This window comes from Hibiscus syriacus, unplaced genomic scaffold, assembly GCF_006381635.1.
Source record: "Hibiscus syriacus cultivar Baekdansim isolate YM2019G1 unplaced genomic scaffold, ASM638163v2 tig00116951_pilon, whole genome shotgun sequence".
Lineage (NCBI taxonomy): Eukaryota > Viridiplantae > Streptophyta > Magnoliopsida > Malvales > Malvaceae > Hibiscus > Hibiscus syriacus.
This window is the reverse complement of record NW_024063482.1, coordinates 4,411,585-4,462,358: the sequence shown is the minus strand read 5'-3', so window position 1 is coordinate 4,462,358 and position 50,774 is coordinate 4,411,585. Positions and strand designations below refer to the sequence as shown.

At 34.4% G+C, this 50,774-nt stretch overlaps 6 protein-coding genes across 6 annotated transcripts; 4 read left to right on the top strand and 2 right to left on the bottom strand.

Moving 5' to 3' along the window:
• Positions 1–5,223: 5,223 nt before the first annotated feature.
• On the top strand, positions 5,224–20,089 carry LOC120189031 (polyamine oxidase 1-like). Its single transcript, XM_039192373.1, has 10 exons — positions 5,224–5,360; positions 15,015–15,106; positions 15,522–15,732; positions 15,881–16,009; positions 16,102–16,163; positions 16,309–16,463; positions 17,243–17,386; positions 18,554–18,703; positions 19,458–19,712; positions 19,789–20,089. Exons 1-10 carry the CDS (start codon positions 5,224–5,226, stop codon positions 20,059–20,061), a joined length of 1,608 nt encoding a protein of 535 aa, XP_039048304.1. The 3' UTR covers positions 20,062–20,089.
• A 643-nt stretch (positions 20,090–20,732) lies between these two features.
• Positions 20,733–22,325, top strand: LOC120188676. The gene is made up of 3 exons (XM_039192091.1): positions 20,733–20,868; positions 20,960–21,012; positions 21,987–22,325. The coding sequence occupies exons 1-3, from the start codon at positions 20,778–20,780 to the stop codon at positions 22,107–22,109; spliced, it is 267 nt and encodes an 88-aa protein (XP_039048022.1). The 5' UTR covers positions 20,733–20,777; the 3' UTR covers positions 22,110–22,325.
• A 529-nt stretch (positions 22,326–22,854) lies between these two features.
• Positions 22,855–24,034, bottom strand: LOC120188796 (N-terminal acetyltransferase A complex catalytic subunit NAA10-like). The gene is made up of 2 exons (XM_039192191.1): positions 23,636–24,034; positions 22,855–23,319 (listed from the first exon to the last, which is right to left on the bottom strand). Exons 1-2 carry the CDS (start codon positions 23,933–23,935, stop codon positions 23,011–23,013), a joined length of 609 nt encoding a protein of 202 aa, XP_039048122.1. The 5' UTR covers positions 23,936–24,034; the 3' UTR covers positions 22,855–23,010.
• Positions 24,035–25,305: 1,271 nt separating this feature from the next.
• LOC120189124 (protein transport protein SEC31 homolog B-like) lies at positions 25,306–31,380 on the top strand. Its single transcript, XM_039192458.1, has 17 exons — positions 25,306–25,893; positions 26,780–26,834; positions 26,965–27,087; positions 27,396–27,492; positions 27,593–27,629; positions 27,735–27,840; positions 27,928–27,985; positions 28,406–28,503; positions 28,624–28,743; positions 28,874–28,916; positions 29,188–29,294; positions 29,400–29,527; positions 29,625–30,165; positions 30,318–30,410; positions 30,495–30,680; positions 30,761–30,974; positions 31,217–31,380. The coding sequence occupies exons 1-17, from the start codon at positions 25,577–25,579 to the stop codon at positions 31,360–31,362; spliced, it is 2,469 nt and encodes an 822-aa protein (XP_039048389.1). The 5' UTR covers positions 25,306–25,576; the 3' UTR covers positions 31,363–31,380.
• An 8,680-nt stretch (positions 31,381–40,060) lies between these two features.
• LOC120189030 (protein transport protein SEC31 homolog B-like) lies at positions 40,061–41,960 on the top strand (the record flags this gene model as incomplete). The annotated part of the gene is made up of 5 exons (XM_039192372.1): positions 40,061–40,231; positions 40,661–40,789; positions 40,877–41,159; positions 41,524–41,762; positions 41,870–41,960. Coding segments are annotated over 5 exons (912 nt in total), but the record flags the coding sequence as incomplete, so codon positions are not given.
• Positions 41,961–43,039: 1,079 nt separating this feature from the next.
• Positions 43,040–44,545, bottom strand: LOC120188694 (structure-specific endonuclease subunit slx1-like). Its single transcript, XM_039192107.1, has 3 exons — positions 44,307–44,545; positions 43,827–43,933; positions 43,040–43,281 (listed from the first exon to the last, which is right to left on the bottom strand). The coding sequence occupies exons 1-3, from the start codon at positions 44,528–44,530 to the stop codon at positions 43,100–43,102; spliced, it is 513 nt and encodes a 170-aa protein (XP_039048038.1). The 5' UTR covers positions 44,531–44,545; the 3' UTR covers positions 43,040–43,099.
• Between the last annotated feature and the right edge of the window lie 6,229 nt (positions 44,546–50,774).

Sequence of the window (50,774 nt, the reverse complement as noted above, 5' to 3'; positions counted from 1 at the left end):
TTTCATTTAAGTTCTTAAAATTGACATGTGACATCAATTTAAATACTTAGATAAAAATATATATTATAAATATCTATTTTAATTAAAAAAAATACTTTACATATTTAAATGAATAAAGTGAAAAGTCTACATACTTACTTTAACCAAATAAATAAAGAGTAATATAATTTGATACTTATTTTCATAATCATATTATATTAATCTATAATTTATATAAATTTATTTTGATCCAAAAATACTTTTTAAATTTTCACTATAGTTATTTTGTACTATAGTGGTTGGTAAATACCATTTTTTTAATAAACTTAGGGTAGATATAAAGTAATATATGTTTAAAGATTTTCAATCTTTTAACAATCGACGCTCATATTTTTGTATACACGATATTCGAGCATAAAACCTGAAGAAATAATAACAAATCTCTTAATCATCAAAACCATTTGATTCGTGCATAATCAATAAATATTGCTAACAAATACTTGAGAATACATATAGGCACATATTACGCGATAAATGTAACTAATAGTGGTAAAATATTTAGTGGCGTCGGCGGCCGGCCACGACTTCCTTGTCTTATGGAATGTATAGAGTAACCTTCAATTTAAGCAATGTATTATGGGATATCCTTTAATAAGGTTGTGCATATTATCTATTATCTGATATTCGTAGATTTTAAGAGTTACATTAAAATATATTAATATGGTATGAATTAAGTTATTTTAATGATTATAAGATTATTGTTATTTTTTGAGATTTTGAGTTTGAATATTATGTATGTTAAAATATACGAACATTTATTATTAAATAATTAAAAATCTTCAAATACATACTATCTTATATAATAATATTCACCTCGTACTAATTAAAAATTTACATACCAATATATATATATTAATATTTAATTTTTTGGAGCATTATACCTCCTTTACTTTGTACGATTGAGATTACTGTTTGTATATAACCGACATGATTTGATATCATATGTGGGCATAAAAATTATCGGTGGGGTTTTACCTTCACATCTTTCCGCTGAAATTGTGGGAATATAGATTCCGCTCACAAGTTACTCTAACCCCTACATATCTATATATGATTTTCAGTTTTACGGTAATTTTCACGTTTAGTATCTAATTATAACTTTTGTTTTATTTTAGTATTTAAATTTTATTTTTTTTAAATTATACATAGCATTTAGTTTAGATTTCGGTTTTATACATTAACGTTAAAAAATTAATGACATTGATGATGTGGAATTTACATTACAAAATGCGATGAATATCAAAAATGGATAAATAATTACATGTCATCGTTGTCGCTAAATTTTTAACGATATCAAATTGAAACATAAAATAAACATTAGGTATGATTTTAAAAAAGAAATAAAGCTTAGGTAGTAAATCTAAACAAGAATAATAGTTTAGATACTAAGCGTGTAATTTACACTAAGTTTTATTACCACTATTCAATTTATGTTTTGAGCACTATTTCAATGAAGACTATGAACAAATTTCAAAATAATTTAATGTAAAAAACATAATGATATTATAAGTATTAGATTAATTTAATAATTTATTTATATCATAAATACAATTATAATTAGAGATTGGTATGAGTTACGTTTTGGTCGAGTGTTTGATGGAATTGAAATTTTTTTAGCATTCTATCTCACCATTCATCACTTGATTTGACCTAAAATTTCACTCAATTTATGTTTTGAGCACTATTTCAATGATAAAAATATGCACCAAATCGTCACATATATATATATATAAACTTATTTTTATTAGGTAAAATAATAATTTAATTGGAAAAATATAGAGATAAATTGTTGTAATTATCTCTAAATATATAAAATAATTATATTTTTTATTAGAGCTATTTCAGGTATTTATTACCCTAAACTCAATCATCAACTTGAATTTATCCTTATAAGGTAGGATTTTTGTTATGTTGGATGGCATCGCGTAGGTCCATTTAAGATTACATCAAATCAAAATCTATTGAGTCTGAATCTCATGTTCATCTCTAATTATAACGATAAATTATTTAATTATTAAAAATTTTAATTTTATACTAATGTAAACAAATATAATATTTATTTTGACATCTAAACTTTTGATTTTAATGTGATCAATTTTCTTGATCAATTAGATATTTGATTTTAGATAATATTATACGAGTTAACTAATATATAATTATATTAAATGTTAAAGTAAATGTTTAAGTTGATACATAAATTTAGATTTTTTTATATAAATTGATATTTAAATTTAATTTATTAATTAAAATTAATATTTGAGATTTTAACTAATTTGATCTAGAAAATTAAATTGAGATATCCATTTGAATTAAGAAATATGAGATTAAACCTTTACCATGAAAATTTTTAACAAAATTATATTATTAGTACTTTATATAATAAAAATTGAATTTAAATAATCAACTAGACCAGTGAAAATTTAATTATGAAATTAAATTTCGAAACCAAATTATATTTATCATATAATATATTAATTTCCTAAATTAATTACGACTAACTAAATTGGGCATGGCTGCATCAATTGTTTCGGTTGCCTCTCCCACCTGCCAGTTCAAATTAAACTAACAAAATAAACTGAAAATATATTTTAAATAGAAAAATATTTTTTTAAGGGAATAGAAAGAAATTATTAAAGGAAATTGCTATAAGTTATGGAGAGAGAAAAAATGCCTATATAAACCAACTCCCGCTATTTCTGCGTCTATCGCTAACAGACTTAACAGTCTTTAACAAAATTCAAATACAGACAAAACACACATTCAATTTCTTTCTCTTTCTCAATGGGCTCCGCTTCTCGCTCTGCCGTCATCATCATCGGCGCCGGCGCCTCCGGTCGGTAACATTAAACAATCTAAGAAAATAGTGCATTTATTTTTAAACGAAGAAATATAGTGATGTATAACACGTGTTCTCGACGAGGGATTAAATTTTTTTAATTGATGATTTTTCAAATCCTGGTTAGGTATATCGGCGGCGAAGGTTTTGGCCGAGAACGGAATTGCGGATTTTCTGTGTCATAACCATTTTTTTGTAAAATAATTAAATATTATTTTTAAAACGATTATGACTTTTATTTTGAAAAATTGAGTATTTTGGATTAATTTGGATTAAATTGAATAGAGTCGCCATAGACCTTTGGGTTAGGTAGGTCGAATACCTAAAAACGTCTTTTTAAAAGAAATTTAAGAAAAATCATTTTTTAAGACAAAAATGGTCTACATTTACCAGAAATCAAATTTAACGGGTTCGGGAGTCGGTTACGTGTGGGGAAGGGTAAGCACCCCCACAGCGCCCAAAAATGGTACTGTGTCGCGTACACATTGTCGTAAATGATGGAAATGATAAATCGAATATAAAATTAACCTATGATCCATTTTTTGAGATTTAATTAATTTGCCTCGAATTATTTAAAGAAAATCCTTTAACTCAATCAGAAATCTTGAAATTTGCAATCCTCTGTCGGGAAAGCTATTTCAACTATTTCTCATTCGTAAAAGAATATTCTACCATTGATTATGTTAAAAATACAAATCGAATATAATTAAAAACAATGTTTACATACGAATAAATTGATTAACTAAAAACGTGAATTGAATACAAATTAAAAATTTTGAAATTTACATTCACATAAAATAAAGTAAATTGTCATTTAAAATAACACACATTGCATCGTTTGAATAAATTAATTAGTAAAATATACTCGACTTGTTGCAAGTTCCTATGTCGTTAAAATGCCGTATCGGATCGTACCACTTCAACCAAGTGGTACTTTCCACGCCCATTCTACGCATACGTGTTCTTGAAAATATAATCGAATATTTCTTACATAGATAAAGATATAATGAAAATAAATGTAATTGGAAATACAAAATAAAATATTTGCATTAAATGAAATTGAAAACATTATTTACATAATCCAAATAATTAACTAATGAGTAAAATACACATCCATACATAAATGACTAAAATACAAATTAGTAAGTATTACAAACCAAAATAAATATAAAAAACATTTAAGGGGCAAAAATAATATAAACAGAAACTTAGGAGGCTAAACAGAAAAAACAGAAAGTTAATGGACCAAAATAGCACTAACCGAAATTTAAAGGACTAAATAGAAAATAAAAATAATTTAGAGCCATATCACAAACATTAAACAGGGACCAAAATAGAACATTTGCAAATATGATGGCTAAATTCAAACGTCCACAAAATATCACAACACAAGAACTTAGGACTAAAATGAAACTATTACAAACATAATGTCCAAAATTCAACATAACAAAAATATCGTAATCATACAATTATAGGACTAAAATATAGTTCTAAAAATGAATGCTCGAAATCGAAATAAAATAAATTTCATTTACTGACTATATAATACGGTTACAAAGAATCAGGGACCAAAAGTGACATTAGACCCTAAAAACCCAAAACACGCGGGTAAGTTTACAAAGCTAGGAGGACTAAAAGTGTAGTTAACCCACACGAGGAAAATGCAGAACCCTTCTTTCTAAAACACGGCCGTTTCACAGGGGGCATTAAAGCCCTAAAACGAGATTGGCCCTCATTCCCTCATCTCTACTTCTTCCCTTCTTAAAACAGAGAGCCAAAGAATGCTCTCAAAGTTCTCCCTCTCCGCCTCTGTCTCCGCCGTGGAGAGAAAAAAAAAAAAAAGGGCCACGGCCGCCGCAGCCAGCGGCGATGGCTTGAGAGATCAAACCACGACCAACCCTCCTCTCTTCCTTTGAACAAATAACCTTTCTCCTACCCCAAGCAAAAAAACCGAAAACCCCTATCCGAAAACCCTAGATCCAAAATAAGGGACAGTTTACCTTCAATACGGCCTTCTCTGTTCTGGCTAGGCTACAACGACGAGGTTTTCTACAAGGGTAAGATCTCCTTCACTTTGTTTTTTTTTTTTTTAGCCCTCCCTCTCTTTTTCTGGTTATCACCGCCCTCTTTTCTCTTCTTTTTGTCTTTTATCTTTTCTTGCATGTGGATTTCCCTTGAGATCATGATGATATCTAGGTAGATAGCCTTTGATTTCTCTGATTTAGGTGAATAAAATCCCGATTTTTCGGGATTTTCGGGTGTTATTTTAATGGGTTTTTAGATTTGGTAAGTTTAGGCCACTATTCTTTGATTTGGTTACTGTTTTTACAGGGACCGGTCACTGTTTGATGGATGGATTCTTCACAGCTCCGATGACAGCGGCGGTGAGGGAAGCAGCCAGCTTGACCGGCTGGGCAAATGAAGGTCCAACGGCTGTGGCGGCTGAGGCAGAGAAGGGTCACACGGCGGCTGGAAGGGGATTAGGGTTGAAACCCTAAATTGATTTAGGGTTTGAAACCCTAAATTAATTTAGGGTTTGAAACCCTAAACTGATTTAGGGTTTGAAACCCTAAACTGATTTAGGGTTTGAAACCCTAAACTGATTTAGGGTTTGAAACCCTAATCTGATGGGTTATTGGGGACCGGGATTGGGCCAATGTAATCTGAATTGGGCTTAGGGTCTCTGGGCCAAATGGGCTTCGGGTTGTTGGGCCTCTGTAATCTGAATTGGGCTTAGGGATTAGGCCTGCAAAATATGTAAAATGTAATATTAATAATATAATAATAAATAATAATAATAATAATAATAAAATAACGATAAAAAACCCGGACAAAAACGGGAGTCTACAGCTGCCCCTCTTTGCACATTCTTGTGTTAACAAGAATAGGGCAAAGATGATAAGACAACACGTTTTTGTCTGGTTCTCTTCCATTTATACATAGAAATTGGATAATACTGGTTGTTGGGGACGACACTGCTCATACATGATGAAGAGTTCTGGTCGTCTAAAAGTGACAAGGTTCCTACATAATGAGGAAATCCGATCGAGGGATGACACTTCTCCTACGTGATGAAGAGTTCTTGGCCATCTTTAGGTGATAACACGGTTCCTACGTGATGAGGACAGCTGGTTATCTATGGTTGACACGGCTCCTACGTGATGAGGAGATCTGGTCTGGTGAATGGCACGGCTCATACGTGATGAAGAGTTCTGGCCATCTAAAGGTGATAACACGGTTCCTACGTGATGAGGACGGCTGGTTATCCATGGTTGACACGACTCCTACGTGATGAGGAGATCTGGTCTGGGGATGACACGGTTCCTATGTGATGAGGACTACTGGCCATCTTAGGAATAATGGTTTCAAGGGAGACCAACTCAAAGATGTGTTTCAGTAGAAACAAACTCAAAAATTGAATTTTGATAAAAATTATCTCAAGGGAGACAAAATTCGTTTCAAGAGAAACGATCTCAAAGATATTTGCTTTGTTTCAAGTGAAATAAACTCAAAGATAAGTTTTTCAAAAGCAACTGTCTCAAAAGAGACAAAATTCGTTTCAAAGGAAACAACCCAAAGATGGCATTTAAAGGGAATTGTCTCAAATGAGACAAAATTTGTTTTTAAGGGAAACGTTCTCAAAGATGTTTATTTTGTTTCAAGGGAAACAGATTCAAAGATGGTAAATTTTGTTTCCAAAGAAACAAACTCAAAGATTTTTCTCAAAGAAACTGTCTCGAGAGACATAAAATTTTGTTTCCAAAGAAAGAGATTCAATGATTTTTTTTTTTTTTTTTGAAAAGACATTGTCATAAGAGACAAAACTTTGTTTTTCAGAAAATGGTATCTTAGTGAGACAAAATTTTGTTTCCAGAGAATAGACTCAAAGATTTTTCTTCAAAGAAATTGTTTTAAGGTATAAAACATTGTTTCCAGAGAAACAAACTCAAAGATGATCTTGTTTTAAGAGAAAATGTTTCAAGAGAAAATGTTTCAAGTGAAACGACTCAAAAATGGTTTTATTTTAAGTGAAACAAACTCAAAGATTTTGTATTTCTAGAGAAACTGCCTCAAGGGAGTCAAATTTGTTTTAATAAAAACAATCTCCAAGGTGGGTAGTTTTAAAAGAAATTGTCTAAACGATCTCAAATGTGGGTATTTTCAAAAGAAGTTGTCTCGAGAGACAAAATTTGTTTCAAAGGAAACAAACTCAAAGATTTTTTTCAAGAAATTGTCTTTAAGAGATAAAATTTTTTCAAAAGAATAGACTCAAAGATGGATTACATCTTAAGTAAGACCAAATTTGTTTCAAATGAAACATCTCAAAAGTTAGTTTTTAATTAGAAATTGTCTCAAGAGACAACATTTGTTTTTAAAGAAATAGACTCAAAGATGATTTTGTTAAGAGAAACAAACTCAAAGATTTTCAAAATGAACATATTCAAAGATTTACTTCAAGAGAAACTGTCTCAAGAGATACAAAATTCATTTTAAGAGAAACAGATTCAAAGATTTTTTCAAAAGAAATTATCTTAAGAGAGACAAAATTTTGCTTCCAAAGAAACAAACTCAAAGATTTTTGTTTCAAAAGAAATTATCTTAAGAGAGACAAAATTTTGTTCAAAAGAAACAACTCAAAGATTTTGTTTCAAAAGAAATTATCTTAAGAGAGACAAATTTTGTTTCAAAAGAAACAAACTCAAAGATTTTTATTCAAAGGAACAAACTCAAGATTTTTTCAAGAGGAACAACTCAAAGATTTTTTTCAAGAGGAACAACTCAAAGATTTTTTCAAAAGAAATTGTCTTTAAGAGATAAAAAATCGTTTTAAAAGATTCAAATATTGTCGATTTTGTTTATATGGAAATAATCTCAAAGGTGTTTTCAAAAGCGTTTATTTTGTTTCAAATGAAACAATTTCAGGATTTGTTAAGAGGGGAAATGTCTCGTGCGAGACAAATCAGCTTTGAAAATCTCAAGTGATATTAATTTTGCTTTAAGTACACAACCTTGAAATTTGGTATTATGAGAGAAATGATGTCTCAAGCGAGACGAAATTTGCTTTAAGATACAGTCTCAAATGAGACAAAATTTGTTTTTAGAGAAATTGTCTCAAGCGAGACAAAGTTTGTTTTTGAGAAAACGATCTCAAGTGAGATCAACTTTGTTTAATGTGAAACAAATTCGAAATTTTGATCTCAAAGGGAAAAGGTCTCAAGCGAGACGAAATTTGTTTTGAAAGAAACAAGAATCTAAGGTGAGATTAATTTTGTTTTTAGTGAATCAAATTCAAAATTTGTATCTCAAAGGAAAAATGTCTCAAGCGAGACGCAATTTGTTTTAAAATTCTCAAAATTTGTGGAAAAATGTCTCAAGCGAGACATAATTTGTTTTAAAGAGAAAGTTGTCTCAAGCGAGATAAAATTTGTTTTTAAGAAAACTGTCTCTAGTGAGACGAAACTTTGTTTTTTTTTAATAAGATAATCTCAAGAGCGCATAGTCTGTCTATTGATTCCTGCATGTTGAGGAAACGTCTTCAGAAGATCCGATTGTTGACTTCAGGAAGCCAAATATGTGGATTGCATTGTTCTTTCAGGTTGAAAACATCTGGTTATTTCCGAGCTCTTATTTCCTGAAAAGATCAGAATGATGCACTTTTGACTAATTATCTTGGATGTTATGATAGATGTCAATATGAAATTTATTTGATTTTTTTTTCTGTCCTCAAGTGAGGAGAAAAATGTCTTTAATACACATGATGATAAATGTTTGATGCAAAATTTATGTATCATGTATGTATGTGTATGTATGTATGTGTTGATGTATGTTTTTCTCGAGCTGAAAGAAGAATGGTTGCGAGAGCAGTCTTCACTATATCATTGATTCAGTTTGTCTTTATTTCCACCATGGTGTACTCCTGCAAACCTTGACCTGAGACCATTTGTTTGTCCCATCAAATTTTGTCCAAAAATTAGCTTTCTCTTGCCCCAGCTTCGATTCTGAGCTTCAGATAGATATTTTTTTTTGAATTCCAAGAATTGCCTCCAGAGAGAGATTATCTTGTTTGAAAATGTTTTTCTTCTTCTTTTATTTTCAAAAGTCTGAAAATATCAATAGTTTTGAAAAATGTTTAATCAAAAGTTTTGAAAATATTACTCCTTTCAAAGTTTCACAATTGACAAATCATAAAACAAGAGTTCATTGGATATCAAAGAATTAATTACTCTTTTAATCCTTCAATAAATTATAGCTATTTGACAAGTGTCAAGATCAATGCTATCTTTGAGAGATGGTTAAGTAAGGAAGGATAAAAAAGTCTCAAGTGGTTATATTTTTGGTCAAAAGTATAGTGTTCTCATTTATTCTTTTGTTCACTGATCTGATGGAGTAGCTTCTGTACTCAGTTATTGGAAGTGTTCTCTGACTCCCAACTCTCATGTTCTCATTCATGTTGTGTGATGCCTCATCAAGGGATTTGAGCAATCGTCTCCTATGTAATAATTTTCATATTCGAGCCGCCCTTTCAGGTTTTCAACTCGAATCCTCCTTTGGTTTCAAGACGTTACTCAGAATTTTACGTCTTTAACCCCCCTTTGTTATTTTTCTCTATCATGCATTAAAGATTTTAGAAAATCTTTATAAGTAAAATATTAATCCTGATAGGCGGGATGAAATATGAGGATAGTCTCTTCCGCTTAGAAATCCATGTATGATTAGAAGGGACTTGTAAGGCACGTAATGTAGGTCATGGTTCAGGGTTATGAAAGAAATGGATAAAGGCCCAAACATGTGTTTTAAGGGTACTTGAACCAAGGATCAATTAACTCTGATGCCTTCAATCTTGTTTTGCTCCATTTGAATATGCTCGTATGAGTCCTTTGTCTTCTCTTGATGTCTTATGATCTTCGAGTCAAGTGATTCTAGAGTGATTGTGTTTGATTAATCTCACGGTTTGAAGCTCAATGCTTCATTTAAGTCAGGAGACTCTTTGTCTGTGTTTCTTTGTCCTCTTTTGTTCTTTGCTTTTCTTTGATTTTTGCTTTGATTTTCTCTTCGCTTTTTGTTTTTTTCTTTGGTTTGATCTTTGCACTCTGCGTCTGGTTCACCTTCCGGTATCTCATTTGGATCAATTTTCTTCACTCAGATTTCCTTCACATTGCCCCCCAGTGTGGAGGGTGATCCTTGGTTAGGGTTGAATCAAAAGAAAATATCATTCAGGCTCAAAGGGGACACAAGGGATATATTTTCTCCTTTTGTGAAGGGATAAAGAAAGAAAGCCGTTCATCATCTCATACACAGAAGTCCTTGCAGAAGAGGTATCCCCAAGGGATAGATTTTCAGGATTAATTTTTATTTAAATGAAAACAGTAATTAATGCATGATAGAATTATTTGGAATGAATTCTATTTTTTTCTTCGCTTCTTGCTCTCAACATGTCTCAATTGCTCATGCTCGTCTTCAGAAAATTGATGCGAGATGCCCCACACTGTGTCTTCTTTGTAGGAAGATTTATGTTCAAGTAAACATCTTGTACTCAATGTCTGTAGGTTTTATTGGTAGAAATGTTGGTTTTACGTCTAAGAAGACGATGATGACTTTATAGGCTCAAGGAAAGGTACGAGTATGACTTTTGTGTCTCAAAAATAAATGCAGTGTTTCAAGGTAGAAAGAATGTTTCAAGGCCTTAAAGAGAGGGAATGTTTCAAGGTCTAAAAGAATATTTCAAGGTCTCAAAGAGATAGAGAATGTCAAAAATTGGTTATTTGGTAGTGACCAGGGATTATTTCGGGTAAAAATCGAGATTTTGTTTTAGGGTTTTAGCCAGGATAAAATAGGTCTAATCTTGCCATATGTCAAAAATCTATAATTCTTGAAGAATTAAAAGAATATGTAATTCATTCGATATTCAAAGAACTAAAGATTAAAATTTGTTCAATTATTTAACCTTAGAAGGTAGCATCATTTCAGTCATCAAAGATTAAAAATATTTAAGCAAATATTGAAGAAAGAACAAAAACGAGTTCAAACAAAACAATCTCTATGGATGCAAGTGGTTGATGCAATGACTTCTCTGGCTTAGTATTAGGATACCCCTGAATAAATCATATTATGGATTTTGTGCTTTAGTGTCTTGCAGTTCTCGGTGGAATGTCTGAAGCTTCCTATGTTGTAGTTGTACCCGAGATCAACATCATGGACCTCCAGGAACGGGGACTCTTTTCTCGAACCATCCTGGAAGACTCAATCGAACAAGCTTCCATCGTGTTGATTTCAGCTTCTTGTTTATATTCTCACTATGGTCACGTGATCAGGATTACTTCCACTGACTTACACAAATTGATCTCATGTTTTTATGAATGATGCATATGAAAATGCTTAAAAATAAAATATATATGCAAAATAAAAAGATGCAAATGCAGATGGAAAAATGTTGACCCCAACGATGAATATCATAGAATAGTCTTCACCAGAAATAAAAGTTTTCACATTACAAGACAATCCAATTTACAAACAGGTCTTCGCTTAGATGGTGAGCCTGGAATGGATCACTGCTTCATCTCGAATCTTCGTCCTCAATAATGATGCCCCTCTAGCGCTCTGTAATCTGACTCCGTTAATGCCTCGGTGGTACTGAGGTCAGTGTGTCGCTCCTTGATAACTAGTGATGACATGATCGTAGATGAGGCTCTACTGCTGGATTACTCAGTGGATCAGAGGATAATCTCTCTAATCTCGAATGTTGCACGATCTTCGAACAAGTCTCATTCTTGTATTCTGAACCTTTTTTAGCCTTCGGTGCATGTCTGTGTATGCGATCGCTTGATTGAAAACTTTTACCTCTTCTTGTGAAAATTTCCTCTCGAATATCCCCTTACGGATCAACACTTTTGCATTATGATGATGCAATGCAAATGACAAAATGACACAAACAAAAGAGAAGAAATAAGTTGGTATACACAAACAAAAGAGAAAAACAAGTTAGTACATGTAAAATAATTGATACAAATAAAAAATGTAATTCAGAGATGAATATAACACCTACCCGTCATGATATCTACTCGAACATGCTTTCAATAAATAGCAATCCTACCCGAACATGCTTTCTACCCACAATAACTTTTCAAGAAATTAATCCTAACCGCATGGTATCTAGTTCGCATGCTTTTATTTAACCTAATTTAAAGCAAAAAGGAAAGGTTCAGAAATGCTCCTCCTTTATGTACACTTAGTTTGGGTACCTACTGACGGACAGAGGTTCGATATAACTATACCTAGGGTGATCGTTTTACGGTTCACTATATGCATGGTTTCGGCTCTAACGGGAAAATGGGACTCGAATTGTCCTTGATGTCGGTGCCCCCTTGGGCTGCCAGACCCTCGATCCTCACCCATTACAGGTTTCAAATGGAACGAGTTCAATTCGAGGGGATTCACTGTCTTATACCCGTGCGAGGAATAAATCCCTACGAAGGTATAAGGTATGTATCCCTTGGGTTATTTGCTAAAAACTCATACGAAGAATAAATTCTTACGAGAGTAAAGCATTCACCCCAACTAATTTGGATCGAAGCTCGTGTCTAGAGCTTATGTTATGCCAATGCTAGTGATGTGTGTGAGGAGGAACATACCTACCTTCGACCCAAAAGGAAAACAAAACAAGGAAAAATGATAAAATCCTGACAAAGCTGAAAGCCAAAAATAAAATGTTAGTACGACAAAAAAACGAAGCCATTAAAAATTTCAATAAACGGATCATAAATTAACTAAAACTAGAAATCATAATTTCCACCAAGATGACAATATGTAAACGACATACAGCCTGACTCTCTAAAAAAATCCCCAGCAGAGTCGCCAAGCTGTCATAACCATTTTTTTGTAAAATAATTAAATATTATTTTTAAAACGATTATGACTTTTATTTTGAAAAATTGAGTATTTTGGATTAATTTGGATTAAATTGAATAGAGTCGCCATAGACCTTTGGGTTAGGTAGGTCGAATACCTAAAAACGTCTTTTTAAAAGAAATTTAAGAAAAATCATTTTTTAAGACAAAAATGGTCTACATTTACCAGAAATCAAATTTAACGGGTTCGGGAATTAATTTGGATTAAATGAATAGAGTCGCCATAGACCTTTGGGTTAGGTAGGTCGAATACCTAAAAACGTCTTTTAAAAGAAATTTAAGAAAAATCATTTTTAAGACAAAAATGGTCTACATTTACCAGAAATCAAATTTAACGGGTTCGGAGTCGGTTACGTGTGGGGAAGGGTAAGCACCCCCACAGCGCCCAAAATGGTACTGTGTCGCGTACACATTGTCGTAAATGATGGAAATGATAAATCGAATATAATTAACCTATGATCCATTTTTTGAGATTTATTTAATTTGCCTCGAATTATTTAAAGAAAATCCTTTAACTCAATCAGAAATCTTGAAATTTGCAATCCTCTGTCGGGAAAGCTATTTCAACTATTTCTCATTCGTAAAAGAATATTCTACCATTGATTATGTTAAAAATACAAATCGAATATAATTAAAACAATGTTTAATACGAATAATTGATTAACTAAAACGTGAATTGAATACAAATTAAAATTTTGAAATTTACATTCACATAAATAAAGTAATTGTCATTTAAAATAACACACATTGCATCGTTTGAATAAATTAATTAGTAAAATATACTCGACTTGTTGCAAGTTCCTATGTCGTTAAAATGCCGTATCGGATCGTACCACTTCAACCAAGTGGTACTTTCCACGCCCATTCTACGCATACGTGTTCTTGAAAATATAATCGAATATTTCTTACATAGATAAAGATATAATGAAAATAAATGTAATTGGAAATACAAAATAAAATATTTGCATTAATGAAATTGAAAACATTATTTACATAATCCAAATAATTAACTAATGAGTAAAATACACATCCATACATAAAGACTAAATACAAATTAGTAGTATTACAAACCAAAATAAATATAAAAAAACATTTAAGGGGCAAAAATAAATAAACAGAAACTTAGGAGGCTAAACAGAAAAAAACAGAAAGTTAATGGACCCAAATAGCACTAACCGAAATTTAAAGGACTAATAGAAAATAAAAATAATTTAGAGCCATATCACAAACATTAAACAGGGACCAAAATAGAACATTGCAAATATGATGGCTAAATTCAAACGTCCACAAAATATCACAACACAAGAACTTAGGACTAAAATGAAACTATTACAAACATAATGTCCAAAATTCAACATAACAAAAATATCGTAATCATACAATTATAGGACTAAAATATAAGTTCTAAAAATGAATGCTCGAAATCGAAATAAAATAAATTTCATTTACTGACTATATAATACGGTTACAAAGAATCAGGGACCAAAAGTGATTAGACCCTAAAAACCCAAAACACGCGGTAAGTTTACAAAGCTAGGAGGACTAAAAGTGTAGTTAACCCACACGAGGAAAATGCAGAACCCTTCTTTCTAAACACACGGCCGTTTCACAGGGGCATTAAAGCCCTAAAACGAGATTGGCCCTCATTCCCTCATCTCTACTTCTTCCCTTCTTAAAACAGAGAGCCAAAGAATGCTCTCAAAGTCTCCCTCTCCGCCTCTGTCCGCCGTGGAGAGAAAAAAAAAAAAAAGGGCCACGGCCGCCGCAGCCAGCGGCGATGGCTTGAGAGATCAAACCACGACCAACCCTCCTCTCTTCCTTTGAACAAATAACCTTTCTCCTACCCCAAGCAAAAAAACCGAAACCCCTATCCGAAAACCCTAGATCCAAAATAAGGGACAGTTTACCTTCAATACGGCCTTCTGTTCTGGCTAGGCTACAACGACGAGGTTTTCTACAAGGGTAAGATCTCCTTCACTTTGTTTTTTTTTTTTTTTAGCCCTCCCTCTCTTTTTCTGGTTATCACCGCCCTCTTTTCTCTTCTTTTGTCTTTTATCTTTTCTTGCATGTGGATTTCCCTTGAGATCATGATGATATCTAGTAGATAGCCTTTGATTTCTCTGATTTAGGTGAATAAAATCCCGATTTTTCGGGATTTTCGGGTGTTTTTTTAATGGGTTTTTAGATTTGGTAAGTTTAGGCCACTATTCTTGATTTGGTTACTGTTTTTACAGGGACCGGTCACTGTTTGATGGATGGATTCTTCACAGCTCCGATGACGCGGCGGTGAGGGAAGCAGCCAGCTTGACCGGCTGGGCAAATGAAGGTCCAACGGCTGTGGCGGCTGAGGCAGAGAAGGTCACACGGCGCTGGAAGGGATTAGGGTTGAAACCCTAATTGATTTAGGGTTTGAAAACCCTAAACTGATTTAGGGTTTGAAACCCTAAACTGATTTAGGGTTTGAAACCCTAAACTGTTTAGGGTGAAACCCTAAACTGATTTAGGGTTTGAAACCCTAATCTGATGGTTATTGGGGACCGGGATTGGGCCAATGTAATCTGAATTGGGCTTAGGGTCTCTGGGCCAAATGGGCTTCGGGTTGTTGGGCCTCTGTAATCTGAATTGGGCTTAGGGATTAGGCCTGCAAAATATGTAAAATGTAATATTAATAATATAATAATAAATAATAATAATAATAATAATAATAAAATAACGATAAAAAACCCGGACAAAAACGGGAGTCTACATTCTGATTCTGGAAGCGTCCGATAGGATTGGCGGTAGGATCCGGAAAGAATGTTTCGGAGGCGTGTCAGTGGAGATCGGAGCGGGTTGGATCGCCGGTGTAGGCGGCAAAGCGTCAAATCCCCTTTGGGAGATCGCCGCTGAGTTTGGCCTCCGAACCTGCTTCTCCGACTACAGTAATGCTCGCTATAACATCTATGATCGGAGGTTCGAATCCGAAAACCCGTAAATTTTCAACTACTTGATTTGGCGGTGGATGGTTGAGCTTTGAAAGTTGATGAATTATAAAAAAAAAAATGCTTTCCTCTGAATAATAGCCGTGTTAAAATTGAATATTTTTATGAATGAGTTGCAGCGGGAAGATATTTCCGAGTGGAGTCGCCGCTGACTCGTACAAGAAAGCGGTGGACTCGGCGATACAGAGACTGAGGGACCTAGAGTCAAACTGTGTCGAGGATGCTCCCAATGGAGCCGAGTCACCTTTGTAAGAAGTCCATATGATAATTTCGTAATTATTTTATCATTATTTTTCTCTTTTAGGTGTGCAAGTGAATTTATTGGTGGATGCTTTTGTAGAACACCGAAGACACCGATAGAGCTCGCAATTGACTTCATATTACACGATTTCGAGATGGCAGGCAAGTTCCACGGTTAATTTTTGTTTTTCCCTGTTTGGATGCTAAGAAAAGTCAAGCAATGGAAATAATAATGAAGAAAAAGTCGCATTGAACAATCCTTAGATTTTACCTCTTAGCTATGTGTTGTTTATTATAATTTTAACAGAGGTGGAACCAATATCAACATACGTAGATTTTGGGGAAAGAGAATTTTTGGTGGCAGATGAAAGGGGTTATGAGCATTTACTATATAAAATGGCTGAGGATTTTCTATTTACATCGGAGGGGAAAATCCTGGATAATCGCCTCGAACTAAACAAGGTATAAACAACCATCACTTTGGTTTCTTTTGCTTCACCTGTCAATGTGTTTTTGTTTTTTTAATCGTGTTTTCAGCCATACTATGTGGTTTTCTTTGTTTTTTTGCCACTCAATCATGGGATAAAACAAAGAGGAGGGCAAACTAACTGGAAATACTGGAATTTTTTTGTGGTTGTTGTAATGATATTGTTTGGAAATAGGAAACTGTGTTGGGTTTGTTCCCAACTATATGTGGAACAATTTGAATGATACAAAACCGCTGAATATATTGAATTGGCTATAATTTGACCTTTACATGTCCTATTTCAATCGTATATAGCCATGAAAATCACCTGTCTTTCAAACTTTTTGGGTTAAATTGTTTTTAGAACTTTCAGGCACTTTTTACATCACTATCATCAACAGTAGGCCCCAAATTTTCCCTTTGCTGGCCACAATGAACATAGAACATCACCCAAACTCTCATATAAGAACATGCAAATAGGAGGTTTCTGTCATTTTCTGCATTTAATATTTTGTCGTCTTCACCACCTCGATGACACTAAAAATCAGCCCTTTTCCTGCTATTCACGGTGCATTTTGGAAACTGTATGTATTTGATGCACGGGTTTTCTTACTTTGACTTGTCATATATTTGTGAGACTTCTTTGTTGGGTGTTGTTGCCTTGGACTTCTCCTACTAACAATTATTTTCAGACGCATTTCGGTTAAAGTGTTCACAAAATTTGTATAGTTAATAGGATGCTGAGCATGTTTTTTTGTGCATGGATTTGGGGCAGGTTGTCAGGGAATTACAGCACTCGAGGAACGGCGTTATGGTGAAAACAGAGGATGGTTGCGTTTACGAAGCCAACTACGTCATTTTGTCCGCTAGCATTGGTGTTCTCCAAAGCGACCTCATTTGCTTCAGGCCTCCCTTGCCCGTACGTATCTTCTTTCTTTATTCATTTTCCACTTTTTATATAGTAGTATTTTTCTAAGACTTAGATATATGTTATTTATATTTAGATGTGATTCATGTGAGTACCATATACATTTTTATTTGTTTAATTTTCTTTTATATCTCTTCTTTTCTTTGTCAAGAGTAACGGATTCAGTTCAAATTTTTAAATCACATTTACATGTTCATATATCAACATGAATATTTTAAATAAAACAAAAATTTTGAGTATCATAAATTTAAGGATTAAATTTAAAATATATCATTAGATTATCTTATTTACTCATTAATTTAAATGTGTTACGTTATTTTTTAATAGAAATCAATGATTATTAACATCATAATGTTCATCTAGTAAAAAAATTAAAAATTAATATTCATTTAATAATTTTTGAAATTTAAATACTAAAAAATAGTTTTAGATAATTTAATGAAAACCTTTAATAAGTTAATTACATTATACGTCTTCAAACTATGATCCTCGTTCTAAATTAATCTTTAAACTTTTAAATATTATAATTTTATTCTAAACTATGATTCACATTCTAATTTAACCCCCAAAATTTTAAATATTCCAAATTCATTCCTAAATTATGATTCTCACTCTAGATTGGTCTCTAAACTTTTGAACATTCCAATTATGTTCCACTAAATCATTCAAAAGTTTAAGGGTGAAATTAAAGCATTCAAAAGTTTGGGGACCAACATAGAATGAGGTCTATAGTTTGAAGATGAATTGGAATGTTCAAAAGTTTAGGGATTCATTTAGTATATATCATAGTTTAGGGATGATGTTGAAATGTTCAAAGGTTTAGAGATCAAATTAGAATGAGGGTCATACTTTGAGGAAGTACAGAGCAATCAACTCCTTTCTAATTTACCCTAGATTTATATATTTGCTTTGGGAATTGAAATTTTAAGGTAAATGTAATTAGAGGTTAAGTTGAAATAGTAGTAAATATATAGAAATAAGCGGAGACAATTATTTCAGATCAACGCTATGGGATTGGGAGCCCAGGTGAAAGACTATACATGCATATTCACGTAGCATACCATTGCCCTTGTATGAATTTCAGTGAACAATTAATGAGCTTTGAAAGGAACATCTTAGAGATTGCTGAATCGTCTAAAAACTTAATAATAATAACAGAGGTGGAAAACAGAGGCCATAGAGAAATGTGACGTGATGGTATACACCAAGATCTTCCTCAAGTTCCCGTATAAGTTCTGGCCTTGTGGACCTGACAAAGAGTTCTTCATCTACGCTCACGACCGGAGAGGCTATTACACGTTTTGGCAGGTTTAGTACTTGCTTCCTGTTTTGTAATATTGTTTCTGCCGCATAAGGAAAATTCAATCCTTTTTTTACATCCAATAAGTGAATCTGTGAAAGAGGCTGGTGGTTGACTTTGTTGATTGTCTTTACCTGTTAGGAACTATAATTTACATTTTACCAACCTAGCTACCTACATGATATGTTGACTAATATATAGATTTGTGATAACACGACAATGCTACTCTGTATACTCAGACATGAACATGACCTTAAATCAAATTCTGTGGGCAGCTTCTTCAGCTAAAAGACAAGTAATATTTATTTTTCCATGTAGATGTTACCTACTACCACCACATAATGGCTTCTCCTTTATTTTGTATATAAAAACATTATTTTGTCATTGTCATGGAGCTGTGAAATGGTTGCATTATGGGAACCAGGCATTATCTGCTTTGTTTCTCTGTTTTCATGGAGAGAAATAATGTCTAGTTTTCCTTTTTTGGTATTACCATCCGATATTTGATTTATTGATTGATTAATTCATATTTAGATATTATATAGAATTATTATGTAGACGATTCTCTCAATTTAGTTTGTATCATTCATAGTGTTGCATTCGAACCATAGACATTATTTAAGATATCTTACATCTCATCCCGTTAGATCAATTAATTATTTATGAGAAATACATTTAATAATATAACTTTATGCGGATTGTATCATCAATTCATGTTTTATAACGACCACCCACTTGAATTCATCTTGCTATTGTGCTCAGCACATGGAGAATGCATATCCCGGTTCGAATATCTTGGTGGTAACATTAACCAATGCTGAATCAAAACGTGTGGAAGCTCAATCCGATGAAGAGACATTAAAAGAAGCCATGGGTGTGCTGAGGGACATGTTTGGGCCCGAAATACCTACCGCCACTGACATCCTTGTTCCACGCTGGTGGAATAACAGGTTCCAGCGTGGCAGCTACAGCAACTACCCCATAATCTCCAATAACCAAGTCGTTAATGATATTAAGGTAACCGACTCATATCATTTCATTATCCATTTTTTGTGTTTTCACATTCTCAATGAAACAATCATCGAGTTTCCAGGCCCCAGTTGGACGCATATTCTTCACCGGTGAACACACAAGTGAGAGATTCAATGGCTATGTGCACGGTGGATACCTAGCGGGTATCGACACAAGTAAAGCTTTACTGGAGGAGATAAGAAAGAACAAAAGTTCATTGCTGGAGCCTCTGCTAGCATTGACGGGGTCATTAACTTTGACACAGTCGGATACGGTCTCTAGTCGCCAAAAATGCGATGTTCCTACGCAATTATATCTTAGTGGCAAGCGTGGCATTCCAGAAGCAATCTTATGACTTAATGTACCTAACTTTGACAAAGATGATGATGAAAAAATGTGATTGAGTGCGACAGAAACAAGTAGTGTGATCGATCCCTTACCAACATCAACAAGGTAGAAATAGAGTGACAGGAAAAGGGGGTTTCGGATTCTTGCAAAGGAGTCTAGGCAATGAATCCATTTTTAAAGTGGATTTGGAGAAGAAATGAGGGTGGGAATCACACCGCATGTACTAATTGTACTTATAATCTAAACATATGAAATTGTAATCGATCTTACATAAAAATATGTCAACTTGGGATTCATTGTAATTAAGGGTTAGTACACCCAATTTTCTAAGGGTTGTACTTATAATCATCGATAATAAGTTGTATCTTTTAGTGTCAGCAATAACATTTTGTTAATAATTTTTTATTAATCATTTTTTTAAGTTGTGTGGGTGTGTTTTTTAACAATTTCTATTAGAGGTTATTGAGTGTAATTTTATTCATTTCTTTGTATGATTCGAGTCAACCTAGTGCGTACTCCTATTTAGTAGTTTATGTGTCCGATGCAGCCTTATAAGGCCAGACTATTTATAATAGGCTCAAAAGTTAGGCCTGTAGTTTAATATACACTTAACTGGGTCCTCAGATCCGTTAACAAAACCCTACGGTACCGCTTAAAATGAACGAAAGGTTGTAAAAAAACCAACCCTAACATTCGAGTTGCAGGGAAAAGAAGACCAATAAGATGACGCAGAAAGGAGATTTGTTCAAAGGGAAAAAGAAGCAGAAAACAATCCCTCCTAGCCGCCATGGAAAACTTCCTCACATTCGAAAGGGTCGTTTCTTCTTTCTTCTCTTAAAAGCTTTATTTGTAAATGTATTGGTTCCGAATGTGCGTTTATTTATTTTAAATTTGATTCTTTGCAGGTAGGAGGGTCGTTAAGCCATCCAAGCAATCGAAAGAAATGGACGCTAATCGAGTAAAGTTTCTAAATCTCTCTCTTCACAGTATTTTCTTTGAAAATTTTGTTGTCTTGATTCCCCCCCCCCCACATAATTTGCTTCTTCTGAGCTGTTTATGGGAAGTATAATAGCTGAATATGATATTATTGGGTCCTTGGTTTATTCTCGTCGGTAGCTTCGAGGTCGCATCAGGCTAATTAGTTAGCAGGCATTAGTTTAGTTTATTAGTGAGCCTTGGGTATAATTGCTTTGACCTTTCTGTTTGCAAATTGCATGCTTATTTTAATCCAGGTGCGACCTCCATCTGTCTGCCCTAGAGATTTAACTTTTAGTGAAACTGAATTCATTGAGAGTCTTGGTGTTGATTTATAGAATTTGTTTCAAGCCTACTTGTTGGGACACCAGGTGAGGCTAGGTGTGGCTTTAGAAACTTATATCTATATACATGAGTTTTTGTATTCATAAGAGAGTCTTGGTGTTGATTTAGAGAATTTGTTTTGAGCCAACTTGTTGGGATGCCTGGTGAGGCGAGGTGTGGCACTGGAAACTTATATGTATGTACATTAGTTTTTGTATTCATGTCTATATATAGAATACAGACAATTCTTCTATTAGTCAATATGCATGGTTTTCTTATAGAGTACAATGCCTATATTTGTATACTCAATATTGAGAAATGTAGAGTTTGATATTGCTCCTTTAGTTGTAAAGGAACTTATGTTGTCGGTCGGCCTTTTTTTTTTCCATGCCTATTGCCTGTGTTGGTGAGGGCTAGGATGCCTGAATTTGTGATTAGGCATACACTTAATTGAGAGAAGTGGAGTTTGTTATCCTGTGTGTGTAGACGATTTTATTATTAAAGAAGTAAAGATCGGATGGGTGGGAACCATTTTCCATCGAAGACGGACTTGCTTTTGCATTAATAATAACAATTGCTCCATGTAAACATTGTGCATTTTAACATAAAATATTTGAATATGTATGGGAGCAGGAGCTGACCAAGTTTATAAATCACTGCAACGAGATAAAGGCAGCCACAGTTGCTAACAAAGATGGAGGCCAACTAAGTATAGTCAAGCTACCCCCACAAACTTCTGCTGATGCCAAGGAATAGAACAGGCCATGGTATGGATTTATTGATGATGCATCTTTTTCTACAAGTAGAAAACAATCCATTCACGTTAAAGGTCATTGCTATTGTGAAATATTTGCATCGAAAAAGTTTTTATCTTTTTCCTGCAGCAGTTTTGGTGAATTACTTTCTACGTACTGAAATTGTATTCAATATTGAGATGAGCTTATGGCTGGCAGCCAAAAAAATTTGCTTTAACCGTCTTTCTAACTAAAATGCATGTTTATAAATCGGCTTAATTGTAAAATGTGGAGTATTTAATTATTTAATCACCTTCAGTCTTTTTTTGAAGATAATTACCTTTAGTCTTATATAATTATTATTGGTATCCATTTTTGTATTTCATTTTTTTTAAAATATGATAATATATGCCATTTTAGCGAGGTATCAAATTTTGGTGGTTGTAAAAATATTTTTAACTTCTCTACAAGTAATTGTCTATCGAGCTCAATTATCCTTTGTTCTTACCTAAAAAGATGGTTTTTTTAATTTGTTCGATTATGCTTAACCTAAAATGATTGATAACAATTTCATCTTTTGAAACATGAACAGATTCAAAAGAAGCATTTTCAAAACTAGAAATGGTTTCAACAGTAAAAGGGCATAGACTATTATGCACTATCTAGAATTCTCTTATTGGTTTTATACGTACATTAACATATCGGTTTAATTCTTACGTTGCGTGCTTTTACCAATCCAAAAATAAAAGGTCCAAAAAACACCATAATTAAGGAGAAAAACTCTTTGCAAAATCATATTGTAGGAAGCCAACATAATTTTTGAAATGCACTGAAAAGAGAGTTCAGCCACCAATAACAAAACCAGACAGCAAAGATCAATGCCACACAATTCTTCAGCGAATACTCATGTTTACCTCCGGTAATCATACTGCTTTCGACTCCAATTTCATGCTAGCTTTCGACTCCGTTTTTGAGTCCCCTCTTGTTTGAGTAACTTGAGTGTTTCTTCCCTCACCCGAACAACATTCACCACCATGGTGATGGTGGTGGTGACCGTGTTGATGACTCGGCTTCGCCTTCAACTGCTTCCGCATGTCATATGCATCCTCCCCATCAGCATAGTATTTGGCCTCCACGTCATGAATCTTATATCCCAATGTCTGGGTATACAGATTAAACGCTGCCCTGTTACTCTTCCTCACGTGTAAAGAAACATACTCTGCTTCGAAAACCTGCATTATTTTGAAATTAGGCCTAAAATGGGAAAATTGTACACAAATCCCTATAAAATCCTTAACATTATAAGTTAATACATAGTAAAATTACATTCTATCCCCCTTAAATGATGAAGTTATCATCATTTAAATCATAAAAATTCTGGCTTTAACCCTGAATAACAATGTAAATGTTTTCTGATTACTTATTAAAGCTCAAGAATTCTGCTAATGCATAACAATGATCGAGCCCTCTATGCTAAAAAGAGACGACGTTAATTTACAAGCGATATGAATCAAATAATGGAAGGAAAAAGGTAAAGAGTAGAGAGACCTGTTCCATGGCAGCTTGGGCGGCGTTCATGAGCTTAGTGGCGAGGCCGAGCTTGCGGTGGGTGCGGAGGACGGCGAGGGATGTGATGTGGCCGTGACACTCGTTGCTCTCCTCGTCCATCTTGGCGAGGACGTAACCGACGATCCGGCCGTTGTAGTCTTCGGCGACGTAGAGGAACTGAGGCCAGGAGAGGATGTGGTACAAATAGTATTTCATCTGGTAATTTTCGGGGAGGCAAAGCAGGTTGCAAGCTTGCATCGCCAAAAGATCGTCCATGGTTGCCTTGCGTATGCAAACCATCGTTGCTTCTTTCCGCTGGATTTCTTTCTCGCCCAATTGCGTTATTCGGGGACTAGGGTTTCCGATTTTGTTTAGTTGCTGCTGGGATTGGATTGAGTAGCTTAATCGGTTCTAATCGTTTAGGGTTTGGGCTTGGATTTTTCAAGTCTCATAGCACGATCTTGTGGATAAAGTCATATGGCCCAATCAATTTTGTATTTTAGAAAGCATAAATTACACCGGATGCCAATGAATTTTTAATTTTCTAATTATAGCATTGAAATTTAATTTTTGATTCAATTATTTCACTGCCAGTTAAAAACTAAATTAGTGTGAAGACATGACATCATTTTATTTACGACTATTGATGCAAAACGATGTCGTTTTAGACACAACTTTTAAACTATTTCATTTTTGACATTACACTTTTTCGGTCGTTGACAGTAGTTAAACATCATTCGTCATTGATCATCTTTCATGATAAAATCAATACCAAAACGTTTGTATTTTACTCCTCTTTCTTCTCCTAGAATTGGTATTAATCTTGCTTTGAAATAAGACCGATGACAGGAGGTTGCTGACGGCCGAAAAGTGCAATATCAAAATAAAATTGTTTAAAAGTTCAGTGGTATAATCAATACATCCCTAAAGTTCAGTTCCTAAAATGATATTGTTTTAGGCATTAATAATCCTACCAAAAACAATGTCATTTTATCCATGCATTGTCATCGTTTGGATTTAACAACCAAGTGGCATAATTAAAGCGAAACTCAAAATATAATATCATAATTATTAAAATTAAAAGTTCATTGATATAAATGATACAATGCTTAAAATTTAGTGATATCTAATACAATTTATCCATTTTTGACTTTAAAATATGTCAAATGTTAATTTTTAATTAGTTCAAAAGACTCACGTCAGATTTTATCACAGAAATTATTAAATTGGTTAACGACAAGAAATTTCATATATAAAATTGAGAATAAAAATTATATATATGATATTGAGAAATTATATATACTTCATGTACCAAACACATATTTAACCCTTTCTAATAATTACAAGTCATTTTGAAAAAGTTGAATTAAATTTAATTAATGAAATAAAATTGATAAATTCAATTATATAAAAAAAAATCGTTCAATCCAGCTCTACTCAATGGAATAATCACCAATTCACCACGAGTTTTTTACATTCTCACAACTGCATCCTTAATCCTTTGTCCAAGTTTGAACTTTCATTCCTGATTTACCCTCTCTACTGACGGACAGGAAAATAACAGTCTCTTAAAACTCCCGCAATTGCTCCGTGGAACATTTATGAAACAAGAGAACAACCGCTAGAGCTAGAAACCGCAATCACTGCCAGAGGCAAATTACCGGTTTACCGCTCTCCTTCTCCATCAATCACAATCAGTCAAAAGAGAAAACAAAGATCGCCAAAAAAGAAACTCACTCCAGTGTTTCGCCCGCTTTTGCCTCTCTCTCCTCGTTCTGCATTCCCGAAATTAGATCAAATCAAACCATAATCCTTCAATTCATTGCCATTTTAATCCAATTCATATATTCACATATGAGCAGATAACTGTTATCGTTCTTTGTTTATTTATCACTATATCAAATAAGATAATTCAATACCGTAAGGTTTGCTTTTAATCAAATGGCGTGTATAAAAGCGGTGAACAGATCGGCGCAAGTGGCACTGGCGCCGGACGCTCCTTACATGGCGGCCGGGACGATGTCTGGGGCGGTGGATCCGTCCTTTAGCTCATCTGCGAATCTCGAGATTTTCAAGCTTGATTTCCAGATTGACGATCGCGAGATTCCTGTGGTAGGCGAGTGCCCCACTTCAGAGCGATTTAACCGCATCGCTTGGGGAAAGAACGGATCGAGCTCTGATGACTTCTCACTCGGGCTAATTGCTGGTGGCCTCGTTGATGGCCATATCGATCTTTGGAACCCTTTAAACTTGATCCGGTATATTTTATACAATCTATCGACATAATGTATATAATGGTTGATTTTATCTAGTTCACTTTAATTTTCGATTAAATTGGACATGTAGCGAAAGAATAGGGAAATAGATCAAGTTAATTTGGGGAAATAGATTAAGTTAATTTGGCTATGTTGCAGGCTTTAAGTGTATGATGTTGGTTTGGATGGGAAAATTGTGACTGCTTTCTATCTATTTGGGATTGTACTGCTCTTATATAATGTTCATTTACGCATTTTTATACACTTTTTTTAAGTTTTTACTTCTAGTGTTTATTTGGTGCTTTTTATGGTTTAAACTTTTTGGCTTGTTTACTTCAAAGTTAGCTTTTTCATGATTTGGTAATGTAATAATGTTCCCATGATTTGTGAGTTATAGATTACTTATTCAAACTGAATTCTCCTGTAAACTGTCTGGTAATTCATTGTGCCTGATCTTGGCATTGCCTTTAACAGGCTACATGCATGATCTGCGTAGCAGCTCATGAGCACTGATTGTTTTGTGTTAGTTTATGATTGGATCATTCCTAAAAGAATTTGGTTAATGAGCAAAAACTCTTCTTGTGGTTAATTTCAATCATGTTGTATTTTATTTGAGACTAAGAATCAGAAGAACAAAAATATCATCATTTTTGGAAATATTTATGATTAACACGATTCTTAACTGGGACCTTTCTTAGAGAAGATTTAATCCTTTTATCTAGTCATTTATAATCTTTGTTTTTCTACATGATTGGAATTGGTTACTTTCACATTTTTTTGTCAGTTATTAGTATTTACTCTCTGTAATTCCTTTAATATGTATTGGTTATTTTTTGCCACTTTGAAACTAGAAGATAATAATTTGGTTTGAACATAACAATTTACTCAGCACTGTGTCAAGTGAACAAGCTCTTATTGTACATCTTTCAAGACACAAAGGGCCTGTGAGTTTCCTTCTTTCTTTCTTCTTTTTTTGAGAATAAAACCTCTACTATTTTGATATATATTAAATTTTTCATCTAGCATTCGAAGATTTCATGTTATATTTCTTCTTTTCCCATCCTCATACTTTAGGTTCGTGGTCTTGAGTTCAATGCCATTGCGCCAAACTTGCTAGCATCTGGGGCCGATGATGGTGAAATCTGCATCTGGGATTTGTTAGCACCTGCACAACCATCTCATTGTCCTCCTCTTAAGGTCTGGGGCAATCATTTGTGACTTTTGAATTGTAAAGCTCTTTCATCTATCTGCTTGGTGCTCACCATGGCAAAGTACTGCATGGCCATTGTCTGTTGGTTCTGAGCTGTGTATAGAATTAGGATTAACACATTTCACACCATTGCTGTTCCACTAAATGCCTTTTCATTCTGTGTAAATGCTTATTTCTGTTCATGTTCAACCTATACAATAGGTTAGGCTAGAATCCCCCCCCCCCCAATTAGAAAGAAAAAGCCAATATATGGACTATGGAAGTATCTGACAATTTTTTTATGGTCATCATACAGGGTAGTGGTTCTGCCACTCAAGGTGAAATCTCGTTTCTTTCTTGGAATTGTAAGGTTCCGCATATACTGGCCTCGACTTCTTATAATGGAACAACTGGTGAGGAAGTTAATGGACTCTAGACTTATTGTTTTGCCCTTTAAGTTAAGCTGGGGAGATAATTTGTATATTTATAATTTTTTATATTTATAATTTCCAGTTGTTTGGGACTTGAAGAAGCAAAAACCAGTGATAAGGTAAAGTTCATGTTATCTACCAAGTGATATTTTCTTCTTGTTTCTTCATTTTATTTCCATCCTGACCCACCTCATCTTTGACCTAATCTTTTTTTTAATCTACAGTTTTGCAGATTCAGTTAGAAGGCGGTGTTCTGTTTTGCAGTGGCATCCTGATGTTGCCACTCAACTTGTTGTTGCTTCTGATAAAGATGATTCACCCACTTTAAGGGTAATAATCTTTTGATGTTGCTTCGAATGTGGAATGTGGATTACTATTTGTTTGGAATTTATTAATTTCTGGTATTTTTGCTAGCAGCTTTGGGATATGCGGAATATAATGTCACCAGTGAAGGAGTTTGTAGGGCACACAAAAGGTACCAATGCTTCAGAAGTTGATGCAATATTTTTAGAACTTGTTGACATTTTACCTTCTTTACATTGGCTGTACTTGATTAGAGAATTATATGCCCTTTCAGCTTAACCTGATACTATACCATATAATATGAGAATCTAAGATGTAAATAATTAGCTTGCTAAAATCAGATTGAAAATAGATCTTTGAGATTGATTTGGTGCCTCTCAGTCAAAATGGTATCTGTGAGACCGGATAGAGTTAGGACTTTGAGCGTTTCATGGTATAGGTCATTTTCTGTTAATTTTTCTGTCAGTTATTCATCTCCCCATTCAGGTAGAAGTTTGATACGTTATTTTGTAGGTCTTTTATTGTTGTAAGTTAAATTAGAGTTGTATTATTTTAAGTTCATGATAATATTTGATTACATGCGTTGTTGCAGGTGTAATTGCAATGGCATGGTGTCCCTCTGAGAGCTCTTATTTGCTCACATGTGCCAAAGATAATCGAACTATTTGTTGGGATACGGTTACTGGCGAGGTTGGGGAATGACTTGATTACTAATATGTTTCCTCACTTGTTCTGGATCTGTATGTTTCTTAACCTTTGATCAAAATATTACATTCTGAATTGTGATATTTTTTTTATTTTGGAGCATAGATTGTTTGTGAATTGCCTGCCAGTACCAACTGGAACTTTGATGTGCACTGGTATCCAAAGATACCTGGAGTAATATCAGCATCTTCTTTTGATGGAAAAATTGGCTTGTATAACATTGAGGTGTGACCTTGTCCAAGTTATCTTTCCTATAATATAATAATATTATGTTTTTTTTAAACATAAACTTCTTAACAGTTGGACGTGTTTAGGTTAGCACTTCTTGTTTTAACCTCTCATCTTTATTCTGCAGGGTTGCAGCCGATACGGTGTTGATGAGGTTGATTTTGGTGCAGGTAAGTCATCAAACAGAATCATTCAACTGCTAGAGTTGAGTTGGCATCCATCAATTTGGTTCCACGGAACTATCTATTTTTCCACTTTTGTCATAATTTGACAGTGCTATTAGCTTTTGGAAGTCTAGGAGAACAGAAACAAAATTGATGATTGCCAATTGAGGCAGATGTGGGCCACCTTTGCTTAATTAGTTTTACTGTATTGCTTATGAGGTTAATATACTTCCATTTTATATTCTCTTTCTAATTATTTTAATGAATTTTTATGCAGTTTCTTTAAGAGCTCCAAAATGGTACAAACGTCCTGTTGGGGCATCTTTTGGCTTTGGAGGAAAAGTTGTCTCATTTCGCCCTCGGATGGGTACTTCATCATCTGAGGTATATATATCAGCAAGCTTTGTTTCATTATTATTTTCCCTACTAGAATGCCACTGATATTCTTCCTTCTTTTTGGAATCTTATGGTCCTGTATTCTTTGTTCAGGTTTTTGTGCACAACTTAGCTGCTGAAGAAAGTCTGGTTAGTCGTTCTTCTGAATTTGAATCTGCGATCCAAAATGGGGAAAGGTCTTTGCTAAGGGTTCTATGTGAAAAGAAATCTCAAGAGTCTGAGTATGTCAACCATACCAAGAAATTCTAAATATTTTTCATGTCTTTTGCCAAGTAATTTCTTTTACTTCTTCCAAGGTTCATTGGGAATTCTGTGCAGATCTCAGCAGGATCGTGAAACATGGGGCTTCTTAAAGGTGATGTTTGAAGATGATGGGACAGCTAGGACGAAGTTGCTCATGCATCTAGGTTTTAGCCCACCTGCAGAAGAAAAAGATACTGTACAAGATGACCCCTCTCGGAGTGTAAATGATATTACCCTTGAGGAAAAGGTGGGCTACGAGAAAGAAGCTACCCTATTTGCTGCTGATAATGGGGAGGATTTCTTCAACAATCTTCCAAGTCCCAAAGCTGATACACCAGTTGCAACTTCTGAAAATAATTTTCATGTTGAGAGCACAGTTTCTAGAACAGATTTAGCACCTCAAGAATCATATGGGCTGGAGGAAAGTTCAGATCCATCTTTTGATGACGCTGTTCAACGTGCTTTGGTGGTGGGTGACTACAAGGGAGCAGTTGCACAATGCATTGCAGCAAATAAGATGGCTGATGCATTAGTTATTGCTCATGTTGGTGGTACTTCCTTGTGGGAGAGCACATGTGATCAGTTTCTTAAGATGAGTCATTCATCACACCTGAAGGTGAATTGAACTCTTGTATGTGTTTAGCCCTGCATGATTAGTTTTCATGGAAAAAGAATTTGAGATTGTAATTATTTTCATGGTTTGCATTTCTCGTTGGTTACAAGATTACTGATTCGTTTGGCGATGGAAATTTTCTTTTATATATTTAGGTAGTCTCTGCAATGGTGAACAATGATCTCATGAGTCTTGTCAATAGGAGGCCTTTGAAACTATGGAAAGAAACACTTGCACTTCTCTGTACAGTAAGTTCATATTTGGGAAGTAATTTTAGATTTATAGTGCCCTAGCAGCAAATTATTTATGTACTTATCATATTTGATGAGCAGTTCGCACAAAGAGAGGAATGGAATGTACTTTGTGATACGCTTGCTTCCAAACTAATGGCTTCTGATAATACTCTGGCAGCAACTCTCTGTTATATATGTGCGGGAAATATTGATAAAACAGTGGAGGTTTGGTCAAGGTGCCTGACAACTGAACATGATGGGAAATCTTATGTTGATCTTCTCCAGGTAAGTTGGCAATTCATAGAAACACATTTCAAGCCTAAGTCGTCTGGCCAGAAATTCGACAATAGATATTTGTTTTCTAGGATTTGATGGAAAAGACCATCGTCCTTGCTTTGGCAACTGGCCAGAAGCGGTACAGTTCATCTCTGTGCAAGCTTGTTGAGAAATATGCTGAAATTTTGGCTAGTCAAGGGCTTCTAACGACAGCAATGGAGTACTTGAAGCTTTTGGAGTCTGATGAGCAGTCACCTGAGCTTGTGATCTTAAAAGATCGTATTACACTTTCAACAGAACCTGGTATGTGCTTCAGGACATATTGTGCTGGCACTAATGTTACATATGGATTTTTTAATTTGGTAGAAAATGTTTCTCAGGACATATTACATATGGGTTTATTTTACAGCTGTTTTTCTCGCATACAATATTTATGAGGACTAACAGGAAATTAGGTTACCTATGTCTGAGCTATGTTTTCTGCTTCACAATATGTACTTGTTGAGGATGTACTCTTTTTATTTATTTATTTATTTATTTTGCAGAGAAAGAAACTAAATCTATGGCTTTTGATAACTCTCATCTAGCAAGTGGATCGGTCTTTGAACCTACGTATATCCGGTGCTTTGTCTTTGGGATTTATTTTATTAGCGATACTGAATGGTCCTCGATAATTGTTGTGATGTTGTGAATGACTTTTTTCCCTTTTGTTAATTTTTGTCATTGCTTAGTGTCGTAACCGCCTTTCGGTTGGGCCCCAGAATTGGGTTTCGACTTGAAAATGTGGATTGGAGTCGCCACCGACCATTTTAAAACGAATTTAGGTGGGTCGGACACCATCTTACCTGATCTGCGTTGTACCAGAAACGTGTCGGGTTCGGGAGTCGGTTACTGTCAAGGAAGGATTAGCACCCTTGAACTGCCCTTTCGGTACCAATTAATTTGTTAGTTGTCTTAATTGCGAAAATTGTAATTTAAATTAAAATTTAAAAATTCGATCATAATTATTTACCTTTTGATCAATTAAAATTATCCCTAAAAAATCATAAATAAAGTTAAAAAATAAAACAAACAAAAACAAAGAGTTATTATTAAAATCGAAATAAAAAAAAGAGTAAATAAAAGAAATGAAAGGAAATTCAAATTAAAAATTAAATTGAAAATAATTAAAATTTATGGATCAAATTAATTCTAGAAATGAGCTACAAGAGAAAAAAAAGAAACTTAATGGATTAAAACATCAAAACCAGAAATTTAAAAGATTAAAACAGCAAAATAAGAAGTTAGGGGGTTGAACCCCAAATATATAAAAAAACAAAACTAACATCAAAATAATAAACATTATAGGCACTAGAAATGCAAATGACCCAAAACTAATATAGAGGACTAAAATAAAATAACCAGAAACATAAAGGAGCAAATACTAATTAAACCCAACACAAGGCAGTGATTAAAATGGACTAATTACCCATATCATGACTAAAGTAAAATATAAATAAAGATGGTATCATGAGTAAACTGGTGATCAAGATATAAATGTGGAAAGATAAAGGCTCAAAATAATATAAACTTGGATATTTGACCTTAAAACGGATGACTAGAATAGAAATAAGTGGCTAAATTAGAATGGCTTAGTAAGTAATTAACCCTAAACTTAATATATAACCTAAAACCTAAACTAAACTAAACTAACATCACGCATCTTCTTCTCTTCTTCCCCATTCTCTCCATGCGGCACAAAGTTTTCTAACTCCAGGAAAAAAACAACTTGGCCACCAAGCTTGGGTGGTCGATTCCTTACTCGCTTGTCGAGCCAACGGCGGCCCCGGTAAGTTTCTAACCCCTTTTCATATATATATTTTTGAAAGCATCGAATGTAAACAAAAAAAAAAACTAAAATCTACTACTTTAATTGCATTTAAATAACTAAACTAATAAACTGAAAATGAAATCAAATTAGAAAATACCTCTTCGCTTTGAAAAAAAATCGGTTCTGTTTTTGATTCCTGAAGAATTCATTTTTTTTGTATTTTTATTGCTTTTTTCCTTTTGAATGTGATTACATGGGTATTTATAGTAGAAAAGAGACCCTATTTTTAGGAGTCCTAATGGCATACAAATTGTTCTTTTAATATTTGTTGGTGGTTGCCTTGCGAGGCCTTTGCGCCGGACGGTTTGGCGTGAAGATCGGAGGTGCGAGTGAGGAATAGTCCTCGCGAGAAACGACGCTTGCTTGCTAAGTTCTGGAAACCCTAGCCCTGGGTTGATTCGGTGTTGAGGGCTTGGACCGGTTCATGCGGGTTGCAGCTAGTTGACCGGTTCGTGCGTGCTACTGGGCCACTCATAACCCTGATACAGAAAATGAACAAATGTGTTAGCTTAATAATAATAATAATAATAATAATAATAATAATTGTACAATATATATATATATATATAATATATATAAATATATATATTTATTTCGGTCATGAAAAGTGTGTCTACAACTGCCCCTCTTTGCCCATAGTTGTGTAACGGGGATAGGGCAAAGATTAAAAGACACACTTTTCGTTTGGTGGAGTTGAAAATTGAATCTGGAAGAATAACTCCCTGTAGAATTGTGTTGTGGATGGCTACCCCGTCGCGAAGTCGAGTCCATCTTGGAGTGACATGGAATCGTATATGGCCCCTTCGTCGTGAAGTTGAGCCTTGGAATTGGATATCCTTCGTTGTGAAGTTGAAATCCAAGTAAGTTGTACTGTTCCGAGTCCAATATACTCTGTCGTGAAGTTGAAATTGGTTCTGGAACTGGGAAATTGTTTGTTGACAACCAGCCGTCCATTCGTTGTGAAGTTGAACTTGTGTTGTCTTGAGTCCAAATCCTTCGCTGTGAAGTTAAAATTGGCTCTGAAATTGGGAAATTGTTTATTGACAACCAGCGGTCCCTTCGTCGTGAAGTTGAACTTGCGTTGTCTGGAGTCCAATATCCTTCGTTGTGAAGTTGAAATTGGCTCTGAAATTGAGAAGTTGTTTGTTGACAACCAGCGGTCCCTTCGTCGTGAAGTTGAACTTGCGTTGTCTGGAGTCCAATATCTTTCGTTGTGAAGTTGAAATTGGCTCTGAAATTGAGAAGTTGTTTGTTGACAACCAGCGGTCCCTTCGTCGTGAAGTTGAACATGCGTTGTCTGGAGTCCAATATCCTTCGCTGTGAAGTTGAAATTGGCTCTGATATTGGGAAATTGTTTATTGACAACCAGCGGTCCCTTCGTCGTGAAGTTGAACTTGCGTTGTCTGGAGTCCAATATCCTTCGTTGTGAAGTTGAAATTGGCTCTGAAATTGAGAAGTTATTTGTTGACAACCAGCGGTCCCTTCGTCGTGAAGTTGAACATGCGTTGTCTGGAGTCCAATATCCTTCGCTGTGAAGTTGAAATTGGCTCTAAAATTGGAAAGTTATTTATTAACAACCAGCGGCCCCTTCGTCGTGAAGTTGAACTTGCGTTGTCTGGAGTCCAATATCCTTCGTTGTGAAGTTGAAATTGGCTCTGAAATTGAGAAGTTGTTTGTTGACAACCAGCGGTCCCTTCGTCGTGAAGTTGAACTTTCTTTGTCTGGAGTCCAATATCCTTCATTGTGAAGTTGAAATTGGCTCTGAAATTGAGAAGTTGTTTGTTGACAACAAGCGGTCCCTTCGTCGTGAAGTTGAACATGCGTTGTCTGGAGTCCAATATCCTTCGCTGTGAAGTTGAAATTGGCTCTGATATTGGGAAATTGTTTATTGACAACCAGCGGTCCCTTCGTCGTGAAGTTGAACTTGCATTGTTTGGAGTCCAATATCCTTCGTTGTGAAGTTGAAATTGGCTCTGAAATTGGAAAGTTATTTATTGACAACCAGCGGTCCCTTCGTCGTGAAGTTGAACTTGCGTTGTCTGGAGTCCAATATCCTTCGCTGTGAAGTTGAAATTGGCTCTGAAATTGGAAAGTTATTTATTGACAACCAGCAGTTCCTTCGTCGTGAAGTTGAACTTGCGTTGTCTGGAGTCCAATATCCTTCGTTGTGAAGTTGAAATTGGCTCTGAAATTGAGAAGTTGTTTGTTGACAACCAGCGGTCCCTTCGTCGTGAAGTTGAACTTGTGTTGTCTGGAGTCCACTATCATTCACTGTGAAGTTGAAATTGGCTCTAGAAGTGGAAAATTGTTTATTGACAACCAGCGGTCCCTTCGTCGTGAAGTTGAACTTGCGTTGTCTGGAGTCTAATTTTCTTCGTGCTCATGGTTGAGTTTGTGTCGAACTGGATTTGTTTTGAACTGGTTCTCGAACCTATCTGAAATTGGTTCTAAGATGTCAATTCGGTTGAGGTGTAGCTTCTTACTGTCGAGTTAATCAACCACCATCCTTCTTTGAAGGCACTTGAGAATCGAGTATCCTTCATCCTGAAGTCAAAACTTGACTCTAAAAGCTGCAAAAACGTGTATGCTAAAATGATGAATGTGATGCACCTAAGTATGTTTAAGATGCATGCAATATGGATGAATTATGTGTTATCTTCTGGATGGAGTCTCGTGCTTTGTCTGTCAATCAGGTTCTTGGAATGGATCGTGCCCCATTTGCTTCCCGAGCTTTGGCTTTACATACCTTTCATATCTGAGACTGTTCTGCTTGAAAATGTTTTTCTCCTTTTTCTTGTTTTAGGTGAGACATGATAAAAATGTTGTAAAATATTGTTCGCAATTGAATCAAATTGTAAATGTGAGTTCAAAAAATATCAAAGGAATCAAGAGCTCTTTTAATACTTTCAGAGTTACAAATCTTTGACAAATGTTCAAATGGATGAGTTGGCTTTAGGTTAGCCTCCTTTCTAAGGTTTTGGTAACCCAAAATGTCATTTATTTTTTAAATATCGAAATATGCTTTGGCATTTCATTTGGGTGCGGACATAATGACGCAACTAGAATGACCAATTACTAGACATTTTATTTCGGTCCTCTGAAATCTTCCATTTGTTCAAGCTTTGTAGGCTCCTCCAACAAAGGCAGTGCGAAAAATATCGGTCTAAAAATGAAATTCTTGAGTGCTCGTGTGTAGTCGACTATAACAGGTGTTCCTTAACTCCCTTAGTTCAACATTACCGAAAATTTCTTGCTCAGATAAATTTGATTTAATTTGTCGTTATCTGGCAAGCTGGATCCATAAAGCCGGGGCGTTTAACCAATTACTTTAGAGGGACCACTTAAAATTATAATCAGTTTTATCAAGTTCACTGAAGGGTTCATCTCATCACAGAGTCTTCAGCCTGACAAGAGCAGTGGAGCAAACACCGAATTGCCAAGTGTCCGAGCAATGTCATGGTTTAAATACAATCTATTCATAAAGCCAGGGCTTTCGAGTTTCCTCTGTAACCAATTGCCTTAGTGGAATAGCTCAGTTTTACGGATTTAATTTCTTAAGATTGTCAAGAAGAACCTGTTATAGTCTAGGTGTTTGTTGAAAGTAAAAAATTTCATCTTTAGAGATCAATTTTCAAGCAACTGACCTAAACTAGATTCACTTACTCGACTATTCCATCTGTGAAGATCGTTATCATCACTGAACGTCTTAAATAAAAAGTATAATAATGTCATATGCAAAAGGATGCCCCATGTTGTCCGCACCTTATGAAAGGAAAATGTTATATTGGTTAATTACAAGAGCAGGGTACGGTGTTTGAGTGTATATTCTGGGTAAAGTCAAATTCCTTGTTTTAAATCATGTTACTTCGTCAAAGATATGTAACTTTGAACCATTTCAGAGTTTCTTAATTCAGATGATATTCAAAGAATTGCAAGTTTGCAAATGTGATTCGTTGTTTAACATCTTTAAAGTAACATAAATTTATTTAAAAGTCCTTACAAAAACTTGAGAAAAAAAATGAAAAAAAAAATTCAAACAAATGTCTCAAATGATGAAATGGTCTTCCTCACTTGGATGCCCCCAAGTTGTTGAAGTCGATCCGATTCTTGTTACATATTTTATGTATGATTCTCTTGATTGTGGAGTAATTCTCGATAGTGCGCCCTGGGACTCCGCTATGATTTTCTCAATGAGCGTTCTCATCATACTACCTGGGGTACGGGGCTTCATGGATTTCTCTGGATATGGTGACACCACGTGTGCGTCAAACAACTGTTGGTAAAGCTCCTTATATGTCATAGGATCAAAAATGTTCTCATTTTTGATGAGACATGTGAATGTAAAAAAAAGGAAAATAATGCGAATGTAAAGAAAAATATCAAAATGCACAATATGTCTGAATGCATGATGCATGAAATGTTCGAGGCATTGATCCAAAAAATGTACCTGTTATTATAAATAATCCTTATTGGGGCAAAAGTGTTACGTCTTAAGAGACAAAAATATTTTGAAGGCATAGACCCCGAACAGCTTCTGATAGGTTGACTAGTCTTCTGCCTTCGTCTGTCACCGGTTGAATACCCTGTCAAACCGTTCCTGCTCCTTTGGCTAAAATGTGCAAATAACGAGCTGCTTGCCCTCAAAAGGTCTCGAATGACTGCATCGCCGGCTTTCACTCTATGTCGAGCTTGTTCCAAACGAAAGTGCCATCGGAGCCCTCCACCCAAAGTTTATCGACTTGTTTCTAGAATTTATCAATAATGATCTCCAGCTTAGCTAGGGTTTCGCCATCTTGATCTCGCAGTTTTCGAAAAGACTCTCCGGGTCATTAACATTTTCCTCGTCTTGCCCCTGCACCCTTTGCCTCCGAGTATTCTTTGACCACGACTGGGCTTCTGAGCTTTTTATCTCTTTGTATTATAATCCATTTGTCCATTAATGCAGATTATTCATGTTTAACAAACACATTTTTTGGTGGATCAACACCTCGTTTTAAATGATGCGAATGATGAGAACAAAATGAAAGAGAACAAAAAAAAATAAAAAAAATAAAAGAGTTAGTGAGGTAAATCAAAACAATAATAACAAGAAAGATCCTACCCCACATGTATCTACCAGAACATGCTTAATATTCCTACCCGGACATGATTTCTATCCCGTATGCTAACTTCAAACAAATCCTAAACGCATATTTGTCTAGTTCGCATGCTTTGAACAGAAAATAAAGCAAGAAACAAAATAGCCTAGGGTTTGGAATGAGGTTTTGGGGTGGACTCTAATTCCCTGTACTTTCCCGGTTTAGGTTCTAAAAAGGTACTCGAGTTCTCCTTGCTGGTGCCCCCTTGGGCTTACCAGACCCTTAGTCCTAAGCCCATCACAGGCTTGTGTGAACTAAGTTAAACTCGAGATGACACATTCCCTTATGCCCGCACGGTGAATAAATCCACACGAAGACATAAGGTATATGAATCCCGAAGGCTACTTGCTAGGCCCGCACGGTGAATAAATTCACACGAAGGCGTCGCTTTCACCCCCACTTAAATAGGGTTTGGAGCTCGGGTATAGAGCCTGAGATGAAAACTTTGAAAAATCTGAAATCGTTAAAAAATGTTAGTACAACTATTTATTTGAAAAATAATCAAAGGTAAATAACTGGAATCGAATAAATAAATTTAAATTTACCATTTTTGCATAAAAAGACAACCGAAAATTAATTTCGGCCTGACTCACTTACCTGTCCCCAGCGGAGTCGCCAAGCTGTCGTAACCGCCTTTCGGTTGGGCCCCAGAATTGGGTTTCGACTTGAAAATGTGGATTGGAGTCGCCACCGACCATTTTAAAACGAATTTAGGTGGGTCGGACACCATCTTACCTGATCTGCGTTGTACCAGAAACGTGTCGGGTTCGGGAGTCGGTTACTGTCAAGGAAGGATTAGCACCCTTGAACTGCCCTTTCGGTACCAATTAATTTGTTAGTTGTCTTAATTGCGAAAATTGTAATTTAAATTAAAATTTAAAAATTCGATCATAATTATTTACCTTTTGATCAATTAAAATTATCCCTAAAAAATCATAAATAAAGTTAAAAAATAAAACAAACAAAAACAAAGAGTTATTATTAAAATCGAAATAAAAAAAAGAGAAAATAAAAGAAATGAAAGGAAATTCAAATTAAAAATTAAATTGAAAATAATTAAAATTTATGGATCAAATTAATTCTAGAAATGAGCTACAAGAGAAAAAAAAGAAACTTAATGGATTAAAACATCAAAACCAGAAATTTAAAAGATTAAAACAGCAAAATAAGAAGTTAGGGGGCTGAACCCCAAATATATAAAAAAACAAAACTAACATCAAAATAATAAACATTATAGGCACTAGAAATGCAAATGACCCAAAACTAATATAGAGGACTAAAATAAAATAACCAGAAACATAAAGGAGCAAATACTAATTAAACCCAACACAAGGCAGTGATTAAAATGGACTAATTACCCATATCATGACTAAAGTAAAATATAAATAAAGATGGTATCATGAGTAAACTGGTGATCAAGATATAAATGTGGAAAGATAAAGGCTCAAAATAATATAAACTTGGATATTTGACCTTAAAACGGATGACTAGAATAGAAATAAGTGGCTAAATTAGAATGGCTTAGTAAGTAATTAACCCTAAACTTAATATATAACCTAAAACCTAAACTAAACTAAACTAACATCACGCATCTTCTTCTCTTCTTCCCCATTCTCTCCATGCGGCACAAAGTTTTCTAACTCCAGGAAAAAAACAACTTGGCCACCAAGCTTGGGTGGTCGATTCCTTACTCGCTTGTCGAGCCAACGGCGGCCCCGGTAAGTTTCTAACCCCTTTTCATATATATATTTTTGAAAGCATCGAATGTAAACAAAAAAAAAACTAAAATCTACTACTTTAATTGCATTTAAATAACTAAACTAATAAACTGAAAATGAAATCAAATTAGAAAATACCTCTTCGCTTTGAAAAAAAATCGGTTCTGTTTTTGATTCCTGAAGAATTCATTTTTTTGTATTTTTATTGCTTTTTTCCTTTTGAATGTGATTACATGGGTATTTATAGTAGAAAAGAGACCCTATTTTTAGGAGTCCTAATGGCATACAAATTGTTCTTTTAATATTTGTTGGTGGTTGCCTTGCGAGGCCTTTGCGCCGGACGGTTTGGCGTGAAGATCGGAGGTGCGAGTGAGGAATAGTCCTCGCGAGAAACGACGCTTGCTTGCTAAGTTCTGGAAACCCTAGCCCTGGGTTGATTCGGTGTTGAGGGCTTGGACCGGTTCATGCGGGTTGCAGCTAGTTGACCGGTTCGTGCGTGCTACTGGGCCACTCATAACCCTGATACAGAAAATGAACAAATGTGTTAGCTTAATAATAATAATAATAATAATAATAATAATAATTGTACAATATATATATATATATATAATATATATAAATATATATATTTATTTCGGTCATGAAAAGTGTGTCTACACTTAGGAGCCAGCTACATCACAAATTCAGTCAGGTGTTCCTAGTAGTGCTTATGATGAAAATTATCAGCGTTCTTTCTCTCAGTATGGAGGATATGCACCACATCCCTCGTATCAACCTCAACCGCCGGCGCCTGTAAATACTTTTGTTCCAACCCAAGCTCCTCATGTTTCCCAGGTATGCTGTATTAGGTTTCTATCTGTGCATAGCAGTCTATTTGATTGTAGATTTAAGTGGTGGAATGATATTTTTCTTCTGATTCTACTGTTAATCTGTCATGCTATCTAAACGGCTCGAACAATTTCGTTCAAGTTGTATCTTTATTACGACAGTATGATCAGCTTATAACTACCATGAGATTGCTATAAGTGGGGGTCTTTAAGTTTGCAATTAATCTGTGTTAACTTAGCATTTTTGAACTGTACAAAGAGCATTCTATTTTTGTTATCCATAAATTGATTGACTTGTTTTGTCTTAAATCCAGTAGTGACGACTGACGAGAGAAAATTGGAGAATCTTTCTAATTTTTCTAGCTTTTTACTTACTTGCATGATATTTTTATTTATATATCAAGTTGATTCTTGACTAAATATTTTGTCCTTCCAGGCAAATTTTGCTTCATCACCTGGAACCACTCAGCCTGCCGTAAGATCATTTGTTCCTGCAAATCCTCCTGGTCTAAGAAATGCTGATAAATACCAGCAACCAACTACCTTGGGTTCTCATTTATATCCTGTCTGTATCGCTACATCTAATTCATGTTCAATGACATATTTAATCTTCTATTTCTGGTATACTAATTGATTTTTGCATGCCTTTCAGGGTGCTGCTAATTCCACTTATCCCATACCCCAAGGAACTGGATCACCTTCACCTGTCCCATTACAAATGGGATCAGTTCCTGGCCCCAAAATGCCCCAGTTTGTAGCTCCCACTCCAACGCCAAGGGGATTTATGCCAGTGACCGACACACCTGTCGTTCAAAGGCCTGGGATGACACCAATGCAATCTGGCACCCCTACACAACCGGCTCCAATACAACCAGCTGCAGCACCTGCTGCACCTCCACCAACTGTGCAGACTGCCGACACTTCAAATTTGCCTGGTAATTGCTAGTTTATTGGTTTTGAATAATGTTAATATGACATGCCTGTTTATTGGATTTTGGAGTTCCTTTCCAGCCCCATGCTATATGTCATACCAAGTTTCTTGGACTATTCCAGAATGAGGGTTTACTATCTGAAAATCTGAGTTGTGTTTATCTTTACACCATCACCCTGTATGAGAACTCTTGCAAAACAAAACGAATTATTTTAAAAATGATGATTGTGAAAATACTATTTTTTATGCGAGTAATTTATCCTTTCAGGTTGCATAATCCACATAAATGAGGTAACTAATAGATGAAGAAATATAGATGTTTTATATAATGATACTGCCGGCAATGACTCTACCATGTTGATTTGCAGCCCACCTGAAACCCGTAATCACAACCTTAACAAGACTTTTCAACGAGACCTCTCAAGCACTGGGAGGGTCACGTGCAAACCTTTCTAAGAAACGTGAAATAGAAGACAATTCAAAGAAAATGGGTGCCTTGTTTGCCAAACTCAACAGTGGAGACATTTCAACGAATGCTTCTGATAAGCTCATTCGGCTCTGCCAGGCATTGGACAATAATGATTTTGGTACAGCACTACAAATCCAGGTACGGTGGCAAAAGAACGTTGTTCATAATGTTTTGCCAAGTCACGTGACTGTTGGGGTTGGTAACTAAAAGCAGTTCTATGCTTTTTACCTCTGCTTCTGGAACAGGTTCTTCTTACTACAAACGAGTGGGATGAATGCAACTTTTGGCTTGCAACCCTGAAACGGATGATTAAGACGAGGCAGAATGTAAGGTAAGTGATAAGAAACGAAAAGATCTCCAAGAACGTCGTCATTTTTGCTCGAGTACATTTTGGGGCAATGGTAAAAGCCCTTGGATTTTATAAAATTTTGGAAAGCAAGCAGATCTTACTCTTACGTAATTGAAATAGATATGAATTGTTTTACTATTTAAAGTCATAAAAAACGGTTGGTCCAATGGCACTGAATTCTGACATTTCTTATAAATTATAAAATTTTCAAGCAATAAAAAAACAATGTTAAAATATATTTTAAGTCTATCTTTTTACATTTAGAATTTAGTTCTATTTTTTGAAATTAAAAACATCTTATACATGACTCTTAAAAAATCTTTTTTATCCTCAATTTTATCAGTTTAGTTACTTTTTACCTTCTAAATTCTCATTGTTTCCATTTTGATCCTCAAACTTTTATTTCAAAACAATAGCAAATTGTTAAGTTGATGATAGTTATTTTATTTTTATTTAGATGTTGACTATTATTTTATCTTTTTCTATCATATCTAAAAAATAAAAAATAAAATTATTTAAAAGAATCTAATATTAACATTCAATAAAGATAAATAGCTACTTTTTTAAAAAAAAATTGATGACATGGTAGAAAAAGACAATACTTGATGTTAGCTTAATGGAGTGGTTATTATTCAGACACTTATGAATCAATTAAAAAAATTAACGACAAAAAGGAATACAATAGAAACTTAACGGTTAAAATGATTAAATTAAATCAATTGAGGTGCCAAAAAAGATACCTCTACCTAAAATAGATAAAATATGATCATACTACCAGGAGTTTCTTTAAATACCCACTTCTTGTATTGAACCATGTAGTAACAGAACCTTTAACCACAACTGTTTTTTGAACTCTCTCCAACTAAGTACATTATCCACGGTCAAAATGAATACAAGGAAAAAAGAAATGGACTAATCAAATAATCATCATAATAACTTTAGGCTTTCCCTTTGAACAAATAATTACAAATCATAGCATTTATTACAATCAGTGTTACATAATCCAATCATACAGCATTTAAGAATGCATATTTTTTACAATTAAAGGTTATGGAAGTGCTCATTTTCCACTCGGTTTTCAAGTGACTGCAATCCAATCATAGCATATATTAAAATCAGCATTAAATTAGGAAGTGCTCATTTGCCACTCAATTTCCAAGTGACCGCAATCCAATGAACCAATAACCTTATTTAGAGATGTTTCTCTGTGTTGCAATAACATTGGGGAGCAATCATCAGCCTCCTTATTCTTCCTTTTGCGAGGCAGTTTTCTTGACACCATTTTCCATTTGGAATCAAATTCACAAGCTAAAATAAAGAAAAAGGAAACATCAGCAGTGTTATATACTTAACTATTAAAGCATGAATCATATTAGCAAATTTCATAGATATAAATACCGGTAAAAGTACCGTACAAGTCCTTATACTAGCACAAAGTGTATTTTAGTTCATGTACTTTTAAAACGAGCACGCAAAGTTACCATTTTTGCAACAATTGGAAACAAAACAACTGCTAATTTTATAAAGTGGCATCTTTAAATGATGTGGAATGTTCATCCAACCCATTGAAGCTAAAAATGCTCTGCAATGCTTCAATTATTTTAAGCTACAACGGGTCGAGTCAACATGTTACTTCATATTTTAAATTAATGTCACGTTATTTAATTAAGTCCGTCTTATAAAACTAATAGTTTTCTTAACGGGTTATAAAAATGATCATTTTGCACATTTTACTAATATACTGAAACCTTTTTTCTCCTTTCAAAAGTATAAGCTTTACTCATTTTAGAAGCACTGAGGAAATGCACCAACGATAAACAGCTAAATGAGATAAAATTATTGAGCAAAAATACCTTCACTTCGGTCATTGAAACCCCGAATTAAGCAAGCGCAGACCCATGGCCTTCCAGCACGAGATGCTTTAGCACCACCACTAAGTTCGCCATTATGTTGTTTCAAACTGTAATATCAAAGCTCAATATTTAGTTATTTTGAATCATTTTTCCTATGAAAAAAAGAAGAAAAAAAACTCCCAAAGCAGAGTCAATTTTACTGAATGCAACTTGTCGCAACAATCAACAACGAAGCTCGCAAGTTTTCAAAAGATTAGCTTATGTAAAGTGAATTTTCAATTTACAAGGGGGGTAAACATTTGGTTAACTTGATCAAATAAACAATTTACATAGATTTAATCAATTAGACCATTAAAAAAAATAAGCAATCAAGATTAAACCCCAAACTAAAAAGAAAAAAGATGTCACGAATAGGAATTTGAGGTACAATTTGACGTTAAAGCTTAAAATAATTGGGAAATGAGAAAATGAAGATCGTACCGGCGGGAGAAGTTGTTGGTGACGCCGACGTAGGTTTTAATGGGAGCATTGGTGGAAAGAATGAGGTAAACGCACCACGTCATTTCTTTTGATTTGGATTTCGCACCGGCACTCGATTCTGACGACAACGGCGGATTTAGGGAAATAGATTTAGGGTTTGGGTTAGGATTTAGAATTAGATATGGGGATTTCGCCGCTCGGAATGATGCTGTGAGCAGCCTCATCTCATCATCCGATCTCAAGAGTTTTTTCGTATTTTGGGATCTTAATTCAACGGTAAAGTTCTGCCCCTTATCTGGGTGGGTCCAAACCCCTGTTTTCTTTGGTAAATTATATTAATGGACATTAAAGTATTAGTAAATTCTTTTTTCAGCATCAAAGTTTTAAAAAGGCTTAATTATTAAATAAGTACCCAAACTATAGCGCTTTTCACGAATAGGTGCCTACAGTATTTTTTTTAATGATCCCGGAAACTAACGTTACAAACGTTACCACTTTAGACACTCGAGTCGTAAACACTGTTAATTTTCTTCGTTAAGTGACATGTGTCACATTTTGATAATTTTAAACGTTTTATTTAAAAGTAAAAGTTAAAATCATATATTTTAAAAAAACACACAAAAATTTCAAAATAGCCTCAAAACTTTGAAAACCTTCATTTCAACCTATAAACCCACATTGGTCATCGCCCTTTGTCGTCGACGAAGCACCACCCGACCTCACCTACCCCCAACGATCAATACCCCTATGAAATTGTGACTGATCGACAGTCAATCGACATTTTGTACCCCGCGAACCTTAGGATGAAAATCGCGATCATAGGCGGTTCCGACGAACAATCGACAACGTATGACTAAAAGGATAGCAGGGACTAAGTCGGCAGCGGTGATCGTGGTCGGAAATGGCGGTGTCGGCGGGTTAGGTTAGGATTTCTTTATGAATTTGGGGGTTTTTGTAATTTAAGAAAATTTAGGGACTTTTATAAATATAATAATATTTTTAATTTAAACAAATAAAAGTTATCAGAATGTGACATGTGTCACTTAAAGGAGAAAACTAACGGTAGTTACGGCCCGGACACCTAAAGTAGTAACGTTTGTAACGTTAAGAATCGAATCTTTCAAAAAATACCATAGGCATTTATTCGTGAAAAACATTATAGTTTTGACACTTATTTTTATAATTAAGTGTTTTAAAAATAATGAAATGTATTAAAAAATTATAATTTTTCTCTTTTATTTTGGCAACTGTTATTTTGCCTTTTTTATCTTTGTGATTGGAGGCGGTTAATTTTGATGTTTGTTGTCGACTATAAGTTTTTATTGTTTTATTTTATTATATTGTATTATACCTTTACTTTTTTATTGTTTTTCAATTTTTAATAATTAAGTCTTTGTGACAAGTTTTCTTCGGTCTTTTAACACGTTTTCAGACGTTTGGTCGTTATTTTCGTTTATCTTTTATATTAGGGTTGGATTTGATATCGTTAAAACTGATCAAGATAGCACTTAATTGTTATCATATTTATCTTTCCTGTTTAAATCCTTGGATTGGATTTGGATACGCGAGTTGTATTTGTGGATAGTTTTTTCATGTTACTATATTCTGATTTGTGGTTTGTCGGTGGTCTTTCAATAATTTTATATTTTTTTGTGATTCGTTTATCGATACAATCAAATCTATTTGTATCAATATTTTATTTGAGTTTATTCAATTATATTTTTTAACCTTTTTCTTGTATGATCATTGTGTGATCTTAAGTGGCTAGTTTTTTGTGTTATTAATTATAAGGAAATGTCCTTATTATATGTTTAATTTATGATTATTTTTATAAACTTTTTTTATAATTTAAATAATTTATATTTTAAATAAAATTAATCATTTATATTAAAAAAGATTGAAATGTACTATTAACATTACAACGCTGGTGTGTCACTATTAAATTATGTTAAACCATAGTTTGTCTATTTATTAATATTTTATCGATTATTCCTACCGATTGATATGATAATAATCTTATATAATTTCAAACCCATCTACTTCCATCTTCACTCTGTCCCGCACATTCTTATCCTTCCTCGTTTCACTATTTGTAATACATTGAACAGAAAAAAAAAACATTTTCTAAATTTTTTTTCAAATAAAAATTGTTCGAGAAAAGTTAATAGTATATAATTTACCGGTTTTCAAAAAGGGTGGTAAACTCATAATATCAACGGTAAACTACAAAGTTGATTACTAATGTTTGAATAAGTTTTTGTTTTCACCATTGATGTTTTAAAAGTCACAAATCAGTAACTAATGTTATTGTTTGTTACAAATTGATCACTCGACATTAACATGCGTGACAGAAAATACAGCTGGCGAGTTAACTGCTACATAGACTTTTGACCGCCACGTTGGAGGACCATTGAAATCCCTTTGACCACTGCTTGAACTAATATGTAATTAATTAATTAATAAATAAAGGGGGAGAATTAAGGGTTTCATTTACCATTTTGAACCATTCTTCTTCTTCCATAAACTCATTGTTTCTTCTTCCAAAAACCCATTTTTTCTCATACATAAACTCGTTTCTTCTTCTTTCATAAACGCCTTTCTTCTTCTTCCATAAACACTTTTTTTTCCTTCCAAAAAGCCTATTTATTTTTCTTCCATATACACATTTCTTCTTCTTCCATTAGTTTGAGAGAAAAAGTAGAGAGAAAAACGAGCAAAAAAATGAGCAAAGAAAAACCATAATACTTGCATGGAGGTTAGGACAAAAGGGAGATAACGATATGCTTTATGGTAAGCTTTTTTTGGGTTTGTTAGAAAATAAAAAAAATAAAACCTTCGTTGGGCATCCACAGTTGCAAAGCAGGACATCAATGGAGTCTTACATCTTCACGGAATTCTCTTCTCTTATAATTTTTATAATTTTTTTAAAAATATAGATAGGATGAAAAATCCTAAATTAAGTTTAGGGATTGTGATTTTTTAAAAGAGAAGAGGTGATCGTTGAAGGCTTTTGAGTCTCCAACGTGGAAGTCAACCCAGTCCATGTAAGCAGTTAACGCATCAGCTGTGTTTTTCGTCACACCTGTTAACGGATGTTAACGTCAAGTGACCAATTTGTGACAAACGATAATATTAGTGACCGATTTGTAACTTTTGAAACATTAGTGGTGAAAATAAAACTTACTCAAACTTTAATAACCATTAGCATAATTTACCCTAATATTAAACAAATACTTCATCCCCTCAAAAGAAGAACAAATGTAATATAATATATGTTCTATCTTATCATTACATGTCTTTGCTCTTCGATTTGATTTAGGTTATCTTCCTTCTCTGACCGTTCTCAGACTGCTTTTGTTTTTTGTTTTGTCGTAGTTGATGAGTTCCATAGACTCTCAAACAAAACACAAAAATCCATGCATCTATTTAAACAGTTATTCTTTCAACTGTGATTAAATTATGGATCATATGAGTTTTTTTTTAATTTAATTCATTGAATCTGCTAAACTTAGAAAGGACGAAGCTCACTGGTTGTTATCCTCGGAAGTAAAATTTTATGTTATTGAAATATATTTATAAAATTTTAAAGTATGGCTTACTTTAAGAAATAGAAATAAATTTTCAATTAAAAATATAAAAATATATTTAAAAAATATATAGGAAGCGATCACTCTCGCCCGCTCCCTTCTATCCAATATTGGTTGTTAACACTAACGGAGTCCGACTATACCGAGGGGTGTCATATGACACCTCAAAAACTTTTGGAAAAACTCTTTTAATACAAATTTTATATAAAAATATTTAAAAATTAATATAATTAATATAATTTTAAAAAGATATTGACACCCTTAAAATAAATTGACCGTCATTATTTATTTTTATTCACTTAAAAAAAATCTTCATACAACTTTTAAATTTGATATCTAAATATTTTTTTTCTAAATTTGACAATCTAAAATAAATATTCTAACTCTGCTTTATCTAAAGCGATGGATTAATTAACCAAACATGGATCTATCTTATCTTATGCAAAAATCCAATGCAAATAATACCTAACCTCAAAAAGTTCATGACGTGATCATATCAGTAGAAAAGTTATCGATATTATATATTTCTAGTCAATGAAATATTGGACCAGAGCTGATTAAAATATAACATACAGTTGCAATTTAATCAGAAAAGTTATAATATCGCCATAAGTAAAATAAAATATATATATGGATAATGTAAATAATTAATTTTTTTAAAGGGGCTTTTGTATTCAAAGTGGAACCCGAATATAAAACGACACAACATATGGGTATCGTTAAAAAAATCTTCTTAAATTTAAATAGAGAAAAAAGAGTACACCACGTTGGGTCGGGAAAATGAAACAAGCTACCACGTGCACAAAGCACTAATACGAAAATAAAACACACTAACAACATTACAGCCCACCAACCATCACAGCCTACAGCACATCAACAAAACACTCCAAAACAGGCAAGGAACTAAAACCACGCAAAAGCTGTCACCAAACGAACCACCAACACATCCCACACAGCCCTTGAACCCAACAGCAGAAGGATGCAGGGACCAAAGGAGAGTCATCCAGTGGAGACCGGATTGCACGATACCCAAGCATCGACCTGGTCAACACTCCCAACGCACGAACCTGCAACCACACAAGCCATCCTCGGGATAACATGGCATAACTCTACAGCAAAGGAGAAACACCAGGGCTCTCGAAAGTACAATTCTTGCAGACCAACAGAAATGATAATCCAGCAGAAACCACTCCGATAGAAAGAGCCACAAACAGGAAACCATAACACAGCAGGCAAGAAGCAAGCAAGCAGTGGATGGTAAACGAGCCTCCATAGCCTACACTATAAGCCACACCAGAACACACTATCCACAGTAAAAATGCAATTCAACCTCAAATAGCCAATTCTGGATTTCTGACAAAATCATGCGTAGAGGGAAAATCCAATTTTAAATATTATTTCTACAACCAACAATCAGTTAGTTTAGTAGAATGAGACATTAGGTCTCTTAAGTAATGTCAAAGATTCGAATCATGGCGTTTGCAAATGGAGCAAACTGGATTGGGAGGGTTGCCATCGCCTCTACAGTACCCGATCTGAATTAGTCGGTTAATAGATCGGATACCAGTGATTAATTTAAAAAAAACATTTCTACAAAATTTAAATATAATAAATAAACTAAATATCCATAAATATCTTAACCCCGTTGTTTATTACTATTGCAGAATACGGCTATCGGATAGAGCAAAATCGCAACTGATAATTTGAGAAAATAAAAATGAAGATAAAGAAGGCACAAATTTTACGTGGAAAACCCCTAAATAATATAGGGTAAAAACCTCGGGCAAAGGTATAAGAATTTCAGTATGAGAAAATAGGAATTACAACTTCTCTCGATCTAACAAGGAGAAAACAATGATAATTTTCTCTTGATAAAAAAGAGAAAATAACTCTAAAGAAACTCTCTAAATTCTCTAGTATTGGGAGAAAGCTAAAATGCTTTGGGATGATTTTGAAGCTAAATGAGTTAGGGTATTTATAGTTGAAGCTTAAGGACTAATCTTGTAAATACCCTAAAGTGCAGGGACTAAATTGCAATTATCCATTTAGCAAATTTCAACAAAAGCTATCGTGAATGATCATGCACCATTCTTTTCTAAACTTTCGGTGCATCCATTTAATTCCACAATTTCGGTGGAATTATATATATATTTTCAACTTTCCACCGAAAGTTTGAAGCTTGACTTTTCAACAATCTCCCACTTTAAGATTTGATTGGAACAATCATATCTTCACACCATTCTTTCTACCTTGTACCTTCATGTTGCGTACGTCTCTAACAGACCATAAGAGGATCGACACTAGGTAAATTTATCAACATTGATTGTCTTCGTCATGAAATCTGCAATGTTGTCTTTGGTATGGATTTTCTGCATATCTACTGTCTCTTCTTCCACATTTTCACGAATGAAATTGTACTGAACTTGTATGTGTTTTGTTCTTGAATGAAATGATGGATTCCTTGCTAGATGCAAGATGCTTTGACTGTCACAAAACAGAGAGACATATTTTTTATTGTGCCCAAGCTCCTCCAATAGCATCTTCAACCATATTGCTTTTTTACTGGCTTGTGTAGCTGCTACATATTCTGCCTCTGTTGTGGATGTAGCCACAACTGACTGCAATTTTGAAACCCAGCTTACAGGTCCACCAGCAATTTTGAACACATATCTTGTAGTAAATTTGCTTTTATCCAAATCCCCTACATAGTCAGAATCAAAATACTCATTTATAAGTAAGTTTGATCCTCCGTAACATAATGCAACATTTGAGGTCCCTTTGATGTATCTCAGGATTATCTTTACTGTATTCTAATGCTCTTTGCCTGGATTCGTCATGTACCGACTAACCACTTCAACTGCTTGTGCAATATCTGGTCTTG

Coding starts and splice junctions, on each gene's coding strand:
- LOC120188676 (XM_039192091.1), top strand. CDS start 20,778: ATGACGCAGAAAGGAGATTTGTTCAAAGGGAAAAAGAAGCAGAAAACA. Junction 20,869..20,959: donor ACTTCCTCACATTCGAAAGG/GTCGTTTCTTCT, acceptor GATTCTTTGCAG/GTAGGAGGGTCGTTAAGCCA. Junction 21,013..21,986: donor AAGAAATGGACGCTAATCGA/GTAAAGTTTCTA, acceptor GTATGGGAGCAG/GAGCTGACCAAGTTTATAAA.
- LOC120188796 (XM_039192191.1), bottom strand. CDS start 23,935: ATGGTTTGCATACGCAAGGCAACCATGGACGATCTTTTGGCGATGCAA. Junction 23,320..23,635: donor CCCAAGCTGCCATGGAACAG/GTCTCTCTACTC, acceptor AAAATAATGCAG/GTTTTCGAAGCAGAGTATGT.
- LOC120189124 (XM_039192458.1), top strand. CDS start 25,577: ATGGCGTGTATAAAAGCGGTGAACAGATCGGCGCAAGTGGCACTGGCG. Junction 28,744..28,873: donor TTGGCTTGTATAACATTGAG/GTGTGACCTTGT, acceptor TTTATTCTGCAG/GGTTGCAGCCGATACGGTGT. Junction 30,975..31,216: donor TACACTTTCAACAGAACCTG/GTATGTGCTTCA, acceptor TTTATTTTGCAG/AGAAAGAAACTAAATCTATG.
- LOC120188694 (XM_039192107.1), bottom strand. CDS start 44,530: ATGAGGCTGCTCACAGCATCATTCCGAGCGGCGAAATCCCCATATCTA. Junction 43,934..44,306: donor ACCAACAACTTCTCCCGCCG/GTACGATCTTCA, acceptor TTGATATTACAG/TTTGAAACAACATAATGGCG. Junction 43,282..43,826: donor TTTCAATGACCGAAGTGAAG/GTATTTTTGCTC, acceptor TCTTTATTTTAG/CTTGTGAATTTGATTCCAAA.
- LOC120189031 (XM_039192373.1), top strand. CDS start 5,224: ATGGATGGATTCTTCACAGCTCCGATGACAGCGGCGGTGAGGGAAGCA. Junction 5,361..15,014: donor GCGGCTGGAAGGGGATTAGG/GTTGAAACCCTA, acceptor CTGTTTTTACAG/GGACCGGTCACTGTTTGATG. Junction 19,713..19,788: donor AAGTCGTTAATGATATTAAG/GTAACCGACTCA, acceptor TCGAGTTTCCAG/GCCCCAGTTGGACGCATATT.